General features: G+C 35.4%; 3 protein-coding genes and 1 long non-coding RNA gene across 5 annotated transcripts; 1 reads left to right on the top strand and 3 right to left on the bottom strand.

Annotated features, from left to right (window-relative positions):
- Positions 1-34,210: 34,210 nt before the first annotated feature.
- Positions 34,211-37,437, bottom strand: LOC110671053 (protein DETOXIFICATION 33). Its single transcript, XM_021833427.2, has 9 exons — positions 36,912-37,437; positions 36,399-36,594; positions 35,917-36,262; positions 35,731-35,817; positions 35,544-35,600; positions 35,062-35,300; positions 34,854-34,972; positions 34,644-34,730; positions 34,211-34,537 (listed from the first exon to the last, which is right to left on the bottom strand). Exons 1-9 carry the CDS (start codon positions 37,167-37,169, stop codon positions 34,481-34,483), a joined length of 1,446 nt encoding a protein of 481 aa, XP_021689119.2. The 5' UTR covers positions 37,170-37,437; the 3' UTR covers positions 34,211-34,480.
- A 9,735-nt stretch (positions 37,438-47,172) lies between these two features.
- On the bottom strand, positions 47,173-49,505 carry LOC131172102 (uncharacterized). Its single transcript, XR_009142713.1, has 3 exons — positions 48,947-49,505; positions 48,155-48,211; positions 47,173-47,578 (listed from the first exon to the last, which is right to left on the bottom strand). It is a non-coding gene; the product is annotated as an uncharacterized LOC131172102 (long non-coding RNA).
- A 5,304-nt stretch (positions 49,506-54,809) lies between these two features.
- LOC110671029 (F-box/FBD/LRR-repeat protein At1g13570) lies at positions 54,810-59,321 on the bottom strand. 2 transcript variants are annotated; one of them, XM_021833399.2, is made up of 5 exons: positions 58,892-59,321; positions 58,329-58,398; positions 55,908-56,750; positions 55,414-55,569; positions 54,810-55,250 (listed from the first exon to the last, which is right to left on the bottom strand). In XM_021833399.2, exons 2-5 carry the CDS (start codon positions 58,335-58,337, stop codon positions 54,969-54,971), a joined length of 1,290 nt encoding a protein of 429 aa, XP_021689091.2. In that variant the 5' UTR covers positions 58,338-58,398; positions 58,892-59,321; the 3' UTR covers positions 54,810-54,968. The 2 variants fall into 2 exon arrangements, with proteins under 2 accessions (XP_021689091.2, XP_021689084.2); XM_021833392.2 differs by having other exon boundaries at positions 58,329-58,402; positions 58,892-59,317.
- Positions 59,322-63,448: 4,127 nt separating this feature from the next.
- On the top strand, positions 63,449-66,153 carry LOC110671045 (type IV inositol polyphosphate 5-phosphatase 11). Its single transcript, XM_021833417.2, has 8 exons — positions 63,449-63,687; positions 63,791-63,935; positions 64,069-64,199; positions 64,373-64,449; positions 64,528-64,653; positions 65,183-65,370; positions 65,484-65,621; positions 65,712-66,153. The coding sequence occupies exons 1-8, from the start codon at positions 63,653-63,655 to the stop codon at positions 65,901-65,903; spliced, it is 1,032 nt and encodes a 343-aa protein (XP_021689109.2). The 5' UTR covers positions 63,449-63,652; the 3' UTR covers positions 65,904-66,153.
- Positions 66,154-72,089: the final 5,936 nt, after the last annotated feature.

Below are 72,089 nucleotides of genomic sequence, written 5' to 3'. Positions count from 1 at the left end.
AGGACATCCCGTATCCTTTACTGATCCTGATACCTGAGGTCAAAGGTAACCTTCCCTCATTGCCATGGTAAAAATTTCCTCAAAGTGAGGGATCAGCTCGTCTACCTCTAGTGTCGACCTCTCCCCGTCTGATCCTATCATGTTTACACCATTGCCAGCATTATGATTAGGCAACGGATTTGAGGTAACATTGGGGAGGGAACTGTTTCCCTCAATCTTCAACCACCCGTTTCTGATTAAGGCATGCACTCTCCCTCTGAGCGCTTCGCAATTATCAGTTGAATGCCCTTGTGCCCCTCCATGATATTCACAACGGGCAGTGGAATCATATCGCCTGGGGTATGGTGGCTGGATCCAGTCTAGGGGAATTGGTACTATTTGGTTTATACCGACGAGGTATCGGTATATTTCGCTGAGTGGCAGGGGAAGAGGTGGATCAGGATTTCTTGGCGGTCTCGGGTTGTTTTGAGGTGGTCTGGGTTGAGCAGGTGGAGGAGGTGGTCTGGGCTGGTAGTTTGTCGGTGGGGGATACTGGGGGCGCGGGTGTGGATAATTCGGGAAAGGAGGTGGAATGTTTGCAACGGTTTGGCCATGAGCGGGAGAGTATGGCCAGTAGTTGTTTTGGGGAAGTGGGGAGTAATATTCTGCCGGGTGATGGAATGCACCTCACCCTCCTTTTTCTTGCCAAAACTGGCAATTTTTTCGCAGGATTCTCGGTCAACTCCTGCAGTCGTCCCATCCATAAATTAGCTTCTATTCTCTAGCCAGTTTGGATAAAATCCGAGAAGCTGTTGGAAGTATTCCCAATCATCAAATTGAAGTAAGGAGCCTTCAACGTCTCGATGAACAAGGAGCATAATTCATTATCGGTCACTGGAGGATATACTTCTGCAGCCTTTTCTCTCCATCTCTGGGCATATTCCTTGAAGCTTTCTTTGTCTCTCTGCACCAGGTTTTGAAGGTCCCTCCTTGTGGGGGCCACATCACAGTTGAATTTATACTGCTTCAAGAATGCATCAGCCAAATCCTTCCAGGAGCGCAGTTTGCTCCTGTCCAACTGTATGCACCATCTTAAGGCTGCCCCGGAGAGACTCTCGTGAAAGAAATGGACGAGAAGTCTGTCATCTTCTGTCAAGGCAGACATTTTGGCAATGTAGGTTGCCAGGTGAATGCGGGGATCTGAGTTTCCGGTGTATTTGTCAAAGTCTGGGACCTTGAACTTAGGCAGCACCACCACGTCCGACACTAGTCTTAGTGACGCCACATCGACTGAACCATACATGTTTAGCCCCTCTATTGCTCTCAATCTTTCTTCCAGAGCGGACAGCTTCTCATTCTCCCCGGTCTTATTTCCTCCTATTGCATGAAATACTCCTCCAGTTGGGAGATGAGGGTTGGAGTGGACTGGAGGGACTAGGACTGAAGGGTGTGGTTCGGGATTAGAAACAGCTGGATAGTAGGAGAAAGGTGGGTCATTATTTATGGTAACCGGATTGACAGTGATTGTCGGGTCCGGGATAGGTGACTGAAAGGTAAAAGAAGTTGAAGCTTGGTGCTGATCATTTGTTGTAGGTGGTGGAGGAGGTAGTGGCAAGTTTGGTTCTGCAGTAGGTTTATTTTGGGACATCTCCCTCATTAATCTCATGAGTTCTGAGACTTGATCTTTCAGCTCAGACACTTGCCCTTGTAGGTTCTGTACTTGTTCCTGGTCTTCCATTATCTTCTTCATTCGTGATCTTGTTAAGTACACTTGTCTGGGTTGAACCTTGTGCTTGGTCAGACTTGCTTTGTTTGAAGCAATGTTGATTTTCTGTAGGGAATAAAAAGAAAAATTTTTTTTAGTGAGTTTTTGATTAAAATAAAAAGGGTTCTGATGTGGACAAAGGATACGGTGGCATCTGAGAGCCGGAAGTGGAATCTGCTGAAGGATAATTGCATCACTTTTATCATGGCATCGTTCGATAGTCTGGCGGTAAATGACTGGATTGAACACACCTCTATGGTACTTGTCCATATGGTGCTTTCAATTTTTCGCATAACTCTAGCGAGGGAGTTCCTACGGGAGTCATACTATTCATTCACAATTTTGCTAAACAGTGGCCCAAAGTTATTCCATTAATTAATTGGCTCATACATGGCATTCTTTACATTGGCCTAGGCTCAGGAAGGCTCTTTATAATGAGATGACATTTTCTGAGATATTGGTAAAGTCTCTCTTCTTGTCTGGCTGGGTTGAATGTCTTCAAAGCGTACTCGGATTCAGGTAGAAGTTCCTGTTTCCCCTGTGCTATCATTTTCTCCAGCTAGTCAACATTATCTTTCAGTTCCTGATAGAGAGCGGCTTGTTTTTCTTTTTTCTTTCTCTCTTTAGCACATTCCTTCAGAATGTCATTGATAAGCTGTGCCTGTTCCTTCAGTTCAAGCTTCTTCTTTTTGTTTTCTTGTTTATACTCCTCTATGAGTATATCTTGATATTTCATTTTCTCCTGAAGCTTGCTGTTCTGTACTTCGGTTTCCTTCATGACAGCTTGGAGGGAACTTCTTTCCTTTTCCCACTGCATCTCTTGTTCTTTGAACCCCACCTTTTCGGTCCTTGCCTCTTCTCTGAGCCTCCTTACTTTTCTTTTGAGGATTTGCTGTTGGTCCTTCAACTGTTTTATTTGTTCTTGCAGTTGCGAGTTTTGGTGTTTGCCTTTTGTAAAGAGTCGGCTAAACGATCACCATCTTCTTCTGAAAGGACGTTTCAGTGAGGGTTGCTGTCTTCGGATTTCATTGGATCTGCAGTCAAGTGTTCTTGATCCCTGTCAGCCCTCCATTCAAGATAATCGCCCGTGGCACTTGGGCCTTTAGGTGACTTCTCCACCAGAGTGATGTTTTCCCAAGATTTGCGGGCTGCTTTCAACCCTTCCTCTTCCTTGAGCTCATGGTAGAAATGACCTTGGTGATATTCTTCAATGTTGATTCTGGGCTGTGTTGAGCCAAACTGTCTCATTACTAATGCCGGAGTGTAACTTGTGTATCTGGTTACTCCGATTAGGGATACTGATTGATTACCCCCTGTGCCGACCAAAATTGATTGACCTGCCGTCCATAATTTCCTCCAACAATAGTTATCGCTGCTGAAGCTCAAAATCCGTCTTTGCCACTGCAGCTCATCCTTTGGGCTGATCACTAATCGGGTCATTTTCTCAATGAGAGGCTGGTCAAGGTACCAAGTCAATCCCTTTGTCTCCACAGGACACATATGACTGATAATCCAGAGGTACAGCAATTGAGAACAACACTTAATGGACCCCTTGCCTTGTTGTCTGCAGTAAGTAAGGGTTAAGAAAGTCTCGCCAAGAAGTGCAGGTATTGGATTGACCTTCTATTTCTCTATTGCCCAGAATATTTCTACGACACCGCTTGTTATGATTCCGAAAGGTCCAGGGAACAAGATCAAGCCGTAGATTGCCAAAGCGAGCATCAATGAAGCTTGGTCCCACTGTTCATCTTGGATGCATTGATCTAACCATTTCTTGAGGTAGGTCCAATACCATCCATGCGTGTTCCCTTTAACAGTTTCTTTTGCCTTTGCTTCTTCCGGGGGAATTCCCAACATATGTGTTAATCGTTTCCAGGTCTGTCTATGTTCGAGGTGTAAGTAGATCCGATTCTGTGTCGACTAAGGAATCTCTAGTAATGCCTGATATTCTTCCATAGTGGGAGCAGTATCAATATCATTGAAAGAGAACACCCCATACTTAGAATTCCAAACTGATAACATGACTTTTAATGCCGGGACTTGGACCTTGACCCGTATTAAGGTTGCAATCCTCCCATACTTTTCCTCAAATCGTGCCTTGACCTGGTCGGGAAGTGACCTCCAACCATTAGACAGACCCTCAAGACTGTTCATTCTGACCTCAACTTTGCTCAGATCCAAGGAAGGCAGTGAACCAGCATGTGCCTTGGTGGCATCATTCTGTGGGGGTGCTGAACTATGAACTGATTTGGACCATGGTTTAGCATTCTGAACTTCTTCTGCCGACTGACTCGAGGATGCCATGTTAAAAATGATGCTTATCCTTTTACAGACCTTAATTTGGTGATGCCTGTGGGAAAAATTTGTTAGCAAGGTAAGTTCGGGTAATTTTGAATTATACTGTTGGCAAAGTGACACCTACACACTTATCAAAGTAGGAAAGCGTGTAGGTCTTACCAACAGCATGATTCAAGATTACCCTAAAGATATGAACAAAAGAAAACACAAGCAGAGTAGGGTAAGGGTAAGTATGCCCCTTTTGTCCTAAAATAGGGAGAGTCCTGATACCGGATGGGTACTACCTAGTTGGATAGTTCTATCTTATAGGGTAGCTTGCTATGGCTTCCAATTATCGTGATAGTTTAGCTCAAGGTCTAATTTTCTAAAAGCCACAGGTTCCCAAATTGCCCCTACTGTAAATAGTAGAGCCCCATTCTATAACCATGATATTATCGGGAAAATTCCACGGGCATCACAGTAGATAGAACGAGTTTCAATCTGAGCAGAAGTCTTCACGGATACTAACGGGGTAAAACCCACGGGTACTGCTACATGACCCCCTCCTACTTTCCTAAAAGGGTAAGAAAGCCCGGGTATAGGGCTGAAGTGTGTGAGGACATTATGTGAGTGTTCGGTGTGTGAAGGGACACCTTTACCTCTTCCCAATATAGGGGGATTTTTCTTTATTCTTTTTTTTCTTTTTTTTTTCTTTCTTTTTTTCTCAAACGAAGAGCGCTGTGGGGAAATAAAACAAGCAAGACAAGCAAAACAGTTAGCAGGAATAACAATAATTAACGTATAAAATATTGCCGAGTGAGCCCACCTAACTATGATTTGATCGAAAAAAATTAGATCTACTTTTGGATCTCTGGACTGGGGATAGGTCAAATTCCTCCCCAGTGGAGTCGCCAAGCTGTCGCAAGGTGTCTTGCGGTCGCCTGAACGAACCCTCACCAAAGTGGGAAAGAGTGAGGAGTCGCCACTTTAATTTTGAGGGAAATTAAAGAAAACCATTTGCGAAAATAAATTAAAATGAAACCACTTCAAAAACAGAGATTCTAGGTCCGGGGTCCGTAAACGGGTGGGGAAGGTGTTAGGCACCCCACCTCGTCCCTTAATAAGGGTAGGTAGATTTAATTTCACGTTCTTTATAAATTAAAATAGATAGTTAGGAGGGTTTAAATGAAAATGTTAATCCTTTAGATAAAAGGAATATTTGATTTTTCACTAATTTGGAATACCCAGATACACAAGTAAATGAGACAACCTTAGTGAATTGAAGTCGTGTGTAGTTTTTGTTTTTGGGATTATTTTGCGTACAGGTTAAAATTTGGTTTGAGAATCGGATAAGAATCCTCCTCCGATCTCTATTGAATAATTATTAAAATTCTGAGTGGAGATCGAATAAGAACCCTCCTCCGATCTCCTTTTTTAAGTATTTAAAATTTTGGATTAGGAATCGGATAAGAACTCTCCTCCGATCTCTTTCAAATATTTATTAAAATTTTGAATTAAGAATCGGATAAGAACTCTCTTCCGATCTCTTTCAAATATTTATTAAAACTTTGGATTGAGAATCGGATAAGAACTCTCCTCCGATCTCTTTTAAATATTTATTAAAATTTTGGATTGAGAATCGGATAAGAACTCTCCTCCGATCTCTTTTAAATATTTATTAAAATTTTGGATTGAGAATCGGATAAGAACTCTCCTCCGATCTCCTTTAAATATTTACTAAAATTTTGAGCTGAGAATCGGATAAGAACTCTCCTCCGATCTCTTTTACTTGAATAGGAGTCGGATAAAGGCTTTTCCGACCTCTTGAAGTCTTACATATCGTGGGAGCCTAAGGCTAAGGGTCCTGACCTTCAAAGATACCGAGGACCAGAAAGAATGTTCTTTTAAATCCTTTGTCACCTCGGGATTAGACAGGGGATACCAAATCGAACTTTATCGACCTCCTATGTGGTCGCCTTACCGATACCTTTTGACAGGCGATACCCGATCTATTTCGTTTATTTAGCTGAGATTCGGTTTTGTTCCGCCTTATGGTGTTTTACCCAAGTGCCTTCTGTGTTAGTCTAGTGATTCAACTTTACTATTTTCCTGACTTATTGTTCATACCTTTTATTATTTTAAAGAAACGCTTAAGATACAGTTACCTATAGTTTATCCCACTACTTATAAGCTACTCGGGGCTAGAACTTTTGTATTTAGAGTTAATCAAGGAATAGCAAAAACGGACTGACTAACAAAGAAATGAGCTAGGGAATAACCTTTTTCGCGCAATGTAGACTTAGTGAAAATTACAAACATGAAGGCAAAGGAAATACGTAAAGTAAAACGAGCACTTGATAAAGCAGCAATGTAAACACTTACCTGTAGGGAGCCGAATCTATTGAATCAACTGTAAAATCATAGGACGTGATAGGACTGCGGGTTGATAAGCCTGACGACTAAGGTTCACCGTGGAATGAAGGGGTACTTTGCTAAAAATCAGTCAGGTCAAAATAATAACCGAGTTTGGATGAAATAGAGCTTGAACAACGGAGGTGAAAATAAAGATAACAAAGCTAGAAAGCGAGAGTGTCACAGGATGATGAATGGCCTGAAAATGGAGTTTCAGTATTCACCAATCCCCTTGCAAGAAAATACTTTAGAAAACTAGTTTCGAAAGTCTTTCTTATGAAAGCTCAAAATAGCAGAGTAACGAACTGAATTAAGTTTCAGAGTTCTTCTACTATAATTACCACCTCTTTTCTATTTTTTTCTCCTTTTTTTTTGAACAGTTTTCATGCAGGTGTTTATAGAAATCGGGTGCTCTCCATGAAGGGTCAAGATCTATTTTGAGGGAGATGGAGGGTCAGGATTTCAAAGGACATGATCGGATGCTTGAGAATTAAAGAGAATCAAAATGAACGGCTGAGATCATTATCAGGATACTTGTCCTTTTCCTCTTTTAATCTGACGGTCCCAAACTTTGCTGACCTGGGCGATCCAAGGGCTGGGAATAAAAGGCGCCGGTCTTGTCGTCTTCTTCTTTGATCTAAAGGCTCTGGGCTCGTCCTTGCAGGTGAGATCAATGGTGGAGATTGAGATGTACAGGGCTGTCATGACATACCCTGGCACCTGTCAGCATTGTGGGCGATTCTCAGGCGTGCGGTGGAGATCTCGTCTGCGACGCTTTAACTACCTCGGCTCTGATTCTGATGACAGTTATTGGGATTTGTCTTATTCTCCTTGCCTTCCGATCTTTCCTCTTTTCTGATCTTCTTAACATGCTCCTTTTTCGATCTTTCATACCGGCATCCCCAAGACGAAGAAGAAAGCGAGGAGGAGGCTGAGGGTGAGAGGGGAAGCGAGCAAAAGTGTAGATCATGCTGGGGGTGATCCTCCAGCCGAATGACTTGTACAAATTTTAATATAAAATGAAATTCCCTTTTGTTCAGTGAATAGATGTGATCGGAAGATCTCTAAATTGCATAAGCACTTGATTGTCTGAGCATATTAAAACAACTAAAAGTGATTATTAGTCTAAGTGTGAGAGATCGGAAAACACAATAAGCATGAGATTGGTAGGGAACCAATGCCAAACGGGACTTGATTCAAATTGGAAATTTGGCCTAAACACTTAAGATCGGGATCATCATTGAACCGGGTTGGAACCTTAACTTGATTATTCCTAAATTCTTAAAAGGAAGATCGGCAATAAAACTGGTGACATAAAGATATAGTGTTGGTTCAATTTCGTTTGTCAAGAGAGCTCGGGAATGTAATAGACTAGTCAGGAGATTTGACAATTGGTCTGAGAGATCGGTGAGGCTTTAAATGACATGGGGATATAGTATTGATTCGATTCCTTTTTGAGGAGAGATCGGAAACATGGTTATCTGGCAAAGAGAGATCGGAAATGGAATTGGCTGGCAAAGGGAGACTTAGTGCTGGGGATCTGTTTCGAAATTTATTGATTCTGGGGATCGGCCAAAATATGGTGTCGACATGCCAAATCTCATAATCCTCTTCCAAGGGAAAACCTTAAGGAATATGTTTTCACCCACTGTATACTCAATAACTCGCCTTTTCATATCAATATAGGATTTATGGCGATCTGATGCAACCTTGAGTCTATCTCTGATGAGCTTAATCTTCTCCTCTGTCTGCTGAACAATCTCTGGGCCAATCAACTTCCTTTCACCCACTTCATCCCAACATAGAGGAGTTCTGCACTTCCTACCAAACAAGGCTTCATATGGAGGCATCCCTATGCTGGATTAGTAGCTATTATTGTAGGAGAACTCAATCAGAGGCAAGTGTGTATCCCAACTACCTTCAAACTTAATCACACAAGTCCGTAGCATATCCTCCAATATCTGAATCACCCTCTCAGACTGGCCACTGTCTGTGGATGGAATGACGTACTGAAGTTCAATCTAGTTCCTAGGGCTCTTTGCAAACTACCCCAGAATCTGGAAGTGAACCTTGGATCTCTATCTGACACAATCAATACTGGCAATCCATGAAGCCTTATTATCTCATCAAGGTACAGTTTAGCCAATCTGTCCAGGCTATAATCCATTCTTACTGGCAGAAAGTGAGCAGACTTGCTTAATCTGTCCACAATAACCCATACTGCATCATGATTCTTCTGTGTTCTCGAAAGTCCCATCACGAAGCCCATTGTGATTCTTTCCCATTTCCACTCGGGTACTGGCAGTGGATGTAACAAACTAGCTGGTACTTGGTGTTATGCCTTTACTTGCCGATAAGTTAGGCATTTAGATACATAATCAGCTATATCTCTTTTCATACCCATCCACCAATATTGCTCCTTGACAGTTCTATACATCTTGGTCCCACCAAGGTGCATAGCAAAAGGAGAGTCATGTACTTCCTTCATAATGATTTGCTTCAATTCCATGTCATTTGGAATGCACATTCTGCCCTGGTATAGCAGCAAGCCATTATCATTCACTGTAAAGCCTGGTTTCTTATCAACCCGAGTCTCTTCCATCAATTTCTGATACTTTTCATCATTCAAGTAGCCATCTTTATCTGATCAATCAACACTTGTTGTACATGTCATGCAATTACCATTTGTCCCTCATCATCGATCTCCAAACTAGCATTCAGTGCTTTCAACTCATGTACCACAGATAAAGGAGAAGCCCTTAGACTAGCCATAGTCTTACGACTTAAGTCATCAGCTACCACATTAGCTTTCCCTGGCTGATAGTCTATCAAACAGTCGTAGTCCTTTATTAGCTCTAACCATCTCCTCTGTCTCAAATTCAGCTCTTTGTGTGTGCCCAAATACTTCAAGCTCTTATGATCTGTGTAGATGTAACACTTTTTCCCATACAGATAGTGTCTCCAGATCTTCAGAGCAAATACTATGGCAGCAAGCTCCAAGTCATGTGTAGGATAGTTTCTCTCGTGTGGTTTCAGCTGACGTGATGCATAAGCAATGATATTTTGATCTTGCATTAGTACACAGCCTAGCCTATTATGAGAAGCATCACTATAAATAGTATATTCTGTACCCGGAGTAGATAAAGTCAGGAATGGAGCTTCAGTTAAATATCTCTTCAATTCATCAAAACTCTGCTGACATTTATCAGTCCATTGAAATTTTACATCTTTTCGAAGCAGTTTGGTCAATGGAGATGCTAACATAGAAAACCCCTTTACAAAGCGTCGATAGTATCCAGCTAAACCCAAAAAACTGTGAACTTCTGTAACATTCCTGGGCGACTTCCAATTAAGGATAGCTTCTACCTTGCTGGGATCTACCTTAATTCCTTCAGCTTACACAATATGCCCCAAGAAAGAGATTTCCTTCAGCAAAAATTCACATTTCGATAATTTGGCATATAGCTATTTTTCCCTTAGGGTCTGTGGCACATTCCTCAGGTGCCTATCATGCTCCTCTGCATTCCTCGAATACACCAAAATGTCATCAATCAATACCACTACAAACTGATCTAAACATGGCCTGAAAATAGTGTTCATCAAGTCCATAAATGCAACCGGAGCATTGGTTAACCCGAATGGCATAACCAGAAACTCATAATGGCCTTATCGAGTTCTAAAAGTAGTTTTTGGAATGCTCTGCTCTTACACCTTCAACTGATAATAACCTGATCTCAAATCAATTTTAGAGAACACAGCTGCACCCTTCAATTGATCAAACAAATCATCTATGCGGGGCAACGGATATCTGTTCTTTATTGTCACCTTATTCAACTGTCGGTAGTCGATACACAGACGGAGAGTGCCATCTTTCTTTTTAACAAACAACACTGGCACTCTCCAAGGTGACACACTAGGGCGAATGAAGCCCTTATCAAGCAACTCTTGCAACTGCACCTTCAACTCCTTTAGTTCAGCAGGTGCCATTCTGTATGGAGTAATGGAGATTGGGTCTACACCAGGCATAACCTCTATTTCAAACTGTACTTCTCTTTTCGGAGGTAACCCTAGCAATTCTTCAGGAAATACATTGAAAAAGTCGCATACTGTAGGAATATCCCTCACTGCAGGACTCTTTACTTGGGTGTCTACCACATGAGCTAGGTAAGCTTCACACCCCTTTCTGATCATTTTTCTAGCAAGTGTAGCAGAAATAAGGTTTGATGGCAACAACTGCCTCTCCCCATGTATTACCACATCATCATACTGAGGGAGACCAAAAGTGACTGTCTTCAGTTTACAGTCAATCATGGCGTGATGCCTGGATAACCAATCCATGCCCAAAATAATATTATAATCTCTGAAGGGCATTTCTATCAAATCAAACAAAAAAGTATGTCCTTGGATCACCAAAGGACAATCCTTGTACATTCTATTAACCCTAACCTCTTGTCCTAACGGACTAGTTACTAGCTCCTCAAAACCATTTTCATGCACGGAACAACAGTAAGACAAGCAACGTTAGCACTAATATATGAAAGTGTAGACCCTAGGTCAAACAAGACATATACATCTTGATTAAAGATTGAGAAAGTACCAGCAACAATGTCAGAAGTCTCAGCCTCTTCTCTCTGTTTCATTGTGTACACTCTGGCTGAAGTACCACCTTGTTCTAGCTGATTCACAATACTCTGACTTTCAGGTGTACTACCCCTACCTCTGCCTCTGCCTCTACTAATTGATGGTGAACTCCTCGGGGTAGAAACTTGGGTTGATCCCTCGGATGTAGCAAATGGTCCAGAACGGCATGCACTTGTACAGTCCTTAGCAAAATGATCGGTCCCTCCACAGTTAAAACATGCTCCTATGGCTCTATAGCATACTCCACTGTGTGTTCTATCACATCTCACATAGAAAGACCGATAGTGCACCTCTGGGTGTCTGCTAGGTCTGCTGATCGGATCGAGGTGGTCTCTGTCCAGAAGATCTGCCTCTACCCAACTTGCATGAACTGGATCCCCCAAAGTACTTCCTCTTTCCTGATCCACTATCAGGAGTTTGACCAGTAGCAATTCCACTTTTCTCTTTCTCTTTGGTACCCTTTTTAATTGTTCTTTCCTTTTCAATCCTCTCTAATTCCAGGGCTTGTGAGATTAGCTCTAAGAAACTTGTGAGATTAGCTCTAAGAAATTCTAGTATCGCAATCCCACTACTTGCATTCTCAAATTAGGCCTTAACCCGGCCTCAAAATGTTTATACCTATCTCAGGTAGTGGTAAGCAGGCTTCCAGCATAATGACTCATCCTAGAGAAGTCTCTCTCATACTTTACTACTGTTCTGTCCCCTTACTTCAAGCTCAGGAACTCTTGTAATTTCATATCTACATACGCATCGGGGATCCATTTCTGTTGAAACTCCCTCAAAAAATCTGACCAGGTGAGAACTAGGGGCTTCACTAGACTATTGGGGATGGTCTTCCACCATTCATATGCATCCCCTTATAGCAAGGAAATGGAGTATTCAAACTTAAGCTCTTCTGTACAATATAGCTTCTTAAATACTCTCTCCATTCTTTCAATCCACTGTTCAGCTTCTAGTGGATCCACTGTTCCCTTGAATTCAGTAGCCCCAAATTTCATCAATTTATCATATTGTCTGGCTGGAGGCTGTGGTTGCATTACTGGTGCTTGGGTTTGGGCTTGTGTTGGCAGGTTTCCCCCCTTTTATTGAAATAGTGCAGCCATCTGCTGAGCAAACTGAGCAGGAAACTGCGGCATTAGAGGAGCTGGAGTGGCTGACCCACTCACATTCTGGAGAGCTGGGACTTTCCCCGGTGCCTCAACCTCAATAGATTGCTCGACGGAATGATCTCCTTCTTCCATTTCGATTCAAAAAGATTATCTACTCCCTGACAACAAACACAAGGAGGATTATCTCCATTAGTTCGTATTCATGATGTAAATGCATCATATGTATCCATAAATGACATTGAGAAGTTGTACTAATCAAGTAAATAACTCAAATTCAAAAGTCAAAACTCATTCAAAACGTTGCTCTGATACCACAAAAACAAGTCACACCTTACCCCTTCGTAAGGCATAATATGATCCCGTAGTATATCTAATGAATTATTGAACTTCGCCTACCGATAACCCATTAAATACACTATAAGGGATTTGAAACAAATTCAATTCATTTTAAATTGGAAAGTAATGTTAAAACATTATTAAAAGCCTTTAAGTGGGGTTTATGTCATAAATGAACATTTTGGTTAATTCTATTTTTCCACAAATTTTATTAAAATTTCGACAGAATACCGACTGTAATTAGAGAAAATAGTTCTTTAAATCCTGAAAAGAAAGCACTTCCAATATTCATTTCACAACCCCAACTCCAAAAATCCTCATTTTAACACAAATTCATTTCAATCAACTCAACTTCATACATTTTCAATACTCATCAATTCTTAATTCAACACATTTGAAATAAACACTAAATTTCTTTCATTTAATTTGATTTACATACACAAGTCTTAGTTCAAAGGAAAGAAAACTAGAAATAATATTATTATAAATTTTACTATACAACTGCTCAACTAATACAAAAGATACATATGAACAAAACTATTTACATCAAAAGTAATTACAAGGGTATAAACAATATGCCCATACAAAAATCCTCAAAATGTCCTCCTATCACTAGAGCAGCTCACTCTGCTGCTTTATTTTTTTCTCTATCTGCGACAGCAAATAAAAGCCATCGCTGAGTAACTTTTACTCAGTGGTGCATAATAAAAATTTAAAGATGTTGAATATCAAAACATACATCAATAAGCACATATTTAAACCATTCACAATCATAATTCATGAGATTGAAGTTAACTTTTATAATACCATTTTGTCAAAATAATTTATAAATCACAGTGTTGTCAATCCATACACAACTTAAGTCATGACACAAAATTTTCGATCAATGCTGTGTTGTACACCACGACAAAGCAATCTCAACCCCACTAATCGAAATCAATAAAGGAGGTGGCTAGCTAGCTATATGAGTACTCATCCGATCTCAACCTCAACTGGCAAGCCAGAAAGGAAGGAAAATAGTCTATCTCAACCCTATAAATGAAGGAGGAATACAATGATACTATCATGCTAAGTGTGATCCAAAACCAATTCAAAATCAAGTTATTCAAACATTTCATTCAAATATTAAGCAAATTTTCATTTCGAATTTTAATTCACAATTAGGCAACACAACATTTCTCGAAACTCATAATTAATACAAATAGTTCACAATGTACATCTAAACAAGTTTTCAAGTAAAAAACAATAAATCAAAATTTATTGTGCACAAACCTCGTATGAGTCGCCTCTAGGCCTTGACTCACTTTTTTCTTATCCTTTCTGGTCTCTTCTTCTACTGAAACACAAAATTAGGAACGTCTCAATACTCATCTAAACCATTTCCCACAATTAATTCAACACTAATTATATGTATACTAAATTTCTCTTATAATTTTCCCCTAAGTTTTGAGGTCTTTGTATATGGTATGTTGATGGTTACTATTCATTTGACCAATTAGTCAAAATATTGACTTTTTCATACTAAATAGGTTTGTTAACTCTAATTGCACCCACATACCACTTTTTGGGTTATAATTATATTGGCATTGATTGCCAATTGAATTTCTAATCTCCCTAAGTGAAACTTCAAAAATTCAGTTTTGGGTCACTTGTTTGTACTGTTCCATTGGTCTTTCTACAGTGGGAATTTGGCCAACTTTCCTTCATCAAAGTTGTTCCTTAATGTCTTAGCTTTAATTTCCTTTTTGAATCACTCTATTTGAAGTTTTTTAGCTCAATTTATGCTATTTCTAAGGTGGCTGCCTGGATTGGTTCAAACCCAGAATTCTGGGTACCATTTTGGTTCTGGCAGTTTTGAGCAACCAATTTTGGTTGACAATTTGACTTGGTTATGGGCAGAATTTGGATTTGTGTTCTTCATGAAAGTTGTAGTACTATGTCATAGCTTTCCAATGGTGTAAAAATCAGGTCATTTGGACCTTTCTACACCAAGTTATGACCATTTGAATAAGTACTATTTATATGATTAATTCTGTACAGGAGCAGGGTACCTAATTCGGATTCAACTCAATTTTACACTAACTTAAGGTCAATTTTAGGGCAAGGTTTCTACATAAAAATTGTTGCATTAGGTCTTAGTTTTCATCCCCAATTGGCCTCACACCAATTAGAGCAACAGAATTTCAATTATGGTCATTTAAGTGGACCATGGTCAGGCTGTCCAGATTGGACAGTATACATTCACCATTCAATTCCAATTCTAACCACTCAAACACACTCCATTTCACACCAATTAACCATTTTAAACCTCAATTATGTCAAATTGCATTAATTCCCCAAATTCCCAATTTTTCCCCCAATTTCCCATTGATTAAGAACCCTAATTTATCAATTGATCAATCCCTACTCAATTCACTACACTAATCACTTCTGCCTACTTAGTTAAGCTTAATTATATACTTAATTCCATTCAATACACTTCAATCACCCTTCCCCCATGGCTGGCCGGAATTCATGGAACTCCATCGATGTAAGATTTTTTAAATTTCTTAATGTAAACTCATCCACCTGAATTCAATTTTAAGCACTTATACTAAAGAAAGAGATTTGATTAACTTACCTTTTTCTTGAATTTCCTAAGCTCCAATTTCTTCAAGTTTTCCTTCAATTTCTTATTTTAATCTTCTTATCAAGCTTTAATTACAAGATTTATTTAGGAAATTTGTGGGATTTATGGGGTTAATTCAAGCTTTGAAAGCTTGAAAATTCATGGCCATGGAGGAATTTAGAGAGAGAGAAGGGAGAGAGGAGAGGGACGGCTTGGATGGAAAAGAAGAAAGAATTTTTATTTTCTTTTAATTTTTGACTTTATTTATACATAATTATCTTAAATTTTCTAATATTAAAAATTATAATATTAATTGCATAAGAAGTGATGTCATAAAAGAATTAACATTTGAAATTTTCTTTTCTTTCCCTCACCTCTTCTCTTTGAATTTAATTTTTAATATTTTCATTTCCTACATTTTATTGGGCATTTAGGCCAAAAGTCATCTCTAAGGGTGAATTGACCAAATTGCCCCTTACTGGTTTGATCCGTTTTCCCAGTAACACTAGATTACTTTCGGAATCCTCGTTCGATTATTTGAGCTAGTTCTTGGTTCTTTTCTGTGGTTTTCATAATACTCTTAGCTTCGTAATAATTCTTAGACCTTAGGTATCACAATGTCACACTCGAAAATAGGGCAGCGACTGACCTCGCAGCCACTTCCTGTTTCGGTCACCCATCGCTGTGGCCTTGGCTCATTTAACTCATTATGCCTTATTTTCCTTGATTTACATTTAACCTTCATGTAATTGCTATTAATTTTTGTTTCTAGCTTTTTTAGATGGTTTAATTATGGTTCTAAGCCTCTTGACTGTCTAGACCGACACCAGTTACTGAAACAGTAAAATGTACAGGACTATGCATGTAGGGGTGTTACACAAAGCTCATTTATAGAGATGATTCCTAATTATAACTCTAACTCTCGAGTCTAAGAAAAATAAGCCTAAAGTCTACATAGCTAAGAATCCTACGAAACGTGAGAAATATAAGCAAGTAGAAATGCCATTGCCGCTAGCATTAGAAACAACGACGATCACATATGTAGACTACATAAAAACTCAAGAAAGTACAAATAAAGAAAATTCAGCCACCTAAGAGGATAATCATGATTTCAAAAGCTAGCCAAAGTGAAATAGTGCCCAACAAATGACTTCATCCACTCTACGATATAATAATATAGAAATCAAGCTATTGATGGATGAAAGAGCTAGGAATCATGGAGGCGGTGAAAACTCGAAAAATGCATAAAAGCATTCAAGTATCTCATTCTCATATATTCCAGAAGGAACAGGTGATTAATAGCACGAATGGTACCTTCACGTCCCCTAAGATACTAGCCAATAGGGGAACCCCTAAAAATCAGACTTCAAAAGCTTTACCATAGGAAATCGACATTAAAACTCTCAACCATAAAGCATAAAATCTGCCAACAAAACAACAAATGCAACCTATTCATAGCTTAACCCGAATGTAAGGAGGGAGACTCACATGCCAAACTGAGTAGGAAATCATCTCTTACTCGAAGGAGCAAGGGATGATCATAAATGGCTAGCTCAAATGGAGACTAAGCCTTAGTAATCAAATATAATATTGAGGAAAAAAAAATTTTTTTTATCTCAGTATACAAAGAGAGATGAAGCTCTCATTACTAACAAGGCCAAATGTTATTAGAAAGGCAGCTGTTAGCTGCTGCTTATTTTGCATTTATTTATGGCATTTGTTTAGGAATTTTTGTGTGCATATCTGTTCTTACCTTTTGTTGTATGATTCTGATACAATTTTGATAGTTTAGCTTGATTAGGAACCTATTTATTAACTGTAATTTTTTATATATATTTTTATTTCTGGGGTAATAAAGATCAGAATTCTCATTCCAAAATTCGTTAGTTCTTCTACATGGTATCAGAGCCATGGCTGATGAAAAGAAAAATGAGAGTTCTGGATCAGGGAAGAAAACTTCTAGTTCTTACACACTGAATTCGAATGACAACCCGGGTAACTTGATTACCCAAGTTCAGTTGAAGGGCGAGAATTATGAAGAATGGGCGCGAGCTATGCGGACTGCATTGCCGGCCAAAAAGAAATATGGTTTTATTGATGGATCTGTCAAGCAACCAGCAGATGACTCACTGAAACTCGAAGATTGGTGGACGGTTAACTCTATGCTGGTTTTTTGGGTGTTTAACACCATTAAACCGACGCTTCGCTCGACCATCTCTCACATGGAAAACGTAAAGGATTAGTGGAAGGATATTAAACAGAGCTTCTCGATTGGAATGGTCCACGAATCCAGCAACTGAGATCGAATCTGGCGAATTATAAGCAGGAAGGTCAACCGATCGTGTCCTATTTCTGAAGACTCAAAACGTTATGGGATGAAATAAACAACTATGATCAGATACTAGTGTGTGTCTGTGCAAGCTGCAGATGCAATCTTACCATTGAATTGGAAAGAAAGCGTGAAGAAGAGAGAGTTCATCAGTTTTTTTTGGGCTTGGATGAAGAAGGATACGGAACAATGCGCTCTAATATTTTGAGCACTGAACCCTTGCCCAATTTGAATCGTGCCTATGCTATGGTTGTTCAGCAAGAGCGGGTGCGAACTATGACACGAACCAAGGAAGAAAGAGGTAATCCTATGAGTTTTGCAATTCGGGCAGGTGGTCGAAATTCAGGGGGGGATAAAAACAAATCCTCAATTTGTTCTAATTGCAACCGAGAGGGACATGATGCTGAAAGTTGTTTTCAGCTGATAGGTTATCCAGAATGGTGGGGTAATAGACCACGTTGAACTTCTGCTGGACGAGGAGGTGGTCAAAAGCATGGCAATGGAGCAGGACGTAGCAAGGGAGGAATTACTTGTGCCAACGCCACACAAGCAATTGGAGTTGATGGTGGGCGTGGAATTGTGACAGATTCAGATTGAAAGGGTCTTAGTGGATTAAATGAAGAGCAGTGGGTTGCTTTGCTGGGCATGTTGAATTCTTATCAGAATGGTGGCAATGAGAGGCTGACAGGTACGCTGAGGATATTTCCTTGGATTATTGACACAGGAGCTTCCCATCATATGACAGGAACGTTGGCTTTTTTTAGTGAATTGCGTGACATTGTGCCATGCTCAGTCGGGTTACCTAATGGAGAAAAGAAGCAGTGAAAGAAGGAACTGTGTTGCTTGGAGGAGACTTGAAATTGCAATGAGTCCTTTATGTGCCAAATTTGAATTGCAATCTGATCTCTGTATCACAACTACTTAATGATTCAAATTTGGTTATTCAACTCGCTAACAAAATTTGTGCTATACAGGACTTAAATTCGAGGAACCTGATTGGAGCGGGTGAGCAACGCAAGGGGCTGTACTATCTCAAGGGAGTGACATCGGTACATGCTTGCAAGGTAGCTGATGTGGGGTCTTTTGAGCTTTGGCATAAGAGAATGGGTCATCCTTCTTATAAGGTGGTAGAGTTAATTCCAGAAGCTAGTAGCATAGTTAGGAAAACTAATAAAACTTGTGAAGTTTGTTTTAGAGCAAAGCAAATAAGGGAGATTTTCTTTTATAGTGACAATAAAGCTGATGGTTGTTTTGAATTGATACATTGTGAATTGTGGGGACCTTATAGAGTCCCAACTTCTTGTAGAGCAATTTACTTCTTAACAATTGTTGATGATTACTCTCGTGCTGTTTGGATATATTTGCTGAATGGAAAACAAGAAGTAGCTTGTGTTCTTAAGAAATTTGTTGTGATGATTTGTAACACCCCTATTTGTATAGCCTGGTATATTTCACTATTCCGATGACCGGTGTCGGTCCGGACAATTAAGAGAATTAGAACCACATTTAAGACAACTAGATAAGCCCTAAACACAAATAATTAGTAATTATCAATTAGTTAAGTATAAATAAGAAAAATAGAACATAAGAAGTTAAATGAGCTGAGAGTCACAACGATGGGTGACCTTCTCGAGAAGGACTGCAAAGTCGATTTAAACTCAAATTTCGAACTGTAAAATGTGACGCTGCGGTCCTTAGGACAATTGCGAACACAGTGGAAAAGAGAAAATCACGAAAAAGAATTGTTAACCCAGTCAAATAATTAGGTCAGAGATCCGAAAGAAATATTGAATTATTTATAAACCGGGTCGAACCGGCGAGGGGCAATTTGGTTAATTGACCCCGAGAGCTGACTCCTGACCTAACTGTCAAATAAAATTGGAGAAAAGAAAATTTCAGAATCGGAAATTAAATTAAAGAACTAATGAAAAAATAAATAAAAAAAAAAAGAAAAAGGAAAAGTGGAAATTGGTGACATCATGCATGACATCATGCATGATGTAATAAACACTAATTAAAAAAAAAAGACTCATACAAATACTGTTCATAAAAATGACTCACCATAGTTAAAACTTATTTTGGCAACTAGAAGAGGAGCTTGAAGAAGAAAGAAAAAAGAAAGGAAGAGATTGGAAGAGAAAGAAAATTCTACATAAGGTTAGTAAGCAAACTAGACATTTTTAATTTAATCAATGTATTTATAGCATAAAGAACTTATAAATATGCTTAAAATGAAATGAAAACATCCTTGGGGGACAAGAGTAAATTTCGGCCAGCTAGGGTTTGTGATGGAAATGCTTGTGTTTTGATTGAATTAATTATGTTAGGAAGCTTAATTGAGTGATGGGGTGATGTTAGTATGTTTTGAATTAGTTAAATGTAACAATTAGTGTAGTTAGGGTTTTGGCACTTAGGGTTTGGAAGACAAAAATTTAGAGAAGTAGTCAAATGGTGTGTTTGACCTTGTTTGAGATGAAAAATAGTCATTTGTGACCAATTGATGTATGTTGAAAGTGTTAGAATTAGGTTTAGATTCGGATTGGATGTGGGCGGTATGCAGGCAACATGACCAAGGTCCCTTTCAGGGACTAAAACTAAAAATTTACCAACCCAATTGGTGTGAGGCCAATTGAGAATGAAATTAGACACAAAATGACACATTTTTCATTTAGGAATCATGCCCAAAAAGTGACTAAAACCTAGTGAACAAATTGACCAAATCTGGATTAGGCAATCTGACCTGTACAAAAATGACCAAATGAACAGTATTTGTTCATTTGGCCATAACTTGGGCTAGGTAGGTCTAAATGACCTGAAATTTTACCAGTAGAAAGCTGAGATATAGACCTAAAACTTTTATGAAGAATACAAACCCAAATTATGCCCTTAACCAAGTCATTTAGCCAGCCAAATTTGGTGACTTAAAACTGCCAGAACCAGTTTTTGTGCCCAGAAATCTGGGTTAGGCCAATCCGGCAGCCATGATTCAAATGGCTATAACTTGAGCTACAAAACTCCAAATGGAGTGATTCAAAAAGGAGAATAAATTTAAGACAATAAGGAACAATTTCTATGAAGAAAACTTAGCCAAATTCTAACAGCAATATGACCAATGGAACAGTGCAACATAGGACACCAAAACTGAAAATTTGCAAATTTTGCCTAAAAGACTTAAGTTTTGAGAAAATAACCAAAACCAACAAAATTGATGACCAAAATGTGGTATGTGAGTATAGTTGGAATTCCCATACCTATTAAGCCTTAGAAAGTCAACAAATTAACTTGAATAGTGTAGTGAATAGTAACCCCGAAACACAAATTTTAAAGAACATCAAGTTTAGCATATTAAAGCTAGGTATAAGTAGAATTGAATTTATTTTTTTGATTTATGATAAGTTATGATACTGAAACATTATGAAACTGTGTGTTTCAGTGGAAAGGAATACCGAGAAAGAACCCGAGGGATCGAGTCAAGGCCAAGAGGTGACTCGCTTAAGGTTTGTGCACAACATCAATATGCTTTAAAATTCATTTACAAAGTGCATGAAATGTGCATTATGCTTTTACTCTGAATTGTTAAAAGTTTATTTGTGTATATTTGAAATGGCAATAAATATTTAGTAAATTGTTAAGATAAGTTTTGAAACCACAGTGTCATGACCATATATTTGAACACCTCACTAGCATGACTAGTGGGGGAAATCAGTTTCGAATTTTGATTCCTTCTCTGGCTGAAGTGTTGAGGTGTGTGCCAGTAGAAGAAGAAAAAGAATGGGTTCCCATATATTTGAGCTAGCTAGCCTTGTGATGTGACTTCTCCTTAGCCTCTGACTATTGAGATTATATTTGTTTCGAATGGCATGATATAACTGTGTGTTTTTATGAAATTTGTTTTGAGACTTTTGCAATGAAATTGTTTGGATTAAAATCTTATAAATCATGTTTTGAATTTATATTTCATGTTCAGTTTAATTTTTGAATAAATATGATTTAAATTCCGCATAAAGATTATTTTTAGTATGTTGTGCACCACTGAGTCCTAGTACTCAGCGATGGTTGTTATTGCTGTCGCAGATATAGAGACTAGAGGAGCAGCAGAATGAGCTGCTGAGGATTGAGGAGCTACCTACTATAAAGTTTATCGGGTATATTTTATACCCTGATTGTAAAAATTATTTTGATGTATGTAATGTATGTAAATGTAGAAAATGGTCATGAGCAGTTGTATAAAGTTGTATAGAGTTGTATAAAGCTTGTAATAAATTTTGAATTTTTCCTAATGTAAATATTTAGAATGACGTATCTAAATTGTTTTATCTATATTGAAATATGAATGGAAATATTTTATTTTAATTTAAATGAAATTAATTGGTAGTATTTTGATGATTGTTGAATTTTAAAAATTGAGAAATGATATTGAAATTGGTTGGGATGGTTGTGAAATTGATGAAGTTGTTGAGATAAATCTTTGGAAGTGCTTTTTACAGGTATTTGAAAAACTATTTTCTCAAAATATAGACGGCACTCTGCTGAAATTTTTATAGAATTTGCGGAAAAATAAAATGGGATAAAAATCTTAACTAGTTTTCAAACTCTAATTAAATGTTTTAATACCTATTAGAAAATGCTCACCACTTTTAAGAAAATTGTTTTAAAATCCCTTGTAGGGTACTAAATGAGTTATCGGTAGGTGAAGTTCGATAGTTCATTAGGTATTCTACGGGATCATGTTATGCCTTACAGAGGGGTAAGGTGCGACATGATTAAACTCCAATTTGAAAAAAATGTGAAAATTGTCAGAAGTGATAACGGAAGTGAATTTATGTGCTTGAAAGAATATTTTGATGAACAAGGGATGTTGCATCAGACTTCCTGTGTAGGAACACCTCAACAAAATGGCTGAGTGGAAAGAAAACATCGCCATATTCTTAATGTGGCAAGAGCCTTGCGTTTCCAAGCAAATTTACCCTTAGAATTTTGGGGAGAATGTGTACTTTCAGCCGGGTATTTGATTAATAGGACTCCATCTATGTTATTAAATGGTAAAACCCCATGCGAGATGCTCTTTGGGAAAGTACCTTCTTAGAAACACATTCGGGTTTTCGGTTGTTTGTGCTATGCGCATAATCTGAATCGGGATAAAGATAAATTTGGTAGTAGAAGTCGTAGGTGTGTTTTTGTTGGGTATCCATTTGAAAAGAAGGGATGGAGATTGTATGATTTGGAAACTAAAGAATACTTTGTATCAAAAAACGTGGTATTCGCTGAAACAGAATTTCCATATGCAAATGAGAAAACAATGGGTGATGAACTCATTAAAAATGGAGTTGAGGAGTTGGGTGATAAAGTTGATGGTTTAGAGAACAACTTGAGAAAGGAGCAGAATGAAAGTGTGGGTAGAGAAAGTGAGGTGAATCCTAAAACGGAAGAATTGATCCATGAAAACAGTGAGGGAGTGGATAGAGGTGAAGTTGTTGAAGAGCAACTAGGTAGGGGACAAAGGGCCAAGCAACCTAGTGTTCGTTTGAAGGATTATGTGACAAACGCCATCAAAACAAGCCCCTCGGTATGCTCACCTTTCCAATTTGATTCCTCAGGTATGCCTTAATCTATAGCACATTATGTGGGTTATGATAAATTCTCTGTACAACACCGATGTTTTTTGGCAGCCATTACTACAGGACATGAACCAAGCTCTTATGCAGAAGCAGTTAAGGATGAACGGTGGAGAGCGGCTATGAGAAAAGAAATACAGGCTTTAAAGGATAATGGTAGATGGACAATTGAAAATCTGCCATTTGGGAAGAAAGCAATAGGAAACAAGTGGGTATAAAAAATTAAATACAATTCTGATGGAAGTGTTGAATGATACAAGGCGCGGTTAGTGATATTGGGAAATAATCAAGTTGAAGGCATAGATTATCAGGAAACTTTTGCTCCTACAGCAAAAATGGTTACTATGCGCACCTTTCTTGCCATTGTGGCTGCAAAGAATTGGGAACTCCATCAGATGGATGTCCAAAATGCTTTCTTACACGGTGATTTGGAGGAAGAGGTTTACATGGAGATGCCGCCTGGATTTGCTTCTCAATCACCAAGGAAGGTTTGTAAAATCCAAAAATCTCTATACGGTTTGTGGTAAGCACCTAGATGTTGGTTTGCGAAATTGGCTACATCTCTGAAAGCTTATGGATTTCAGCAATCATATTCAGATTACTCTTTGTTCACTTTTCGAGCTGTGACTATTCAATTGAATGTGCTTATTTATGTGGATGACCTTATTGTCTCCAGCAATGATGTTTCTGCTGTACAAAAATTCAAGAACTATTTGAGTCATTGCTTTCATATGAAAGGCTTAGGGAAGCTAAAATTTTTCTTAGGGATTGAAGTAGCCAGATACTCAAATAGTATTTTCTTGTGTCAACGTAAGTATGCGTTGGATGTGATTTCAGAAGTTGGATTACTGGGTTTCAAGTCGGCTAAAACTCCTCTTGAACAAAATCACAAGCTGGCTCTTAACGAGAGTGATGATGTGGATGGCCCTGCTCAGTATAGGCGTCTGGTGGGACGGCTTATTTATCTAATAATAACTTGGCCCGAGTTGTCTTATTGTGTGCATATTCTTGCTCAGTTCATGCAGCAACCGAAGAAAGCTCATTGGGAGGCAGCTGTTAGAGTTGTGCATTATTTGAAAGGAAATCCAGGTCAGGCTATACTACTGCGTGCCAATTGTGATCTCAAATTATCTGCTTATTGTGATTCTGATTGGGCTAGTTGTCCTTTGACGAGACGGTCTTTAACTGGTTATTTTGTTCTTTTGGGTGAATCCCCTATCTCGTGGAAGACTAAAAAGCAACAGACAGTGTCTCGCTCATCCGCTGAAGCTGAATATCGATCTATGAGTACTACAACTTGTGAACTTAAATGCTTGAAAGGATTATTGAATTCTCTTAGTGTGGCGCATACTGAACCTATGAATTTATATTGTGATAGTCAGGCAGCTCTGTATATAGCTGCTAATCCTGTCTATCATGAACGTACCAAGCATATTGAAGTGGACTGTAATTTTATCCGTGATGAGATATTGAATGGTAACATTCGAATAGATTATGTACGTAGTTCAATACAACCTGCGGATATCTTCACAAAGGCGTTGGAAAAGGATCAGTTTGACTTTCTTCTTCGCAAGTTGGGCATCGAGATCTCCATGCTCCAACTTAAGGGGGGGTATTGGAAAGGCAGCTCTTAGCTGCCGCTTATTTTGCATTTATTTAGGGCATTTGTTTAGGAATTTTTGTTTGCATATCTGTTCTTACCTTTTTGTTGTATGATTCTGATACAATTTTGGTAGTTTAGCTTTATTAAGAACCTATTTGTTAGCTGTAATTTTTTATATATTTTTTTTATTTCTGGGGCAATAAAGATCAGAATTCTCATTCCAAAATTTCTTAGTTCTTCTATAAATGTTAAAAGAACTTTTTAATTTTGATCACACAGTTAATTAGACCCTTAAAATATTATAATCAAATAAGCTGTTTAATTTTTAATTAAGATTAATAAATCCAACATAATTAAATTTGGTACAATATCCAAAAAAAAAATCTTGAACTTTTGAGGTTTTTAACAATTATACCTCAATTTTTTTTAACGAAAATACCCTAAACTTTGAACTTTTTTATAATTCTACCTTGGCATTTATTCCACTGTTAATTCTAATGGTGAAAATGTCTAAAAAAACCCAAAATTTTACCTTTTTTACAATTGTAATATAAATTATGTTTTTAAATAAATATGCCATGAACTTTAAAATTTATTGCAATTGAACCCAACCGTTAGTTGATTTGTTAAATGCTAACAAAGGTACTAGGTTAGCACTTCTAATCTCCCAAATTAAAATTAATTAAACCCAATTTACATTAAAGTAAACTGTAAGTGATAAATTAATGGGTCATGCTTTAGGCTGTCAAGGTGGGTCTAGTTGAGTTGTTGAGAGGGGATGTTGATGGGGAGTGAGGTTGAGTTTTCATAAGGGTAGAGTGGGGTTGGGCAGAAGTGATCGTCACAAAGGCGATAGCTTATCAAGATAATAATGTGGTGGAAGTGGTGTTAGTTTTGCTGGAAATGAATTTTCTTTTTTTTTTTTTCCTTTTATTGTAAATTGGGTTTAATTTGTATCAATTTAAAGATTAGAAGTGTTGACTTTGCACCTCCATTAGTATTGAAAATGGCAACTAACTATGGATTCAATTGTAGTGAAGTTCAAAGTTCATAGTATATTTATTAAAAAAAAAAATTTAGGGTACAATTATGAAAAAGGCAAATTTTAAGATTTTTGTGTACATTTCTTATGCTGACATGACAAATTTCGTTATCTTTAGAAATTCTAATAAAATTAAAAATTTAGAGTATTTTTATTAAAAAAAATTGAGGTACAATCATTAAAACTGTTAAATTTTAGGATTTTTTTGACATTATCCCTTTAAATTTTAGTCCAAATTCATCTCATTTCTTTCACGTGCCGTCACGTGATAAGACATTTCATCAAACGAACCTTTTCTTCCTTCTAGCATAACTTCTTTCCCTCCTTTCCTCTTCCTCATCATCTTATTATGGTTATTGTTTCTTTTTCTTTTCGTTATCCATTGTTATTGTACCTATATTTGATGATTTATGGCAGAGTAATAAGGCGAGTGTTGCTAGTTTATTTGAAGGAGCTTCTGACAATATGGGATCTGGCATTGCTCGACGATTAGGTAAAATTGTAAAGTTTTTACTTGTTTATGATTCAGCATATCTGAAATTCTGTTTGTTGATTTTTCTCTTCCCTTTTCTTTGTGTTATTAGGCAAATGTTGAGAAAAATTAGTGGAGAAGCTAATCTATTTGGGCTATACAAAAATAAAATCCAAAGGATTATCTTCATAGCAGAGAGCTATTTATTTGAATAGTTCTACAGTAGATCATAAGATAAGAAATACAATTCTTGTAGGGCTGTGAATTAACTAACACAGTTGGGTGAAGTTTATGTTTGATTGTGTTGTTCGATTTTAGCAATGTCTACTTTCATTATGAGTTTTGCTGGTGCAAACTGTCCTATACTTTGTTCTTTCTTGTAGCTGCAATAATGCTATTGATTGGAGAATCACGATGTAACTTGTGCAATTTGTTATGTTTTTAGCTCGTTGCTTTTCTATTAGTGGCTGCTCTGCATACAATTAGATAAAAATGTTGCCATGTACACCATACAAATAAAGTTGTAATTTGGAGCTAATACTGGATGCTAGGGCAATTTTTCCTTTTCTAATTTTTAATTAATATTCTAAACCAAAAATTACAGGATTATTAGGGTTATGGATGTTTTGTTCAAGAAAAGGATTTGCAAGAGAGAAAAATGCTGGGTGATTTAGTTGACTACCACTCTGATACTTAAGTTAGTGATGAGAACTAGGCTGTAGAATGAATAGGTAAAAATTGAGTAATGTGCATACCCGATGGCCTTTATATAGGCTTTTGATGTAAATTCTTATTAGGATTAGGCGTTTGTTGTTGAGTGAACTAGGAGTTTACTTCGTTAGTTGAGTCCTCATACGGATGAAATTCTGATCATGGCGGATATCTGGGGATCATTATCCTTAAAAGTGATTCAAGTATCACTAACATAGTTGGGCAAGTAACTCTCTTGTCTGAGTGTTTAGTGTTATCTGGTTCAGATTGCTCACTATCGTTACTCGATTATTTATTATTCGTCTCTTAGCATTATTTTAGTGGTTGTGATATCATTAGTCCCCAAATTAAAATCAAGCTTGAGGAAAAGAAAGAAAAAAAAAATTAAAATGGAGGAAGTGAGGGATAGCTGGTTCGGCTAGCTGAAATAAAAGGATAAAGATGGGTCAATTTTTGGTCTTCTTTATCTTCTTTAATGCCCCTTAATCATATTTGTCCAAGTTTAATTAGCTAGGCATTTTTTATTTCATCATGGTGACTTATACATGATGTAATAAGTCTCATTTACTTTCATTTTTCTTTTCTTTTTTCTTTTATTATTTTTAATAAATTTTTCATCAATATTTATTTATATTTAATTTCATATATCTCCCTTATATAAGTGGACAAGTCGGTCAAAAATCATCTCTGAAGGCGAAATGAACAAAATACTCTTCATTTGGCTTAAGGAGCCAAAACTATCTGTACCAATCTTAAAAATTCTCCTAACCTTTTCTTGGCATTCTAATGTTATCGAAACCTCAATGACTCTTTTCTGGAGTCTCAAAAATTATTTCACAGAATTTTCCTTGGTTTTAGGGCTACTAGCTATGAAAACAACAACTTCCCGTTAGGGTCACCCATCACCGGGGCACCGGCTCATTTAACTTTGTTGTAGTTCATTTCTAAAATTTTTTCTCAATTTTTCTTACCATTATTTGGTTTATTTATGACTCCTCACTCTAGTTTATATATAGTTTCAGACATTTCGACTGTCCGGACTGACATTAATCACCGGAACAGTCGAATGCATGGACTAGATAAAGTGAGGGTGTTACAATTCTTTATTTCTTACAAAAATTTCATCCTCGAAATTTACCCGGTGTAAATAGTGAAGGAGCTGCTACCTCCTTATTTTTTCACGTTACCAGAGAAAATAGATCTGTATTAGTGCCACCTCGATTTATATGAATGCAATGCATGTTATGCACACTATCTCATTCTATCTATCGAAGCCTTAGAACGCCTAAACCGTGCTCTGATACCAATAAATGTGACATCCCTCACCCGTCTACAGTATAGCCGAGCAAGGCATGTCACACTCGGTGCCGGAGCACCCTATCTTATCTTACTTTATTCTTTTAATAATTTATTCTCGTTATATTTTAATATCAATTATTTTTCTAAGGAGAAACCAGTGGAGTTTTCCCTGTTTTCATTACCATTTGGCGTATTTCACTATTCACCTGCTTGAAATTTTCAATAATATTTTACAATGAAAATATCATTCATACTCATCATAGTCATCTAACATTCAATTCTTGCAATTCACATACTTATTTGTACAAATTCATTCAAGCTTATTACATATATCAAAACTCTCAATTTCATTAGTTTACATAATTTGCAAACTAATTGCATAAATTCATAATTTACATCAGGTGCATAATACATGCAATTTTCTAATTTTCATTGCAACATAATAAATAATTATAATGCACAAATTACATAATATAATTAATGTGAGCCCTATCTACATGTATTGCTGAGGAGGTGACAACCTTAAGCACTTCTGACACTTCTGCAGATCTGGACTCTCAAAAATCCCAGTCAAATGTCCACTGGGTTTTAGCTTCAGTATCTGCGCGAAGGAAACAAATCCATCACGCTAAGCATTTTTGCTTAGTGGTGCAATAATATAACAAAGAAAATAATATACAAATAAAGAAAGAAATGGATTATACTTTGGATACTCTGGAATTTAATCTAATACTTCTAGTATCAACTATCTTTCGTTCTAATTTATTCATCTTAAGAAGCAATTTATTCCTAAATTCACAGTAGTAATATACTAATATCTCTTTTGCAAATATTTTTATTATTTCATTCAATACTTTCTAGGTTATCGCAGATTATTTCATAATAATTAAATTTTAATATCGTTTCAATTCATTTCAATTCTTTCTACTAAATAACTAATCTAATTTATTTTAAATATTCTTACTCATTTATTTAATTGCTAATATTTTCAGTTGCTAATATTCTTAACTTATTTCAATAAATTTCACTGCCCAAGTAACCTATAACAGGCTGACTAAACTGGATAACGGGTCGTTGGCATTGGACACCGCAGTGTCTCGGGCCGTCATACCATGGGACGTGTAAGCTCAGTACGTCAACCACGTATGCAGTCAGTATGGCTAAAAAGCCATGATAACATATCAGTATGGCTAAGAGCCATGATAACAAGTAATCGGGCATAAAAGCCATGAGTGTAGGCATAAAGCCATAAATACAGGCATAAAGCCTTACGCAGTACTGCTAAAACAATACCCTATTGGCATGCCAATCCATCCAATCTGACACACGTGTCTAGGCAATACATGGGCACAAAGTACCATTAAATGTTAATATATTGTTTTTTTATGATTTCATTATTTCATGACAAATTCCAATTATAATTTATAACATTTCAATTATATTCCTAACAGAAGTATAAATTTTTAAAATACATTTCTACATAAATTTTACCTTCATCGTAATTTATATATTTATTTATTATATCATTTGTGTTGATCACATTTCACAACAATGGTTCTCATATACCATTGTACTCAAAATACTTTTCCTTTCTACAATAATGAGAACTAATGTCTCATTCATACATTAACATAATTCATTTATTCATTACACTATTTATATATAAATTATCAAGTAATCCATGAACATTTCATGGATATCAACCTCACTATCTATTTATCATTTAGCTAATTTATTACACAAATTTACAGGTGCCTAGGTTCAAGCATTTTTATTTATATGTACCTAGATTCAAGTATTTTCATTTATATTCATAAAAGAAACCTAAGTCTCAAATATTATTTGCACATCCGTTATACCTTTAATATTTCATTTATAGTCATTTATAAATCACATTTCAAATTAAATTAAAAATATCCCTAAGTTCTACTTGTGATGAGAATACAACCATCATCTACACATTTACATAATTTAAACATTCATTAAATCATTTAAGTGGGGTACCATTCACTCCATTAATTTTGGTTGTTACTATTCACTTGGCCATTACTACACAAAAGTTGACTTTTTAATTCATAATAGATTTGTTAAGTCTAAGTTCACCAATATACCATATTTTACATTTTATTTTTGTTGGCATTGGTTGCCAAACTCAATTCCTAGTCTCCTAGGTTTTATTTCAAATTTCCATAATTTGGGGTCCAAATTCACTGTTCTATTGGATCTGGATACACTAAAAATTTGATAAAACTTTCTTCATGAAAGTTGTTCCTTTATGTGTCTTCTTTAATTTTCTTTTTGAATCACTCCATTTGGAGTTTTGTAGCTCAAGTTATGGCCATTTTAACATAGCTGGCCGGATTAACCTGTACCTAGAATTTCTGGGCAAAATTGGTTCTGCCAGATTTGGTGCCTTGGTGGATAATTCCATTAAGTTCTGGTCAAAAATTGGAGTTATTTTCTTCATGAAAGTTATTCTAAATTGTCTAATCTTTCCATTGATATAAAATTTAGGTCATTTGGACATTTCTACACTGAGTTATGACCATTTGAACAAACACTGTTCATTTGGTCAATTTCTAGGACCAGCAGGTTAGTTACTCGGATTTGGCCAATTTTTAGGGTATTCTAAGTTTATTTTCTGGGCAAGGTTTCTTCACAAAACATGTTGCATTATGTGTCTAATTTTATGTCCAATTGGCCTTACACCAATTAAACTTACACCACTCAAGTTACAGCTGCCCAAACTTGTTGGACTCACATCCAGTCCTGCAGGTCCTATGAGGTAGCATACCCAACCTCAAATCCAAAGCCACAATTCACTTCAATTCCTCATCAAATACAGCCAAATGGTCACTAATTGAACATTAGGACTTCCATTCACCAACACATGAGCAAAACACTAAGTTTGTCCCAAACCCTAACTTCAACAATCATCAATTATATCAAACACACACCAATCAAAATCTAACTTAAACATACTCATCAAAAACCATTTCTAAGTAAATTTAATTCAACCAATTCAACAAATTTCAACTCTCTCCCATAGCTGCCAAAAATTTATCTTTCAATTTCTCATCAACTTCTTTCAATTTCATAAAAATTTAACTTAATTCACTATACTAACAAGGATTAAAGAAGGAAAATAACTTGATTATAGCACTAACCTCTTTGGAGCTTCACTTAACCTTGCCTAAACTTCACTATTTCTAATCCTTGTGGCTGCCAAGAGCTTTCCTGTGATGTGGGGATGAGTTTTAGTGAAGATGGTTTAGGGTTTTGGGGTGAGATGTAAGGAGAATCAAGCTTGAGGAAAAGAAAGAAAAAAAAAATTAAAATGGAGGAAGTGAGGGATAGCTGGTTCGGCTAGCTGAAATAAAAGGGAGAAGATGGGTCAATTTTTGGTCTTCTTTATCTTCTTTAATGTCTCTTAATCATATTTGTCCAAGTTTAATTGGCTAGGCATTTTTTATTGCATCATGGTGACTTATACATGATGTAATAAGTCTCATTTACTTTCATTTTTCTTTTCTTCTTTCTTTTATTATTTTTAATAAATTTTTCATCAATATTTATTTATATTTAATGTCATATATCTCACTTATATAAATGTATAAGTCGGTCAAAAATCGTCTCTGAAGGCGAAATGACCAAAATGCCCTTCGTTTGGCTTAAGGAGCCAAAACTATCTGTATTGATCTTAAAAATTCTCCTAACCTTTTCTTGGCATTCTAATGCAATCGAAACCTCAATAACTCTTCTCTGTAGTCCCAAAAATTATTTCACGGAATTTTCCTTGGGTTTAGGGCTACTAGCTGTGAAAACAGCAACTTCCCGTTAGGGTCACCCATCATTGGGGCACCGGCTCATTTAACTTTGTTGTATTTCATTTCTAAAATTTTTCCTCAATTTTTCTTACCATTATTGGTTTATTTTTGACTCCTCACTCTAGTTTACATATAGTTCCAAACATTTCGACTGTCCGGATCGATATTAATCACCGAAACAGTTGAATGCACGGACTAACTAAAGTGAGAGTGTTATAGATACGATTCTTTGAAGGTGATTTTTGCTACAAAAAGGAAAGCAAACGAGGGCAGGACGAGTACCGAGCCTGCTTCCAAGAAAAGTAAGAAAACCAAGAAGGCATTCACTCCTCCTGTGGCTGTGGTTACTGTGCCCATTGTGGCTGTGGCTGTGCTGCCTCCTCCTCCTCCCCTTACTACTGACACCGCCACAACACCAAGTGCCAGTGGGCTAGATGCCATTTTGAGGAAGCAAACCCAAATAGCCAAGAATCTCCCACTAGCAGAGCTGCTTAGAAGGAAGTTGACTCTTCCTAAGGATTGAGCTCGGCTTAAGCCCGAAAGCGATTATGATTTGATTTTTTGATCCATGAGTTTGAGCTTGGAGGCTGTGATAGTTAACCATCTTATGCAAGAGCATCTCCAGGGACTTCGTGACAGCTACCGGGAGCTTCAAACTAACTGCAGTTCTCTAGAGTTTACAGTGGAGGAGAGAGATGATCAAATCAAACAGCTTCAATCTAACCTAGAGGCGTCCAACCGATGGGTGTCTATACTTACTGAGGAGTTGTCTATCTCTAAAAGCCACCACCAGATAGAAATTGGGTGGTTTAACACTCAAGTTGAAGATCTAGAAGCGAAGATCAAGTCCTCAGACGAAAGGCTGGTGGACTTGTATATGGCCTTGCATACGACTATTGTCTCCAAGTTGTCTAAGCGTCAACTGGGTGTTGACTTCGAATGGATAAAAGAAATTGTGCCTGGTTGGACCCATTTTGCCAAGGGAGGAGAGTAGGGAGAAGAAGGACATGATGATGGGGGGAGGAAGGAGGTGATGATACTCCTCCACTAAATGGGGAAACAGGGGCTAGCATCCCCTAGACCTTGTTTTTATTATTATTATTATTATTATTATTATTATTATTATTGTGCTCATTTAATAATATGGATTTTCCTTTGTTAGTAATGCATTGTGTTTTTTGTATTTTATTTTTGTGGTGTGCGTGTCCAAGTAAACAAATTACCATATTTTTTTAAGAACCCATGTCCGAATGTCTCAATTAAAAATACTTAAGATTTTATTCTAAGGACTGAAATTCGAGCATCTTAGCACTTAAAAACTTAGGATTATTTCTAAGGACTAATGTTCAAACATCCTAGTGATTAAAATACTAAGGATTTTTCTAAGGACTAAAGTTGAGCATCTTAGTAAATAAGATACTAGGTTTATTTTTTCTAAGGGCTGAAATCCGAGCATTTACTTGGAAGATATTAACATGATTTAGCCCTCAGAGTTTTTGTGTGTTACTTTTGTGAGGTTCCCCTTCTAAGAGGTAGTAAGTAGGCTTTTTGTATAGCTTTGTTTACTTTGTCTTAGTGGACTTGTGCATTTGATGGCTTTGTTGACGCCTTGTGGGCAGACATGTGCCGTTGGTGGCTTTGTTAATGCCTCGTAGGTAGATGTGTGCCGTTGGTGGCTTTGTCGATGTCTCCTGGGTGAATGTGTGCCTTTAGAGGCATTGTCAATGCCTTATGACAGACGTGTGCTTTTAATGGTTTTGTCAACATTTCATGGGCACACATGTGCCTTTTTTGTTAGAATATTGTTAACAATTTGAAAGGTAAAAATGTACTATATTTATTGAAAAATAAACAAGACTGTTTACATAAATTGTTGAATAGATTTTGTTGATTTTCCATACTGCCTTCCATATGTGCCAACTTGTCTGCTCTGGGCAGATGACTTTTGTAACCGAATATGGATGCTATTGATTGAAGAATCATGATGTAACTTGTGCTACTTGTTATGTTTTAAGCTTGTTGCGTTTCTATTTATGGCTGCTATGCATACAATTAGATAAAAATGTTGCCATGTAGACCATACAATTAAAAGCTGTAATTTGGAACTAATATTGGATGCTGGGGCAATTTTTTCTTTTCTAATTTTTAATTAATATTCTTAACCAAAAATTAAAGGATTATTAGATTAGGGAATGGTTCACATCTTCACTCCATTTGAATCACAATTACCAATGTTACATCAGCTTTGAGGTGACAGGCCGATGACAGACATCGGTTAGTTCACATCAAGATTCTGAATTGGTTCAAACATTGTAGGAGAAAAAAGACTATTGGTACAATCTCTTCTAACATGGAAGGCTTAACATGTCTCAGCAGATTCTGTGTCGATGCCTGTCTCCGCAAAAGCTTCAATTGCAGGTGTTACCCTTCTAAACTTAAACAATTCTTATTCCGATCAATGCTCTGCAACTGATCCTCCCCATTTCCTAACACGGCTCTCAGCTTCATCTGCCTGCAAATCCAATAAATAGAGGATCAACATTTGCTGATGAAGCAAACAGCTAAAATTCAAGGCAATTTCATTTAGTTATTGAGAAATGTAGAAAGAGGAAATGTACTTCTCTTTTCCAGTTAGTTATTGAAGTGACTATAATCAATATTATGGTCTGCAAACAAATTCCTCCTATCATCCCTGACCAAATACCCTGCAACACAAAAATTGATATATGCATTAGGATGGCATAGATTTCTAAGAAGAGAACTAAGCAAATGTAGTTGCAGAGTAAATCAAGAAGTAGAAAGGTGATAGCTTCGGGTAGTTTAATTACCACGGCGCCAAAACCAAATGTGAATCCCAAGAGAATGCCCGCCGGTAATCCAACGATGTAGTAACAAGCAATGTTGATGTATGCAACAAGAGATTGCCATCCAGCTCCAACAGCAACGCCTTAAATAAAAGCAATAGATGAAATTTAAGAAATAGGAGAAACTGGGATAGGGTCACATTTTAAATGTCTAATGTCCTTCAGGACTTACCAGATAAGACAGGCTGAAGGCTGTTTAGAAGCACAGTGATTGCTAGCAAGGTAGCAAGTCTAGTAGTTTCATTAGCAACTGCCTCACTGGTAGTGAATAGGTATGGGAAATAGTCTCTTGTTGCAAAAACCACAGCCATGCAAATAACCCCTATTGTGATGGATGTTACTGAAACTACTACCACTGAGAATTTCGCAAGCCGATGATTACCAGCTCCAAGTTCATTTGATACTCTCACACTGTCAGGAAAACAACCATGTGTGTGTTATTCATGATATATCTCCATTTCTTGCTGATGAGTGAGCGTATAGGAGAATAGTGTGAAATTTGGAAGATAACTACTGCATAGGATATTACAACTTCTTATTTCAGGATTTAATTCTATATTGTAGACAATAGAGGATATGAGACTTCCATTTCAAACTTGTTAACTAGCAGCAGCTGGTGGCTCTGTTAGGAAATAGAAGAACGGGGAAATTTACCTTATGGCAGCATTGAATCCAATAGCAATCATTGCATCCCATCCCTGTATGTTCATGCTGCAAAATAAGTAGAAATGGATTTAATTACACAAGTTATCTAGAGGATGCTCAACTAGAAATCCTCAAGAGGGTTAGGCAACCCATTAAGCATATGACTGTATATTGACAATGGACTAAGAAACTTTACCATATAGAAATGGCATCAACTGGTATAAGGGGGTTAGGCAAACGACCAGTTACCACCACCAGTATCATCAAGTACCAAAACTCCAAGCTGCAAGTCAATTTTGCTCAATAACATCAGTTTTTTGCCTTGGCCCTTGCATGATACGAATCTATAGTGACGAATTAAAGAGGAAAGGAAAAATTTTACCATAACATAACAGCAGATGCGAAAGAAAGCTTGACAAAACCCCACAAGTCTGCAAATGCAAGCCATGAGAATCCAGACCAAGCGCCATCTGACTTGGTAATGAAAATGTACAACAATTGGCCTATAACTATAAGCCACCATGAAGTGTTGAGGGTGATTGCTGCTCCAGTTAAGCCCCATCCAAGCTTCAGTATTAGCAACCAGCTGAAAACTGCATGCAACACCAGTACCACAGCAGACACCCAGGCCATTACAAACACTTTCCTCTGTGATTGCAAAAACTTCTGTATGGGAAAATTCATTGCATATGCAAACAATTGTGGAAGCATCCACAGAGCAAATTTCCCTGCAACAAATGTCCCAGTCAAGAGTAAGCGTTCCCAAAATCTCATTTATAGTTAAATCAAAACTTTTTTTGGTTTTGTTTGTACCATGAAAAGTATAGTATAAGCAATTAATAAGAAAAGGGAAATAATAAAAACCTGCAGCTTCAGATATCTGAGTAGTCTCTCCAATGACTTCCAGAATAGGAGGAGACCAAACATAAATTGGAACCAATAAGCAGGCAGTGGTCAACAGAATGACCCATGATCTCTGCATATATATGCCTAACATTCTCAGCTGCCCCGCACCGTAGGCTTGCCCACAAAGCGTCTCCAATGCACTACCCATTCCCAACTGCACTCAGACCCAAAAATGCAAAATTAATGTTCTAATTATCGAGTGTTCCAGTTCTAATGTTCTTGTTAATCCTTCTAATGGTTCAGCCTCGATGCCATTACAGGATGTGAGTGAGGCTGCTTTTCTTGATCCTTGAGTCTTTGTTTTTGGAGGTTTTCAACCAAGACTCCAAGACGAAATCAAAACTCAAGAGGCTATAAGTTGACTTTAAAACTTGTGGTGCATATAATAAATCAAGAAATCTATCTTCCATTTAAGAATTTCTGATCGATATATTAAAGAAAACAAAAGAAGCAAGGGCAAGAAGAACTAACCATGACCCCGAAGGCGAGACCGGCAATAACCGAGTTCTCAACGGAAACAGCAGCGAGCTCAACCTCACCAACAAGACCAGCAAAGGTCTGAGTAAGTGCACCCAGTGAATACTGGCAAATGGCAGTAAAGATCGCTGGTCCTGCTAGCTTCCATAGCCTCTTGGACTCTTCCCCAAAATCTCTAATAACGCTAATATGCTTTTGCTCTTGACGGCCACCATTGGGATTGCTATCGAGAAGAGGAGTATCTATGGCCATGGATCACTTGTGCTTGCTAAAGCTCCTAGTCTGCTGCTGTCCTTGCAATAAAAAAGAATTGCTCTCAATCTACTGCGAGTATTTAAGACGTAAAGAAAAGGGGTTTATCAATAAAGATTCTATGATGATCTGTAGTTCTTAGTCAACCAGGTAGAGGTAGGTATGAACTGGTTTAGCATAGCTAGCCGCATAGTGTTTTTGAAAGGTGGTTACAGAAGTTGATTGATGTATAGTGTTCACTTGTATACAAACAAGACCTGGTAAACAAACGAATGATTGTTCAAAGAAATTGATCCTGGAGGGTTGCCAAGATGTCTTTGACATTCTGTTTCTCGCGTCACTTGTCAGTTTTATACCTAAAAGTCACCACCCTTTTCTTCGATCCGCAGCCACTCCCGTTTGCCTAGATGGACTTATATTCACTTAACAACTTTTCCTTTTTTATTTTATTTTAATAATATAATTTAATATTTTTTCTATTTATAAAATCTTTTAAAAAAATGGGTAAATTTGTTTTAAGAGAGTTAAAAGTTAAGGAATTAATTGTTAATTCTTTTACTTTTATTTGAAAGATGTCCTTTTTTTAATAAAAATAATAATCAAAATATACCGTATTAACTTTATTAAAGGATCATAATAGAATTTATAAATTATTTATTAAAAATAATTAATAAGATTCGAACTCTTAAACTAATGATAGTGTTGATTGAATCTTAATAATTCAATCAAACATTCCTAGCTATAGGTGTGAATTTTAAGGTGATAATTAAAAGGTTAATAATTATTATCCGATGTGTAACCCTTCTTATATTAAAGGGAAGAAAAGAATGATGAAGAATAAAAACTATATGTATTTAATTGTAGTAATATTTATTGTAACACCCCAAAATTTTAAATATTATTATTTTATTAGCATTATTGGTATTTTAATTTTATTTAAATTTTAAGAAATTATTTGAGATTTTTCGGATTTTAAAGATCGGGTTCGATTTTCCGAAGATATAAACTTTGATGATTTTTAAAAATTAATTTAAAGACCACGTGGTAAAACTAAAAAAATATATTTGGAGTCTACGTATTTTTCTGAGTTTTTTGGATTTTTTTCGAAATTTTTGGACCTCGTTTTCGGTCCCGAGGCAGAGTAAAAATTCAAAATTTTGTATTTCGAATCGAACCGGCAGAATCGAACCGGACCGGATTGGACCGATCGAATCGGACCGGCTCCCTTCCCTTTTTCTTCCTCTCGCGCGCGTCCCTTCCCCCTTCTCTCTTCCTCCCGTTTTTTCTCTCCTTCTGCCCCTGCCGCCGGCCTGCCATCTCCCCCTGCCACCCTAGCCGACCGGCACCGCCACCCAGCCTTCCCAGCCAGCCGGCCACCGCCCCAAATGGCCGGCAAACGCGCGCGAATTCCCTCCCTCGCGCGCGCGGCGTTTCGACTTCTCCGGCCAAAATCCGGCCGATCCGGCCATCAATTGGACCGGGTCTTGTGTCTAAAATCATCTACTCGGCGAGAGCTTTCCATAAACACCAAGAACGCCGAAATCCATCGAGCGGTTTGTCCAATTTTTGCTCGGGAAGTTTTTAGCCATTTCGACTTTTGGGCTAGATTTCTCGAAAACCGTGAATCCCACGAGAAATCGAGGGTACCAGCACGCTCCACTCGTCGAGAGCTTCGCGGCGACATAAATTTCAAATTTTTCCAACACCGTTTTTCAGTGAGTCCCACGAAACTTCGCAGTGTTTTTCCGAGCATTTAATGAGCTTAGAAAATTCTGAAAATTTTATGTACTAACCCCCGTGTTATGGGCTTCGTGTAGGTATCCTCAATTCGCGGAAATTCGATAGTTGACCGGGTCTGTGAAATTCCGGCCAGACAGACCCGTTACCGGAAAAGTCTCCGAATTGGATCGAGGTTTTGGCTAGCCCCCCATTGTCAGACATCCCGAGCGCGTCCCGGAAGTCGGAATCGGCAAAGGTAAACCCGAACCTTGCTTTTTCGTAATTTTCTAGTGCTTAAATAGGATTAAAAATCCATAAAATATTCGTGGTAGCTTAGAAAATTATGATTCTTTTTACAATAGCTTAGTAATATTGCTAAGGACCGCGGGGCAAAGTTTTAGAATTTTTAGAGCTTGTTTGGGCAGTTTTTGCAAAAATGATCAATTATAAGGACTAAATTGAAATTTTACATATTGTGATGGATGACTGATTTGATGGGCCCAGGAGGGCTGTGTGATGTGATTGAGTTGTAGATATATGGATTGTGAGTATAGAAGTGTGTTTTGAGCCCTTTTGCAGGTTGGGTAGGTCCTAAGTATAGGGGAGACTCTGCCGGATTTTCGGCATGACTTAGGACGTATTTGATCTTTTTCTTTGTTTGTATTGAGTCAAATTTATTAAATGATTGTAATAAAAATTGTCAGGTGAGCCGGGACAGCCTTCTTCCTCCGCCCAGCCGCCACAGTGATTGTCGTCAAGTCTGTGAGTAAAATATTAATTTTAATTGTAATTTCACTATTATTATATGTTCAAGCATGCCCATGCATCACTTATATGCATATATTTATGTAGTTAAACTCTAGGCACAATTTATGTTGCATTGATAACTGTTGAAGTGCCATGATGTTGTTGTGGTAATTTAGAGCAGTGTGCGTGCGTTGGTGTGCGTGTGATGTGGTGTGGACTATGGACAGGACGGGTAGTCACGGCTTGAGTTCTTCGCTGGGACCCGATCCTTCGGGGGGTAGTCACGGCTTGAGTTCTTCACTGGGACCCCCGATTTGATTTATTAAGCGAAAGTCCGGCTTGAGTTCTTCGCTGGCACCAGGTTAGATTTAAGAGAGCTGTATAGGGGATCAGCTCCCATATATTATGATTGATGCTACAGGGTGCGTGAGTGCTCCAAATTACCTTTTTGATGTTATGATGTGAAAATGATGTTGATGCTGCATTTCACTCCACAGGTTGCATTAGTTCTAGATTGTCACGACCCAACCTATGGGCCGGACCGGCACTAGGACCTGGGCCAGCTTAAAGCCCCCGAGGCCCGTAGTAAGCCTAACTATTCCTCAAATCCATAACCAGGCCCACAATTTAGACCCAATATGCATATAAGATAATTTAAATTAAACTGTTATAATTTCATTTTTGGCCAACTTAGCCCAGAACTTTTCAGAAAACTAAAATCAGGGGAGCCCAGCTCAACCCTATTACCTCATTTATAACCATTTAAAACTCATAAAAAATTTTTCTTTTCATTTATTAATATGAAAACTTGAATTCATACAGTCTCTGATAGGCTTAATGCTACTACTAGCACATGCGGAGTCCTAAATTTACAAATTTAGAGAATAATAATATAATTAAGTAATCTTTTCATAACCTGAGAGGAAAGGGACAGGTTATTCTGAAAAATGTCTCCTCCTGTAGCCTGGAAAAAATATTGAACAGGAGTGAGCGTTCGACTCAGAGAGTAAAATATCAATTTTAACCATAATCTCTATAACTATCTAAAACTAATGCATCCTGTAGAGTGAAATGCAACATCAACATCATTTTCACATCATAACATCAAAAAGGTAATTTGGAGCGCTCACACACCCTGTAGTATCAATCATAACATATGGGAGCTGATCCCTATCTGACTCTCTTAAATCCAACCTGGTGCCAGCGAATTACTCAAGCTCGGACTTCCACTTAATAACCAAATCGAGGGTCCCAGCAAATTACTCAAGCCGTGACTACCCCTCGAAGGATCGGGTCCCAGCGAATTACTCAAGCCGTGACTACCCCGTCCTATCCATAGTCCACACCACATCACACGCACGCCAACGCACTGCTTGCTCCAAATTACCACAACAACATCCATGGCACATCAACAGTTATGAATGCAACATAAATCGTGCCTAGAGTTTAACTACATAAATATATGCATATAAGTGATGCATGGGCATGCTGAACATATAATAATATCGAAATTACAATTAAAATTAATATTTTACTCACGATTACAAATCGACTATTGTGGCTGCTGGATGCAGGAAAATAGTTGATCTCGATCACCTAATAATTAAATTATAAATTTATTAGTACTAACTCAAAATAAAACTCTAAAGAGGCAATAGACAGCCTAATTCATGCCGAAAATCCGGCAGAGTTTCCCCTATACCTGGGACCTACCCAACCTGCAAAGAGGCTCAAATAACACTTCTAAATTCTCAATTTCCACAATCACATCTCATTAATATCACATGGCCCCTCCTGGGCCCTCCAAATCAGACTATACTCAAAATCTTAAAAATTACGTTTTAGTCCCTATAATTGATATTTTTCAAAAACCCACTCAAACAAGCTCTAAAAATTTTAAAATTTTGCCCCGCGGTCTTTAATAATATTATAAGGCTATGGCAAAATAAATTGTAATTTTCTAATCACCCATGAATATTTTATTCAAGAATTTTACTCAATTTCCTAAGTTTTCAACAGCTAACATATTCTTAATTCAACCCAATTTAATATTTACATATTTAAACTTCCATCTTCAAGCTTCAACCAATTATATAAAATTTAATTATCTTAATTTCAAACAATCTTATATGCCTATATGCTAAAAATCTAACTAAAATCCATCCATATTTCTCAAAAATATTCTACGATCACCCAAAAATTCAACTAACACCATAGAATATCTCCAAATAATTTTACTTTCATCATATATTTTTCTTAGAATTTTTCTCCAATTTTTCCTGTTTAAGAAACACTGTATTTATGCTCTACAGACAGAGAAATAATAAAAATTGTCTTACCCGAAGTTTATCTGTGTCTCAAAAATTTCAAAAATTTATGAGGAAGCCTCTGGAAGTTGAACCATCTCCATAGCTCACCGGGCCACTTGCCGTACCACCGCGCACGGTGGCCGGCCGCCGGTCGCCGGCGACATTTGCCGAATCTGATCATACCACCATGTTCCTCTCCTCTTCCTCAGTCCATATGTGGTCTCGGATCGTCGATCCAACGGTCGGATCGTCGTAGATCTGACGAAAAAGCTTGAAAAAACCGAAACTTCTCTCCTCTATATCTCACTCATCCGACCTCCATTTGCTTCAAAATTGGTATCAAAAGAAAGCTCTCGGAACAAGCTTTCCAACGCCACCGGAATCGCCTCGATCGGACGTCGGATGAAGCCGGAATCGCGCCGGAAAGCCGCTGCCCACTGTGCGCGCGTTTTCTCTCTCCTCTCCCTCTCTTGCCGCCGTTTCTGGTGGTCCTGGTGGTCGCCGGAGGGTCGCCGGCCGGTGGGGAGCTGCTTGGGACGTCGCCGGCCGGTCACCGGAGAAAGGAAGAAGAAGAAGAAAGGGAAGGAGAGGAGAGAAGAGAAATTGGGGGGGGGGGGGGGGTTTCCGGCCGTTTTTCTTTTGAAATTTTTTTTTTTTTTTTTTTTTTTTATAAAAAGGCTGCTGTGACAGTGGGAAACCCACTGTCACACGCCAATCCCATTCTTCAAATTTTTTTTTTTTTTTTTTAATTTTCTGGGTTGTTACATTCTTCCCCCCTTAAGAAAAATTCGTCCTCGAATTTTCGAATAAACAAGAGATATGGAAAAGAATATTATCGAAATAAGTGCAATCATTACTCCTCCAGCTATGCAGATATTGGTAAAACATTTATTCTTCGAACTCTTCGTATATTATATATGACATTCTACTGTTCTCTGATTCTACTATAGTGTCCTATTTGTCATCATCTCTTTCTAGAGATGCTCCTATCTCTTGGCTATTCATTGACTATTTTTCTGACATCTCAAGTATTCGCTATATCTCACTGTTCTTGACTTGATGTCTCATAACTTCAATCAACCTTAGTGCTTACCTCACTTTTATTACGCCCCAACATGTCTCTTGGTGACTTCAGTCATCATTCCTTTGTTTTAATAATCTCTGTTTTCCCCAATGACATAACTTATGTTCCTTATTCCATGATATCCTATGAGTAGCTTTCCTGTAGCACCTAATCTAGGCATCTTGTTCGAGATCTTCACTCTTCTTATGACTTCAGTGGTTAATACCTATAAATCTTCTCACTCCCATTATACTTTAAATTTTTAATCTCTCTTGTGTCATTACTAAGGTACTTAGACCAACCTCTATCGATCTTATGTAACTAGTCAGGTAGAGTTTCCTCCAAGGGCCAAGTGTATCATTTATCAATATTGGAAAGTAAACTGGGTCTCTCCTTCTAGGTAACAAAAGTGTTTATATTCTCTGACAACTCAACCCATGCGACTTATCAATTCTCACTCCTTCTCTGGAATATAAATATCTAGACTTCTTCCTATAGCTTCTTAGTATGTGGCCTACTTCTGACACATTAGCACTCAGATCGAGGCTCTACTACTCCTTTAATCTATCATCTCATAATAACTTGTTTTAAACGTCTCTTAGTGTGTTCCTAGCATACCTATTCCTCCTTATCCTCATCATTATAACTGGCTCTATCGAGCTCTTTTTCTGTCATTTGCATCTTATCCACTTCCCTTTTCCTATTTTTGGTATTGTTGGTATCTTTTCAACCTGCTGTACTTATTCCTTAATTTTAGTCCTATTTCACCCTTACACCTTTTTCCTTCAAGGATGTCCATCCCATCATCAACTTTAACTTTCATTTTATTTCTTAGTTACTAGTTCTATTACTTCGGGAATTCTAACCTTACGATTTTCTCTTACCAGCACATTCTTCACCTTTTGTAACACTTATAATTAACCATAGAAAATTCTTTTTGCATCCCCTTTTACCAACTTAACTATCAGAACATTATCATTCCCTACCTCTCTTAGTAGGAAATTACACATCCTAGATGGATATGAGCCCTTGAAACTATAAGTTCCATCTGAACTAACACGGCTGTGAGAAATGTGTGCCATGCCTTAATCCTAAACAAAATACTTCACATGTTCATTCTCCTTAATAAAATCACATATACTGCCCATAGCTTTCCAAACTTCAGCTTCATCTTTTCCTATTAGCAACAATCTCATTCGCTGTAACTCATTCACAATTAGTATTCTCTCCAGCTCATAATTTAAAATAGTCACAAGCCTTAGTAGCTAACTCAATTTGACTCCTGTTATTACTCTGATCGTCCTTTCATACTTAATACTAGGTATGCACTTACAGTCATTCTCATATCACGAAATTGTATATGAATTGGTGCCTACCAAACTCTCAAATAACTAGGTCTCCTTGACTCTGTCTCCGTTCCTTATATAACCCTCTAGAACCAATAGCACAAACTAAACTTGAAAAGAAAGAAAAATATCCTCTTATATTCAACTACGCCCGATTGTCCATATAATAACGTTTAATCTATGTTTCTTGGTCTTTCTCTTCAAATTTCATCATCTCTTAGCACAATTGTGCTCTACCTATAAGATATCATCTGCATGAACACTTTACCGTACCATTGTCCTTCCTGACATAATATTTTATAATTTATTAACTTTACTTATACTCGACCAATGATTCATATCTATCATCGTTTATATTGTGCCCTTAACTTTTGTTGATTCCTGAAAGATTTCTCTCACTAATAAATTCTTCCAACACTAATTCCACCCTTATCTATGGTCATTAATTTGATCCTTGAACTTTCTAGTAATTTATTACCATCCATACTTGTCACTTTTCATTCTACCCCTACTGTTGTTCTGTCGTTATTACTTCACTGCAAAGTGATTCTGTTGATCACACTAAAATGTTTGCCTGACATTCATAACGAACCTCTAACTACCTTCTCACTATCTCAAAAGTCTAACCTAAAACTTATGTGTCATTATCTATAATTCTTTCCACTCATCATACCTATTTGATCCCGTAGACTGACTTTTATTCAACTTACTATTTACTAACTTCTTTTTCTCTACCTAATTAGGTAGTCCGCAATACCATCGCACACCTTCTAGCATTTACTCATTATTATGTTATTCCATACCTCCATCACTATTCTCACTAATGTGGTCCCATTTTGGGTTTTCCATCCTTGTCATTCTCCTTGCCAAGAATAACACTTAGTCTACCCTATATCTTAACTTTATTCCGTTTATTACGCGCCCTTCAGATTGTCCTTTCATTCATTTCCTTTGTCTTACCCAAAATAGAACTTGACTATTCTATCCCTGGTTTCATTCTTCTTCCTAACATGACAGCTGTACTTGCTGACTATATCTTTCAGAGTCTCTACCGCGTTATCACATATCTGTGCTACTCAGATTTGGTCCTTTGACCACTCTAGCTGGTATTCCCACTGGCATTTAGATTATATTGCATCTGCAATGAATTGTCCAAACTTTCGTTCTGTACTTTTTCTATCCATTGGCCTTCTATAATTTATCTTTGCTAATTTATTTCTCTTAACACTATTATAATTAGATTATACTATTATTTTGATCAATATGAAGTTAGAAAAGAACTCAGGAAATTGCGGTCATACCTTTATCGTATGATTTCTATTCTTATCCTTTAGCTTACATAATACCTTTACTACCTCGAGAACTGATTCTGCAGTAATTTTATTTATTTGTTATTATTATTATTATTATTATTATTATTATTATTATTATTATTATTATTATTATTATTATTATTATTATTATTATTTTCCATGTTTACTCAATTTGCCAAAACTTAAGATTCCGGGCACCCAAACCCGTCATCCAATTCAAAGGATTTACATCCATCGTGATCTGATTATATATGATTCCTATAATGAAACTTGTATCCTCTGCGGGATACAGAGCCAACTACTCTCTACCACACTCTACGGTCCATCCGGGTACTATTTGGTTGGTCACCATCATTAGTAATAACTTTCGATCCCTTCTGAAAAGATAGGACTACACCCTAACTTGCTGCAACAAAGGTACTACATTTACCACCTTGCCCAAACCATGTCAAATTAATGACTCTCCTATCATATCATATCTCTGTGAATCATCAATTCATAGTTTTGACCGTCCCTAGGTAGTAGGGTTGCACTTTACACCTTGCTAATACACACAAGGTATCCTATTCTCACTAAGTTCTAAGCAAAACGTCTGTCATTCTGCAAAAATCATCCAAAATTCCATACCGAAGACTAGATGGTCTCACTCTATAGGTGTCACTTTTACTTGCAACTAGTCCGAAACCTCTGGTCTGATGGCAACTCTTAATGCAACTCTAGCTCATGCTAGGGTAACCGAGTCATTGACTCTAGTTACCACCTAACTGTAACCTTTCGATATTCTAGCTCTAGACTCTTAACCAGGAGTTCCCAACTCCTCTGAGATATAAAACTGCATTGGTATTCTTTGTACCAAAGCAGAGGCCATCGATAAACACCCTCATTATGGAGCACCACGGGGATGCACGCGACTCTACACAATAATCTCATGTCGATCTTGTATGTCTGCGACTACAGAGGCGGACATTGAGAACATTGTATAGTTACTACGATACGTCTGTGGACTAGGTCTCTTAATATATTATCTCTCTTGAATATTATATTATCACAAACTTATTCTAACTGGGTCATCCACGATGACGCCGATGGTATCCTCATCCTTATCTAGGCAACAGCTGTACTTTCAAGACTCACCTTTATGTACTCGTGCCTTGCACGAAATGGGCACACCATTTAAACCCATACTGACAAAATATAACATTTCTTGGAGTACGTATCCTCATGATAGATCTCACATGTCTACTAACTCTCTTTCACATTTCTATGTACTCCACGAAAATCAAGACACTAATTGAGGCACTTTTATATTTCCCGAGGTATAACGCAGAATCTAGAAATAAAGAATTACAGAAAAAGACGAAACAGAATCCTATACTCCGCATGTAACATCCTAACAAGACTCCTTTTACACTCCCAAGTATATTCTTTCCCATGAATCTAGAGCCTAAGCTCTGATACCAACTTTGTCACGACCCAACCTATGGGCCGGACCGGCACTAGGACACAGGCGACTTAAAGCCCCCGAGGCCCGTAGTAAGCCTAACTATTCCTCAAATCCATAACCAGGCCCACAATTTAGACCCAATATGCATATAAGATAATTTAAATTAAACTGTTATAATTTCATTTTGGGCCAACTTAGCCCAGAACTTTTCAGAAAACTAAAATCAGGGGAGCCCAGCTCAACCCTATTACCTCATTTATAACCATTTAAAACTCATAAAAAATTTTTCTTTTCATTTATTAATATGAAAACTTGAATTCATACAGTCTCTGATAGGCTTAATGCTACTACTAGCACATGCGGAGTCCTAAATTTACAAATTTAGAGAATAATAATATAATTAAGTAATCTTTTCATAACCTGAGAGGAAAGGGACAGGTTATTCTGAAAAATGTCTCCTCCTGTAGCCTGGAAAAATATTGAACAGGAGTGAGCGTTCGACTCAGAGAGTAAAATATCAATTTTAACCATAATCTCTATAACTATCTAAAACTAATGCATCCTGTAGAGTGAAATGCAACATCAACATCATTTTCACATCATAACATCAAAAAGGTAATTTGGAGCGCTCACACACCCTGTAGTATCAATCATAACATATGGAGCTGATCCCTATCTGACTCTCTTAAATCCAACTTTGGTGCCGGTAATTACTCAAGCTCGGACTTCCACTTAATAACCAAATCGAGGGTCCCAGCGAATTACTCAAGCCGTGACTACCCCTCGAAGGATCGGGTCCCAGCGAATTACTCAAGCCGTGACTACCCCGTCCTATCCATAGTCCACACCACATCACACGCACGCCAACGCACGCACACTGCTCCAAATTACCACAACAACATCCATGGCACATCAACAGTTATGAATGCAACATAAATCGTGCCTAGAGTTTAACTACATAAATATATGCATATAAGTGATGCATGGGCATGCTTGAACATATAATAATATCGAAATTACAATTAAAATTAATATTCTACTCACAGTACACCGTCGACTATTGTGGCTGCTGGATGCAGGAAAATAGTTGATCTCGATCACCTAATAATTAAATTATAAATTTATTAGTACTAACTCAAAATAAAACTCTAAAGAGGCAATAGACAGCCTAATTCATGCCGAAAATCGTGAGTTTCCTATACAGGACCTACCCAACTGCAAAGAGGCTCAAATAACACTTATAAATTCTAAATTTCAAAAATCAAATATAATTAATATCAAATGGCACATCCTGGGCCCTCCAAATCAGACTATACTCAAAATCTTAAAAATTACGTTTTAGTCCCTATAATTGATATTTTTCAAAAACCCACTCAAACAAGCTCTAAAAATTTTAAATTTTTGCCCCGCGGTCTTTAATAATATTATAAGGCTATGGCAAAATAAATTGTAATTTTCTAATCACCCATGAATATTTTATTCAAGAATTTTACTCAATTTCCTAAGTTTTCAACAGCTAACATATTCTTAATTCAACCCAATTTAATATTTACATATTTAAACTTCCATCTTCAAGCTTCAACCAATTATATAAAATTTAATTATCTTAATTTCAAACAATCTTATATGCCTATATGCTAAAAATCTAACTAAAATCCATCCATATTTCTCAAAAATATTCTACGATCACCCAAAAATTCAACTAACACCATAGAATATCTCCAAATAATTTTACTTTCATCATATATTTTTCTTAGAATTTTTCTCCAATTTTTCCTGTTTAAGAAACACTGTATTTATGCTCTACAGACAGAGAAATAATAAAAATTGTCTTACCCGAAGTTTATCTGTGTCTCAAAAATTTCAAAAATTTATGAGGAAGCCTCTGGAAGTTGAACCATCTCCATAGCTCACCGGGCCACCGCCGGCACCACCGCGCACTGTGGCCAGCCGCCGGTCGCCGGCGACATTTGCCGAATCTGATCATACCACCATGTTCCTCTCCTCTTCCTCAGTCCATATGTGGTCTCGGATCGTCGATCCAACGGTCGGATCGTCGTAGATCTGACGAAAAAGCTTGAAAAACCCGAAACTTCTCTCCTCCATATCTCACTCATCCGACCTCCATTTGCTTCAAAATTGGTATCAAAAGAAAGCTCTCGGAACAAGCTTTCCAACGCCACCGGAATCGCCTCGATCGGACGTCGGATGAAGCCGGAATCGCGCCGGAAAGCCGCTGCCCACTGTGCGCGCGTTTTCTCTATCTCTCCCTCTCTTGCCGCCGTTTCTGGTGGTCCTGGACGTCGTCGGAGGGTCGCCGGCCGGTGGGGAGCTGCTTGGGACGTCGCCGGCCGGTCACCGGAGAAAGGAAGAAGAAGAAGGGAGGGAAGGAGAGGGAGAGAAGAGAAATGGGGGGGGGGGGGGTTTCCTCCCGTTTTTCTTTTGAAATTTTTTTTTTTTTTTTTATAAAAAGGCTACTGTGACAGTGGGAAACCCACTGTCACACGCCAATCCCATTCTTCAAATTTTTTTTTTTTTTTTTTTTAATTTTCTGGGTTGTTACATAGATAGTTATAGAGATTATGGTTAAAATTGATATTTTACTCTCTGAGTCGAACGCTCACTCTTGTTCAAAAATTTTTCCAGGCCACAGGAGGATATTTTTGAGGTTAACCTGCTTTCTCCCTCGCAGGTCGATTACTACTGTTTGTATAAACTTGTTAAATCTTAGAATTTTCGCATGTGTTAGAAATGTTTATTTGATTTGGGTCTGTAAACTAAATTATTATTTTTGGACCTGTAAACTTAATATTCTATGCATGTTGGATGGATTGGATGAGGGAGCTGAGCTCCCATTTATTTTTATGCTGATGAGTATGTGGAGGGTGAGCTGAGCTCCCCAATTGAGTATTTATTGTGTTTACAGGTCGGGTGAGTCGAAAACTCCCCGTTGGAAAGTCCATTTTATGGCCGGACTCTGTCCGTTTGTTTTCTTGAATTTGGGCCCAAATGGGCCTTAAAGTTGGGTTAATGAACAGTTAGGCTTACTACGGGCCTCGGAGGCTTTAGGCTGGTCCAGGTCCTAGTGCCGGTCCGGCCCATAGGTTGGGTCGTGACATTTATTAGATCTAAAATTAATAATACAATATAAAGTATAAAATAACAATAAATTATTTATTAAAAATAATAAATTTAAAATTAAATAATTAAATAATTAAATATAATTAGTCATCTTTCTTATAATTATCAAATTTAAAAAATATTTATAAAAAAACCTTATTTTCAAATTTTTTTATTATATTTTATATTAATAAAATTATCAATTAAATTCTATATTTTTTATTTTTTTTAATTATATTTTATCATTTACGTGATGTAATTTCTGAAATGGTGTGATGTAATATTTCTATTAATAAATTAATGGCACAAGTAACAGTAGGATATAATTAATAAAAATTAAAAAGTATAAAATTTAATTAATAATTTAATTAATATAAAATATAATTAAATAAAATTAAAGTTTTTTTTTTTACGACCTCCTGTTTTGTTTAAATTATTTCCATCGACTGATTACTCGTGAAATTAGGGACGTTAGGAGCAGATTAGGATGTCCTTCTTTGGAGTAAAATTTCGTTCATACAATCTGTGGACCACTTTATGTATTTATTTTTTTTTTCTTTTTAATTTGCTTCTGCACGGATTAATAGTAATAAATAAGGAAAGGATTGCATATCTATTTAAACAATAAATTACTGGAACCATATAATAATTTAGCTATTTAATTTTAAAACTAAAAGTGGTAATCAACTTGACTACCATAACTAATTTTCATTTTACTTGTCAACCCCAGTTTCTGGTCAGTTTCATGAAGTGCGTATCCATGCCCATGGCCATTTTCTGTTATCTCTTTTCAGGCAACTCAAGTAGTAGACATTGAAGATTGGGTACATCTTTTCAATTTGATCAACCATTTAACGTTTAAAATTTTGGGTTATCCCATTCATTAAGGCTAGGCTTTGACGATTGGTGAAAGGGTTGCGAAAGCGAAGTGGGTGAAATACAGATATTCGTTAAAACTGCAACTAAGTTCATTTCATCCACATAAACTGAAGTACCTGAAAAATATCCAAGCTTACAAGAGAGAGTCTACTGGCAGGCTAACCACATTTTCAGTTTGGCTCTGTCTAGAAAGGTAGGTGTGGTTTGGTCATGTTGCAACCTCCAATTGCCTTCAACCCCCGCCAACCATCCTTTTGTTTTTCCAATTTTTAGTGGATAAATTAATCATAAAAAAACAAAAACCTGGTGGTTAAGTTGTTTTGTGGATGTCCTTCAACGGTTCGGTGGACAAATTGTTAATTTATCTTAATGGCTTGCTTGATTTTAAATCTTTTTTTCTAAGTGCAACCAACTTTTTTATTTCTTTCCTGGCCCCTCCTTCACAGTTATGATAAATCTTTGTTAGAATTATGATTCAAAATTTTAGTGGGATTTGGAGATACCTTTTTCTGATTTGGGTGGGAGATAGAGGAATATTTTCTATATAAAGTAGAACTCTTATTTTAATGTTATTCTTAAATTGAGTGGGACTCCTAATAAAATTAGAATTGAGAAAATTAACACTATAATTAGGAGAATGGTGAAAAAAGTTATTTGGCTTTTAACTCATGGAGTGAGACTGTTGTCCATTGCAGAGAGAGGCTTTGCTAATTACTGAGGATTTGACTCAACCTATTGATGAGGGGCACTTGCTCATTACAATGGAGAGAGACTTCGGTTTAAGGTGGAAAAATGACATAAATTTTAAAAAGAAGAAATTTTTGTCAATTAGTGAGAGGACTCTTGCCCATATAGTTGAAAACACTTTTTGTGGTGTAGTATTGTAATAGTAAATATATTTAGTTATGTTTAAAGAAAACTGAGAGAGACTAACTAATATATTTACTATAAGTAGTTTAATGTAATATAGGTTTTCTTGGATGTAATTGAGTTTATGGATAGTATAGTTTTGAACTTGCAATGATATTTATTTATTGACGATAATAGAAGATGGCATGTCCGGATGTAACACTATGTTGAGAAGGTGAACTACGTAGATATTATTATTTTGTGTATTTGCTTTATTTTTTTGCAATTTATACTCTTTCACGATGCACAACAAATTGATATTAGAGCATGGGAATGATCTTGGTGAGTTTGGTTGAAGGTAGAGCTGATGCAAAATGTAGAAAGTCACACATGTAACAATGTTGGTGATGGAGAATTGAAATTGAAGTGGAGCTCTTCATGCAAAACTAAGAAGATTGATGAAGCGAAAATATTTTGAAAAAAGAAGCAAGTTACACCTAAGAAGAAGATTGGAAAGATTGATGATTTGAAGGTTTCAAGTCAAGCATGGAAAAATGATGATTGAAAGCACCCAAGAATTCAAGGTGTGCAATGGTTTATGGATTTTGAGTCAAGGTAGGGATTGTTAGAATTATTATTCAAAATCCTAGTGAAATTTGGAGAAACCTTTTTTATAATTTGAGTGGAAGAAATATTCCTCAATAGGATAGAGGAATATTTCCTATATAAAATAGAACTCTTATTTTAGTGTTATTCTTAAATTTAGTTAAACTCCTAATCAAATTAGGATTGATAAAATTAACACTATAACTAGAAGAGTGATGAAAAATGTTATTAAACTTTCAGCTCATAGAGCGTAGCTGTTGTCCATTGCAGAGAGGGGTGTCAATTGCTGAGAATTTAACTCTGTTTATTGATGAGGGATACTTGCTCATTACAGTGGAGAGAGGCTTCGATCTATGGTAAAAAAATGATATAAAATTCAAGAAGAATGGTTTTTTGTCTATTGGTGAGAGACCTCTTGCCCATATAGTTGAAAACACTCTTTGTCATGTAGTATTGTAATATTAAATATATTGAGTTATGTATAGAGAAGATTGAGAATGACTAACTAATATATTTACTATAAGCAGTTTGATGTAATATGAGTTCTCTTGAATGTAATTGAACTTATAAATAGTATAATTTTGAACTTGCAATGATATTTATTTATTGATGATAATGAAAAATAGCATCCCTGTAGATGTAGCCCTATATTGAGAGGGTGAATCACGTAAATATTGTTGTTTTGTGTATTTGCTTTATTTTTTTACAGTTTACACGCTTTCACGGTGCACAGTTATCATAATACGTTAATGGCTACAAAAATACAAAAGCTGAACTCTGTATCTTAGAAAATTTTATTCAGCTAATGCTAATAAGTAGGGGTGGCCACGGTTCGGTTTCGAACCGGAACCGAACAGGAACCGGTTCGGTCAAAACCGGACCAAAACCAGTCAAAACCGAAACTGATTTCGAACCGGACCGAAACCGCTTTTCTACGGTTTGGTTCAGGTTCATATTTTTTAAAAACCGTGAACCGGCGGTTCCAAACCGGATTGAACCGACAGTTCTAAACCGGACCAAACTAGTGATTTAAATACAAAAAAATTCAATAAATACCTCACTCCACTCCTAATTCATTTATATATATATATATATATATATATATATATATATATATATATATATATATATATATATATAATTCTCTACACAATTATTTTCTACACTCTCTTTAATTCTCAATACTCTTTTAATTTCTCTCAAATTTTCTAAATAATTATTTTCTACACTCCTTTTAATTCTCAATACTTTCATAATTCTCCTACTTTATTATTTTATATGCTCACTAAAATTTTTAATGCTATATCAATTACTCTGTTATTATTTTATATATTCAATAAAATTTTCAATACCCTCTATTTTAATTTTTTTTCTTTTATATTTTTTTAATTATCAATTATCATATAATTTTTTAAAAAAGGGCAAGTAATACTCAACTCAACTCAATTCAACTAAACTTTTATCCTAAAAATTTATTGGGGTCCGCTATCTGGATTCTCTTTCTCCACTCTAAACGATTTTGGGTTAAATCATCAGAAATGTGTAATACTTTTAGGTCATGTTGTACTATTCTCCTTTAAGTTAATTTAGGTCTACCTATTTTTTCTTTCTATTCTCTAACCCAATGTGCTCTAAATGTCTAACTAGAATTTTCTTATGTCTATGCTTCACATTACCAAACCACCTCAATCTCCCTTCTCTCAACTTATAACTGAAAATTTTGATTCATCTAAATCCTAAAGAGATACATAGACAAAATTAAGTTCATACACCTTTTTTTAATTTTTTTTTTTTAAAATTAATTTCATCTCTAGTTTTTAATAAGTTCAAGTCTTTGCTTATTAAATTTTTCTTAAAAATAAGTTAATTTTATTCTTTTTATTCTTATTTTATTTTGATTAAAAGATTTCTAAGAAAAATTAAAATATTTTTACAAATATAACTTAAATTATAAATCAATAAAATTTTCCTCTAATTTTTTCCTTTAAGTCACTCTTAAACTGCTCCAAAATCGCTTCCAAACCGTTATTCAAACCGTTTTGAACTGTCATTTTTTGAACCGTCTCTTAAACCGTTTTAAACCGGGACTCGAACCGAAACCGGCGGTTCAGGAACCGTCTTCCAAACCGTCCCATGACGGTTTGGTTCAGGTTCATGATTTTATTGAACCTGAACCGGCGGTTCAAGAACCGTAACCGGCGGTTCCTGAACCGTGGCCACCCCTACCAATAAGGATCATCACAGCTTGTTCATTATAAAAGACCATTTTTTTAATCTCATGTTTCCACATGATCAACTACAGATGGCAAATTTTCTGAAGCAACATATGCATATACACAAGAAGTTTGATTACTTTTTACATGTTAAGCATTTTTCAATGGTTGCCAAGGCAAACAGATCATAGTTACGGGTCAAGATAAATGATTTCTGCTCTCACTGAAGCCCGACGGAATCGCAGCAATTCTTTTAGCAACTCCCATCCTCCATCATTGGAAGCTGGCTTAACAGTCATTCTCTCAAGAACAGGTGAGTTTGAGAGCAGAAAGTTAATGAAATCAAGTTCAGATTTGACACCAGAAATGCCAACAATTTTCACAAGTCGTAGTTGGCCAAAGAGACTGTCCCAATGGTCATCCTCCCAAAAGTTAGATATTGTTCCCATAGAAGTTTGTTCCTCTGGGCGTGCCTACATGAAGTCTAAGATATCAGAAAGTTGCAACTCAATCCATTTGGTGCACAGCTAAAGACATAAAGGCAGGCGATAAATTGTTGGGGAAAAAGAATAAAAAGCTAGTGTCAAATTGTCAATCCTCCCGAAAGTTCATAGCAGTACATAAAAAGAAGCTTACCAGCATCTCCAGTTCTTGCACGTTAGGAGAACTTCTTAAAAGACACAAGGCAGCTGAATTTTCCTCCATATCATTGAAATTTATGCGCATAGAAAGGTAATTCAGATCAATGCACGGTCTTGGCAATCTGCTAGGAATGTTGCCAACAGACAAATACTGGAGCAGGAAAAGATGCAGAACAATGTTATAAATCTAAATCTCAAATAAATACAACAGGGTCACATATGAAAGTCCACTAAAACTTGAATACTCTATTGAAAGTCAAATAAAGACAAGTAGTTGGTATAATGCTGAAAACCAAAATCTCGAAGTACCATTTCCATAACAAGATAAGAGTTAAAAAATAAATGTGCATCTAATGAGGGGTGAGGGTGTATGTCTATCACCTCCCGTGTATAACTCAATGAACAACAACAACAACAACAACTAAGCCTTAACTTGTCAAAAATTTTCAAGGTTACAAAATGTCCAACAAATGATATTAGAACCATTACCTTCAAAAAGAAACTCTGAACCTCGAGCCTTCGAATATGAGGTAGATTAGCAAAGAACCTGAGCAATTTACTAGAGTTCCCATGAACCACATTTCGGTCATTTTTTACATTTACATACAAGCCAATTGAGATGAGAGTTAACTGAAAGGTATTCTCAAAACTGACATCGTCATAAACCCCTCCAATGTCAAAAAATTGAAGGTTTGGAGCATTGATGTTAAGGTGAGTGAAACCATCAAAGTTCATCAATGTCAACCTCTCAAGCAGAGGGCAGCTAAGAATTAGATTTTCAAACACTTGCTGAGTCAGGGTAATGTGCTGAAGGTCAAGGCTCTTCAAATTCCGGAACCCTTTGAATGATAAAGGAGGTTTTAGCAAACAATTGAATAGCTCCAAATGTATCAGATGTTCAAATGAGAATAAAGAAGATGGTACTTTGTAGCGCTGTCCCTTCCATATTTCAAGTATGAATTCTTTAATAGAGCTTCTTGATAAATGAAGAATCCATCGATCAATATCACTAACACCTAGAAGATCTCGGTGAGAAAGTTTGAACTTGTGTATTGGGCCAGTATGAAGTAAGAGAACATGATCAACAATGTTGACAAGCTTGTTTTTTATGAGAGTTTGATCTTGAGATGGATTTGGGACACAATTATTATCAAACACAAGATGGGGAATTTTAGCCCATTTATACCTCCATTTCCTTGACAAAGCACTTGTTCTCACTGCATCTCTAATTGACAGCTGCGATAAAATTTGGTCCAAAATATGACCTGGTAAGCTGCTGATTCTGTCTAGCTCTGTCTCTATGCAAGGGAATTTTGGTGGTTCTCTATGCCTCTGATATATTCAAAAGGGAAAAGAATTCAGACATCACATACAAAGATAAGGGAAAACAAGGTCAATTAGTGGCTAGTGCCTATATACTTAACAGAAAATGAAAAACTAAAAAGCATTAACAGCAAAGAAAACAATGGCTATTCAGCGAATAGTGACAAGTGCCTAATATAGAGAAGTAAGAAATAGAGAAGATCAAGATTCATCATTTTTCAAGACTTGATCAAAACAATATTCTAAATGCCAATCAAAATTAGGAAATATTCTTCAGATCCTTCATCAATCTAAAAGCATAGAGGAAATAAATACAAAACTTGAGTTTGTTAAAAAAACACTAGCAAGCATAGCAACTCCATGGTGCTGGATGTGATATCAAGGCATAGACTATGCCAGCCATTATCTATGATAAGATTTAAAAAAAAAAAAAATAGGTGTCATAAATAGTAGTAGATACATAGATGAGGAAACACACATTGAATCATGTCATGTGGTGGTGACAACTCAAACCATTTTGGTTAATTATTCAAATAAAAAATCAGCATTCCATTGCAAAAGGAATTATTCTTTCAAGTTACCAAATGTCAAGCAAGCAGGTGGATCATAGCATTCAGAAACAATGATCAATAATTGCAATTACAAGCCATCTACTCTTAATAGAGATTACAGTGAACCACCAACTGCTGTGCACATTAAGAAAATACAATTTCCACTATAGTGGATATAACAATTGTTAATTCTAGCATTAATAAACTTCCCTTGATCAATTTAATTAGAATTACAAAACAAAGTAATTGACTGCAAACAGAAATGTTAGATTGTATTAATGATAATAATGGCTAAAATTATGATTCAGGCAGCTACTACCCCTTCAGTCTTAACAGACACTATAGTCCTGAATACAAGTTCTTGGAATAATGAGGAAGCAGGCTATATGGATAAACTCCAGTATACTGGATATCCTGTAATTACAGACAAAACTGCACAACTCAGGAAGAAACTGAAAGTGGATACAGCTGAATGGTGATTCGGCCACGATAACTGCTGAACTAGTAAACCTGCAAGGACAAGCAGAATGTCTCCCACCCCTCCAGGAGGCAAATTAGCAAAACATTTCCCTCTATACCTACAGTTTTATTGTTAAAGCAGTGCCATTGCAGGATGTAAGGGTACAAAGAGCTCTTACAAGAAAAATCTTTCAGTAACCATCCTTCCATCTTAAAGAACCAAGACATCCAAAGTAGACAGGTTGAATCGCAACCGTGCATCAAAACCATGAAATACTTCAGATATACTGCCATTGATTTAATAGCATTACTTTTTCTTTTTTTTTTGGCAAAGCTAGTAGCATTACTTGATGCATATAATACCTAAATACCCATTGGATTATGCAGATCATTATTATTGAACAAACAAATCAAAATGCAAATACAATCACCAGAAATAAAGTTGCCTCTCTACACAAATATTCTACAAAAAGGAATCTAATATGCCACATTCTTAAAAAGAACACTAGAATGAGTAGGAAAGAAAAGAGGGAGAGAATTAAAACTAACTGCAATAACAAGAAAAATTATAGCTCACCATATTCATTCTTCACTTCTACTTGCATCGGGGTTCAATTTTCCCACAAAGATTGCCGAACCATCAAGAGCTTGCTTCAGTACATACGATGGGTCAAAATCAAATTCACCAAAGAAAGAGAGAGAGATTATTGCTAAGCATTGTAAGCTTAAAGTTAAAACTCCGGAAATTAAGAGAGAACATCACAATTACAATACAACAAGCTTGAGGTAACTTCTAAGGAACATTATTAGTAAAATGTAATCCATGTCAGCAATAGCAATTTAACAGATGAAACGCCAGACAAAAAGGGGCAAAATATCAAACAAATAAACGTCATTAACAGTAGCAAAATTCACAAGGCAGAAACATAGAGATGCAGCGCCAATGGGAGCAGAGGATAAGGCTTAAACATAAAAATGCGCGGCAAATCAAAGACAAAGCGTTGAAGAAGAGGCAACATTTCAATGGTTTTTTATGGTATAAACAGAACCAATTTGGGCACAAAACTCAGACATCAGATCGAAGAAAAAGCAGCGAATAGGGATCAAATAAAGCATTTTACTTTTCTTATAAGTTTTTACCTGAAAAGGAAGAAGCGAGAAAACGCAAACATCAATCGAAGATGGAAAGAGCCAAAATTGATAGCAGATAATGCGAAATTGCATACAAGCTACAATCACCGAATTGTGCCTTGGGAGAAAATAAAATTGAATTTTGGAAAAAGGAAATGATTAAATTCCATTACCCGTTCTTAAACCCGGGTCGGGTGGGCGAAAGCCAACTATCCTAAACCGCACTGAACAATTGTGAAAAAAAACAAATCCATTTTAAATAGTTTCTTTTTCCCGGAAAGGTAAGTTAGATTCAGAAATATTAAGCACTATGAAATGAGGACAAACAAATAGAGGCCCATACAAAGAGAAGTCCCAAACTAACCCATAGCCCAAAAACACTAGGCCAGAATTTAAACTGCTAAAAACCTAAGCTATGGAAGAGACCTGACCCGAAGAAAGCAAGTCGAAAGCATTATGGCAGCTTTCTCATCGAACCAAGCCAATAGGAACTCTAGCCACCGGACGCATCACCGTCTTGATTAATATCATTTAAAACGACGTTGAAAAGGAGGGAAATACCCCACGCCAGAAGGAATACCATAGGAATGGCACGGGGCAGGTCAGAGGCGGGGTCGCTCTTCTCGTCCTCGTTTTATAGGAATTCGAAATTGAGACAGAACATTTTTTGTCTGGATCCTGAGCGGGGTGCATTTTCTTAGGAAATTTTTTTTTAGTTTTTTTTTTATTTTAATTTATTAACATATAATATAAATATATTTATTAAAAAATAAAATATAATTAAAAATATAAATTTTACATATTATTTTTAATAATATATTTATATATTTTGTTAAAATTATAATATTTAAATATATAAATATAAATTATTTTTTAATAAAAAAAATAATAATATATAGAGCGCGGGGTGAGTTACGAGGTTTCGAACCAGAAAGAAGATCATCTCGTCCTTATCCTATGCAAATTAGGGTCATGGTGAGATTAGAGAAAATTAATCAAGATAAAGGCAGGGCGGGTCAGGTTCTGAAACTTTTGCCGTCTCTAGAATCCCAACCATAAATCGTCATCTCAAGAGCTCAGGGACACAGACTCTACCACTCCAAGGTATAATATAATGTAATATAATTAATTATATAATATAATTAAAATTATAATGTAATATAATTATTATTATATTTTTTTATTTAATTATAAAATAAAAATATAAATGGTGTAATATAATAATAATTTTTATTTTATTATTTAATTTATTTATAATATTAATAATAAATGGTAATAGCTACAATTATTGATAGTCAAGTAGTAATGTTGGTGGTGACAAGATGAGATAATAGTCAAGTGGTGGTGGGAGTGACAAAAACTAAATGGTAATAGGGATGATGATAACAAAATTGTAATGGTGCTAACTATAGTGGTGGTAGTGGTGATAGAGTATAAATAATGGCGATAATAACAGTAGTAATCAAGTAGTGACAGTAGTGATAATATTAATAATAAATAAATTAATTAAAATAAATAAATTAAAATAAATAATAATGATTATATTAATTTTTATATATAATGAAAATTAAGTTATTTTAAATATAATTAATTATATTATGTAATTATTATTTTATTATATTAAAATTTTTTATATTATTAAATAATATAATTAAATATATTTTATTACATAGTTGAATACGCTATATCAAATATGACGTAAGGGTGATAAGGCGACGCTCAATAATTTTTTAAGTCTCTTTTAGCCATGAAAAGACTGAGAGATTAAGTTTTAGTGTTAGAGTGTCCTTAGAAGTGTCAAACCAACAACAGTAGAACCCCAGAGCAAAACCTAATTAACCAACCAAGAAACAATTAAAATACTAGAAAGTAACACAAACCGTAGCACCTAACAGTGATGAGGAGTTGTGCCAGTTCTTTTAGAAGCAAATCTTAAACAAAGCCCAAACACGAAGCACATATTTACCAAAAAATAACCGAAAGATAGACCTCTCTGCAACCCAACCCAGATAAGTGGGACGATGAAAACCCACTAATCCAGGCAGAGGGAGAGGAGACCTTTCTTACCTGAAAGGAGTAGGGAAGTTCACTTGCCAATAGACTTAATGAGGATTCAAAGCTTAGAAAGAAAGAACTATGGAAAGAAAATTTCTCTTTCTAAAAAACTAGAGAGAGAGGATACTTGCTTTGTTGATTCCATCTCTACTTATGAAAGTTGAAATTAAGAGACTGGCTTTTAAAATTAAGCCTTCTAATTTAGTTATAATATTAAAAAAAAAAATACAAGGTGTCATGAATTTAGAAAATGACTTACAAAATCAAGCCAATTAACTTAATAATGGTACTTAAAAATTACCACATGGCATATAGTTTAAAAATAAAAAAACAATATATTAAATAAATTATTTTAAAAAACAATATATATATATACATATATTCTCTTCTATCCATTTTTATTTTTTATTTAAAATTTTTACACGTTGATCAATAAAGTAGTTAAATTATCTAAATTATAATAAAATATTTTCTAATTTAACTAAATTACTTTTTATCTCACTTAATTAAGAGGGAGATAATAAGATGAGTTTTAAAAAATTATATAAATAGTTATTGTATTTAACAGATATAAGAATAAATTAAATTGAAAAAAAATAATTAATATCTATTAATCTTCTCAAAATAATAAATAATTATGAACAAAAAATAACTTTTAAAAAATAATAAAAAAATTAAAAAAAAGTACATATTAATAGCGGTTGTAATGGAGCAAGTAGTTACTCAATCCAGAAAATTTTTCAAACTTAGTTCGATTAGTTCTTTATAAGAAATAAATTTTTTTTTTGAAAAAATGCAATGTTATTATTATTATTATTATTATTAATTTAATTCATATAATATTAGAATTATTTTTAAAACTGTAGTAATTCAAACTTCAATTGAAATTAAAAGAATAAAAAAAAATTATTTTTTATGTAAGGTGAGAGTCAACAAAATTCATAATCATCAACAAATATTAAAGTCAATTAATTCCACCGAAAAAATATATATTAAAGTCAATTAAGGAATAAAAATACAAATGCCAATTATAAAAATCATGTGATTGTTTTACATAATCAAGAGATCTGATGCCAATTATATATATATATATATATATATATATATATATATATATAATTGGATGGTATTTGAGGCAATTTAATTTCTACTCACATGCTATCTTCATAATATTATAGCGTACATACAATTAACAAGTCTTGATCGTTGGGGCAGGGAGTTCAAATCAATCTAGTATTTCTCTATCAATTGTGAAAGAGTACGTGTATAATTTAACAAGAATGACTCACTCAATATATATAAATCATATCACCTTCATCTTCATTTTAAAAATTTGAAGTTGAACATGTCAAACTTCAGCTGCATCATACAGAAACCCATCAAGGGTAGATCCCTATATATATTATGAAACATGTATTCAATTATTGAATTTTTAAATTAATGATAAATGTTAAATTTTTCCATATAAAATTTACATATAATTTAAATAATTTAAAATATTTTTGCGTAATTTTAATATACATTTGACATGTCATTTGGCTAATCAATCAATAATGTAAAAAATTGTGGACCTGATCGGAGGTTAATAAATATAAAAATAATGTATAAAAAATTGAATCTTTGTCCATGATTTTTTTTCTTATAAGCTTTTGAAAGAAAAAAAAAGTATTATTTTTTTATTTAATTAAGACACGTCAGGTTGAATAATAATTAATTGGCTATACATTAAAAAGCTAATTTTTCTTTTTAAATTTCACGATAAAAATAATAATTCTCAAATAAAGGAAAAATAAAAGTGCTCATTTTGACACTTTATGCAAAGAGGAAATTAAAAAAAAAAGTAAAACTTTTAAAATTTTTGCAATTCTATCCTGAATTTAAATAATTACTAATTAAATTATATACTTTTTATATTTATCTAATTACATCTACCATCAACAAAGTCAACAAAGAGCTAATGAAAATATCACGTTAGATGTCCTTCATCCCCTATAATTGAGAATTGAGAATTTGGGATATAATTAAACTTAATTAGGGTTTAAATTGAGTTAATGGGAGTAAAACACGTTTAAACGTGGTGTTTCTATTAATTCATTAATGGATTTATTGACATAAGACGATAAATTTTTAATTTAGGATAAAATTGTAAAATTTTTAAAAATTCATAATTTTTACTAGTAACTTCCTTATGTAAAAGGTAAACTAATAAAAATATGCTCACGGGGTTTATTTACTCAGGAAATTTTTGTCTAAATCTGATTCAAAATGAATTTAAGATATAAATATGTAAGACATTTATATTTATATATACAATTGAGCCGTTAATCAATTGGTATATCTATATTAGTCATTTTGATGTAGGAAATTGTGGTCCTTTTCAAGTTGGATTTAACTTGTATGAATTGTCAATAACTCCTTACCTAACAATTGAAAATTTTGTGTTCATGTAAGAGATACATTGAGAGAGAGCGAAGAGTTTAGATGTTTTGACTTGGATTTCTATACCTTCTTCACCGCCAAAAGCCAAATATGTACGTTTCTATATACGCGTCCCAAGTCAAATGAGAAACTTGTCTAATCTGATCTATCAAAACTAAAGCCCTACGTCCCAAGTCAAATGAGAAACTCGTCTGATCTGATATATGAAAACTAACACTGCATGGGCTCAAAGAAGACTAATAGAGTACCTGGTTTCGTGAATCAAAATTCAAGAAAATGGGTAATTGCAATGGAACTCGTGGTGGAAAAAGGTATATATCATCATCATCAACTTCACCTTTTCTTTCTGTCTTGCTCATTGAAAATTAGTTAAGATTGAAGAATTAATCTGGTTTTCTGCATCGCATTCCGCAGAAGATTCAAGTTCCTGATGAGAGAGCAAACGGATTCCATGAGTGCCCATGAAGGAATAAAGACTGTGAAGGTGGATAATCTCTGCGATTTCTCAAGAAGTTCTGATCTCTGCATCTGCGTAATGACCTGGAACATGAACGGAAAGGTAAAAATCATGCATTATAATTGATTCCGTGCTCCATCCCAGGTTTATATATTTGTTGTTTTTCCTTGTTATTATATAATATAATCGCTGACCATTAATCTCATAGCGTGTGCATGGTTTGCAATTCTGTTAGGTCTCTTATGAAGATTTGGTGGAGCTGGTGGGCAGCAACCGGAAGTTTGATCTACTGGTTGTGGGTTTGCAAGAGGTACCTCGAAAAAACATTGCAGGATTATTGCAGGCTGTTCTTGTGGATACTCACATGTAAGAAACCACACTTCCTTCTATTTTCTTATAACCCGTTCTCAATTCTTGTTATATGCAAGAAACCATAATATATAAATTAAGTAATTCTTTTGTTATTTGGTACTTTTGATTGATATTTAAATTCAAGATTTTATATTTCTTACTACTACTTTAATACTTTTGAGATAAAGACTGCAAGGGAAGGCCATCATGCAATCTCTTCAGTTGTACGTATTTGCTCCATTGAACTCAGGGTTATTCATCAAAGGTGAGCGATGAAAATCTTTTCTTATTCCACATTTTTTTTAAATTCCGAAACTGCTTATGTTAAAATGCTGGTGAATAGAATTGAAGGTGGATAAGCATTCTGTGGGTGGATTTGGAAGATTAATTAGAAGAACAAAAGGGGCAGTAGCAATCCATATCAATTACAAAGGAATTAGAATGGTGTTTGTCTCTTGCCACCTCTCTGGTAAGAATCCAAATTTTCACTTATATACTCTTATTTTCTTTTTCTATCTAATGATAAAGAATTCAATTGCTTTGCTAGATCTGAATAAAGAACTTAGTTTTAAAAATAAAAAATTAAAAAAAAAAAGCGCCAACCGCACTCACACAATCATTTGAGCAGCCCAATAAATGATGGGCTGAGAATTTCTAAAACTAAGCCTTACGTGCATCGGTTTCTCACTTCCCCATGGACCCAAGCTGAGAATCGCCGCTGGGGTGAAGAAGGGCCCAAGCATACAAGTCAATGGCCAACTTGCCATTGTTTTTGTGTTGTCCTACATTGGTTTTCTACATGCTTCGGTCCATTTTCAAGTGTCAGTATTGTCAAACCAACAGTCGATGGGTTTGGGTTGCTAAGGGTCCTTTCTTTTTTTTCTATGCAGTATTTATTTTTTTAAATTAGTGAACCCAATCTATCTATTTAACATTATTGTTGTTTAGTTTGCAATAATTAAATATATTTGTTGATGTATTGGCATGCAAGCATGCAGCTCATGCTCGGAACGTGGAAGAAAGAAATTCCCAATGTAGACACATATCACACAATCTTCTCTTCAGGAACTGGAACCCCTATGCTAGACCTGCCCAAATCACCCTATGGTTGGGAGATCTCAACTACAGGATTCAGGGGATAGATACCTATCCCGCCAGAAATTTAATACAGAAAGACCTTCATAGAGTGAGTTATAATAATCTTAAATTAATCACATTCTGTAATCTTTGATTAATTGTTCTTTAATATTATTATTGGAATTTTTTAAATTGTTCCTGTTTCTGTAACAACGAACACAGCTGCTAACCAGCAAAGATCAGCTCTTACAAGAAGCAGAAAGGGGACAGGTCTTCAACGGATTCTGCGAGGGGACATTGACATTTAAACCAACGTACAAATACAACGTGGGAAGCAGCAATTACGATACAAGCCACAAGGTAATAACTATCTTCTTCTTGCTGCTATATATCATTCATGTTATACGACAAATAAAAAATATGTTTCCTTAATATGGTTTAACTTTACAGGTAAGAGTCCCTTCATGGACAGATCGGATATTGTTCAAGATACAAGATGACGAAATCACTGCAAGCTTACATTGCTATGAATCCATTGACGATATTTACAGCTCAGATCACAAGCCTGTGAAAGCTCACCTCTGCTTGAAAGTCAATGAACAAGCAGCACCTGATAGCACTGGATTAAAACCATCAACTTAAAAACTATATCTGGCATACAGGGAGATTCTTGTTTAAACTCGGACTATCACCACCCAACAGGCAACATGTATGATGAGATATATATGTAAAATAACTAAAACCCATATGTCGATGTGTTGAGTCCACGATGATTCTGGTTTAGTAAGTTTTTCTCATATATATTTTCTTGTAAAATCAAAATTTTCCTTTTGATTTTTTTGGACTATTTTCATCTAATTATTTCTTGTAATAAAATTTGCTTATTAGTTTTCCTGCGCATTGCACCGTTTAAATGCAGGATTTTTCTTACCGGTCAACTACAAACTTAAGATACAAAATATATAATAAAATCTAACTATTAAATACATGAATATATATATTTGTATTAAAAACAAATAAGATTAGCAACTGACCAAATCAGTTGCTAATCCATTAAAATCGGTTGCTAATCGATTTAGTAATCGATTCAATCAATTGCAATGAGCCTAGTTGCAAATAGTAATTGACATTCAAATCAGTTACAAATAGCAACGGATAACCAAATCGGTTACTAAATTAATTAAATTTAAAAAAATAAAATTTTTGATAAAAAAAACTATTGATTACTAGTAGCAACCAATTTAACAATCAAAATCAGTCGTTATTAACATAATCAGTTATAAAAAAAACTGATATTTTTAATTTTGTAATTTACAACCATTTTGTGAATCAATTACTATTTACAACTAATTTAACAATCAAAAAGTCGGTCGCTAATTTTAAAAAAATTAAAAAAAAATTAAAATTTCAAATAAGAAATAAAAAATTCAAATAAATAAATTTTTCAAAAATTACTAAAATGATAAATTATTAATGAAAATTAGTGCTAAAAATTAATATAAAAATATTATAGAAAATTAATAATAATAACTATTATAAAAAAATATTAATAAAAAATTAAATATAAAAAAATATTTATAATACAAATTAAATTACTAAAAAAAATTATCATGTATATATATTGTAACAAACAAAAATTATCATGTATATATATTGTAACAAAAAAAATACTAAAAATTAATACTATAAATAATTTACTAACAAAAAAAATATTTGTACAAAAATTTTTATTTTATGCCAAACAAAAATAAATTAAATAAAAAAGATAAAAAAAAAAAAGAAGATGAAGAAGAAAAAAGATGAGAAAAAAAAAAGATGATGAAGAAAATAAATGAGAAAGAAAAAGATGATAAAAAAAATAGATGATAAAGAAAAATATGATGAAAAAGAAAATAAATAATAAAGAAAATGATGAAGAAGAAGAAAATATATGAAAAAGAAAAAGATGAAGAAGAAAATAGATGAGAAAAGAAAGTATGATAAATAAAAAATATGAGAATAAAAAAGATAATGAAGTAAATGAGAGAAAAGAGAAGAAAAAGAAAAAAATGAGTAGTGGGGAAAGAAAATAAATAGTAGTTTATATAAGCGAATTTAGTAATCAATTTTAGCAATCAATTGCTGATTGCTAATTTCTTTTAAAAATTGGGAGGAAATTTTTGGAAGAAAATTTTACAACTAATTCGCAATTGATTACAATATCAGTTATTAATAGCAACTGATTGTAATTAATTACAGAAATCGATTGTTGTTAGCAGCTGATTTACAAATTGGTTGTAAATTAAAACAAAAAAGTGAACATTTTTTAGGAAAAAAATCGATTTCAAAAATCGATTGCCACTGGTAATCAATTCGTAAATCTATGATAAATAAAAAAAATGGACATAAATTTTTGGAAAAAAAAATCAATTGCAAAAATTTTTAAATTGATTACAAATCAAAAAAAGAAAATAAAAAATTAGCTGAGAATTTTTAGAGAGAAAAATCAATTACAAAAATCCCTTATTATTAGCAACCGATTCGCAAATCAATTGTAAATATTAAAAAAAATTAATAAACGGAAATTTTTTGGAAAAAAAAAATTAGCAACTGATTTGCAATTAGTTGCAAAATTTGATTGCTAAGAATCGGTTATAAATAACAATCAATTTTAGCAACCGATTGCAAACCAATTACTAATTTTTGTGAAGGTAATTAAAATAGTTCTTTAATTTAGCAATCGTTTCCTTAAATCGATTGCAGTTAGCAACTAATATTAAAATCGATTACTATTAGTAACAGATTTTAGTAACCGATTTCTTAATCAATTGCTAATCATATATTTAAGGTTTTTTCTAATATCGATTAGCAATCGATTTAGTAATCAATTATAAATCGATTGCTATTAGCAACCGATTATAAATCGATTGCTAATGATAACCAATTTAACAATCAATTTTTGAATTGGTTACTAAATTTTTAATTAATAATTTCAATAAAAAATGAAATCACAAATCGATTGCAAAATTTATTGTTAATAGCAACCGATTTCAGTCAATTATAATAATCAGTTGTAAAATTAATTATTTTTTATGATATTATATCTTAAATCCATGATAAATTCAATTTAAATAAGAATTTTCCGCGTAACTCTCTAGCAACCCTCCCTAACATTTCTTTCCATATATATTGTCATGGAGTAGGAGGTTTATCAACATCAAACCAAACTTCTAGGGGAGACTATTTTTTGTAGGGTTGCATCATGCTTGTGCGAAAAATGAATGATATAAATGCATAACATAAGCATGAAAATCTCTCTAGCAAAGTGCATCTCCAACTTCAAATGACAATAATTAGAAAGATGTTTTAACTTATAATTAATTATGTTTGAGTTTCACCTAATTAAGCTTTCCTGACCAACATTTGACTTGTGTGGCTACCAACAATACAGTTCAAATTTAATTTCCTTAGGGTTGGTGGAATTAATGGATTCTGATTGATGGACAAATTCTATAATACAGTTTGAAGCATGTACTCCTTTACTCGCATTATCTTTTATAATTTATGAAAAGATTATTTTTTTTTTTTATATATTTCACAGGTATCTCCAGTTCGATGGATTAGAACTAATTTTGTTTGCGCATAGCCAACTAAAGAGTGAAGTACTTTCAATAAATATCTTCTCTATCCACGATGATCGAACACTCACTTAAGAGATAAGAGTATCGAATATGAGTGTAAAAAATACTAAAATTTAGTAATTCAAATTCACCTAAGATTTTTATACAAAAATAAAAAAAATATTTGTATAACCTTATTTTATAAAAAAATATTATTAATTGACTAAAGTATCGTTATAATGCAATTAACTAAAATACCCTAAAAGAAATAAAAGCATTTAAAATAATAACAATGAGGGTATATTTAGAAAAAAATATTAATTTTTTTTAAATTTTTAAAAATAATAAATGAAGTGAAATAAATTTTTTTTTAATAACACTTGAAATAAGATGAGGGAAATATATTTTTAAGAGTATTAATTTAGTTTAGAATTGAATCAATCAAATTATAATTCAGTAATAACAATATCATCTTAAAATACTTTTTGTCTGTTCTGTATTTCAATAAGAGAGACTACCAATGATTACCGTATGAATTGCTTTAAGGATAATGTTGGCTCGTGCTGCTTGAGAGAATTAAATATGTCTGTATACTTCAAACTTCGAAATCACTCTCCAAAAATCTTATAATTTTTATTAACTTCTCATAAAATTACATTAGATTTAATCATTTGGAGATGAAATCGACCCTTTGAGAGTTGTATTGTCATTTATGACATCGGTTGACTTACAGACTTAAGACATGAAAATATATAATAAATTTTATTTATTAAATATATAAATTTTATATATTAAATTTATAATGAATTGAATTTAAATAAAAATTTATAATAAATTAAATTTAAATAAAAATTTTTAATAAAATTTTCCTGAGAGCAATTAAGTAAGAAAATTGATAAATGGCCCGCCTTGAGAATCTTCCACTTTGTATTGCCACAATTTTATTTTTATTTTTAAGGCTTCATTTATTTAATGAAAAATAATTTATACATTAAAAATATTTTTATGAAAAATATTTATACAAAAAATATTTAAAAAATATTTTTCATAAAAATGTTTTTTATTATTTGATCGTAATATTAAATTAATAATATTTATTTATTTTATATATATATATAAGTGTGTTCATATTTTAATAAGATTTTTAAAGTTTAAAAAATAAAAAATAATTGTAACACCCCTGATTTTTTATATATTATTATTGGGCTTCGTGTAGGTATCCTCAATTCGCGGAAATTCGACAGTTGTCCTGACTGAATTTCCTACTGCAGACCAACTCTAGGAAAAGTTTCCGAATTGGATCGAGGTTTTGGCTACCCCACCATTGTCAGGCATCCCGAGCGCGTTCCCGAAGTCGGAATCGGCAAAGGTAAACCCGAACATTGCTTTTTCGTAATTTTCTAGTACTTAAATAGGATTAAAAATCCATAAAATATTCGTGATAGCTTAGAAAATTACGATTCTTTTTGCAATAGCTTAGTAATATTTCTAAGGACCGCGGGGCAGAGTTTTATAATTTTTAGAGCTTATTTGAGCAATTTTTGCAAAAATTATCAATTATAAGGACTAAATTGAAATTTTACATATTGTGATGAATGATTGATTTGATGGGCCCAGGAGGGGCTGTGTGATGTGATTGAGTTGTGGATATATGGATTGTGGATATAGAAGTGTGTTTTGAGCCCTTTTGCAGGTTGGGTAGGTCCTAGGTATAGGGGAGACTCTGCCGGATTTTCGGCACGACTTATGATGTATTGGGTCTTTTCTTGATTTGTATTGGGTCATTTGTATTAAATAATTGTAATATAATTGTCAGGTGAGCCGGGACAGCCTTCTTCCTCCGCCCAGCCGCCACAGTGATTGCCGTCAAGTCTGTGAGTAAAATATTAATTTTAATTGTAATTTCGATATTATTATATGTTCAAGCATGCCCAGGCATCACTTATATGCAAATATTTATGTAGTTAAACTCTAGGCACGATTTATGTTGCATTCATAACTGTTAGCGTGCCATGGATGTTGTTGTGGTAATTTAGAGCAGTGTGCGTGCGTTGGCGTGCGTGTGATGTGGTGTGGACTATGGATAGGACGGGTAGACACGGCTTGAGATCTTCGCTGGGACCCGGTCCTTCGGAGTAGACACGGCTTGAGTTCTTCGCTGGGACCCCGATTTGGTTATTAAGTGGGAGTCCGAGCTGAGTTCTTCGCTGGCACCAGGTTGGATTTAAGAGAGCTGTATAGAGGATCAGCTCCCATATATTATGATTGATGTTACAGGGTGCGTGAGTGCTTCAAATTACCTTTTTGTTGTTATGATGTGAAAATATGGTTGCTGTTGCATTTCACTCCACAGGTTGCATTAGTTCTAGATAGTTATAGAGATTATGGTTAAAATTGATATTTTACTCTCTGAGTCGAACGCTCACTCCTGTTCAATATTTTTTCTCAGACTACAGGAGGATTTTATTGTGGTTAACCTGCTTTTCTCCTTCGCAGGTTGTTTATCAATAGTTTTGTAATTTTATTTACTCCTAGAATTTTCGCATGTGTTAGAAATATTTAAATGATTCGGGTCTGTAATATAAATTGTCATGTGGACCTGTAAAATTATATGCATGTTTGATGGATTGGATGAGGAGCCGAGCTCCCATTTATTTTATGCCGATATGAGTATGTAGAGGTGGTGAGCTCCCCAATTGTTGATATGTTTTGTGTACTGGTCGGGTGAGTCATAAACTGCCCGTTGAAAGCTCCACTTTTTGGCCGGACTCTGTTCGGTTGTTGTCTTAAAGTTGGGCACACATGGGCCTTAGAGTTGGGTTAATGAACAGTTAGGCTTACTACGGGCCTCGGGGCTTTAGGGTGGCCCAGTCCTAGTCTTGGTCCGCCCATAGGTTGGGTCGTGACAAATGTGGTATCGAGCTTAGGCTCCAGATTCATAGGGAAAAATTATCTAAGTGTTGGGAAGAGTCTACTAGGAGTCACATGCGGAGTATAGGATTCATTTCGTCTTTTCCTGTAATTCTTTGTTTCTAGATTCTACGTTATACCTCGGGAAATATAAGATTACCTCAGTTAGTGTCTTGATTTTCGTGGAGTACACAGAAATGTGAAATAGAGTTAGTAGACATGCTCTATCATGAGGATACGTACTCCAAGAAATGTTATATTTTTGTCAGTATGGGTTTAAATGGTGTGCCCATTTCGTGTAAGGCACGAGTACATAAAA

The sequence above is a fragment of the Hevea brasiliensis genome, chromosome 2, assembly GCF_030052815.1.
Source record: "Hevea brasiliensis isolate MT/VB/25A 57/8 chromosome 2, ASM3005281v1, whole genome shotgun sequence".
NCBI classification, from domain to species: domain Eukaryota; kingdom Viridiplantae; phylum Streptophyta; class Magnoliopsida; order Malpighiales; family Euphorbiaceae; genus Hevea; species Hevea brasiliensis.
Note: the sequence above shows the minus strand (reverse complement) of the source record. Positions and strands in the feature narration are given on the sequence as shown.

Coding starts and splice junctions, on each gene's coding strand:
- LOC110671053 (XM_021833427.2), bottom strand. CDS start 37,169: ATGGCCATAGATACTCCTCTTCTCGATAGCAATCCCAATGGTGGCCGT. Junction 36,263..36,398: donor TCAGATATCTGAAGCTGCAG/GTTTTTATTATT, acceptor CATTTGTTGCAG/GGAAATTTGCTCTGTGGATG. Junction 34,731..34,853: donor CATTTGGTTTTGGCGCCGTG/GTAATTAAACTA, acceptor TTTGTGTTGCAG/GGTATTTGGTCAGGGATGAT.
- LOC110671029 (XM_021833399.2), bottom strand. Junction 55,570..55,907: donor TTCAGAGTTTCTTTTTGAAG/GTAATGGTTCTA, acceptor TTCCTGCTCCAG/TATTTGTCTGTTGGCAACAT. Junction 55,251..55,413: donor TGCAAGAACTGGAGATGCTG/GTAAGCTTCTTT, acceptor GACTTCATGTAG/GCACGCCCAGAGGAACAAAC.
- LOC110671045 (XM_021833417.2), top strand. CDS start 63,653: ATGGGTAATTGCAATGGAACTCGTGGTGGAAAAAG. Junction 63,936..64,068: donor CCTGGAACATGAACGGAAAG/GTAAAAATCATG, acceptor CAATTCTGTTAG/GTCTCTTATGAAGATTTGGT. Junction 64,450..64,527: donor CTCAGGGTTATTCATCAAAG/GTGAGCGATGAA, acceptor GCTGGTGAATAG/AATTGAAGGTGGATAAGCAT.